This window comes from Ursus arctos, unplaced genomic scaffold (assembly GCF_023065955.2).
Source record: "Ursus arctos isolate Adak ecotype North America unplaced genomic scaffold, UrsArc2.0 scaffold_31, whole genome shotgun sequence".
NCBI classification, from domain to species: Eukaryota; Metazoa; Chordata; class Mammalia; order Carnivora; family Ursidae; genus Ursus; species Ursus arctos.
The window spans coordinates 6282774-6354862 of NW_026622997.1; the positions used below are offsets into that span (position 1 = coordinate 6282774).

The following is a 72089-nucleotide window of genomic DNA, read 5'->3' on the forward strand; positions in this document are numbered from 1 at the left end:
CTCTCTCTCAAATAAACAAATAAATCTTTAAAAAATATATTTTATGAAGTAACTATGTTTTCCAAAACAAACTAGTGAGAATGGCAGCATTGTTTTATATTTTTGTAAATCTCTTCAATGTCTTGTGCAACAGAAGACAATTGGGGTCTCATATCTGTACTGCATGTCATCTGTTGCCATATATTGCTTTGTTTCAAGTACATGAAATAGATCCAATCTCACACAGGTATGTAGTAGGGAAAGGGGGAGTATTTTATTACCTTTTTAGATAACTATGCATATTCTTCTTCTGTATTACATCAAAACTTGCCAAGTAGCAATTTCTTAAGGCTTAGTTGCAATGTGAAATCTGAAATCATATCACTGTACTTTTTAACTCTGTTACATAAAAACCTACTGCTGTATCTTGTGTGATTTTGTAACACCATGCATTATTGGTCATTCCAAAAAGTTGATTCACTGAAGTATGGAGATTTCCTAAATTTGACACATTTCCTTATACAGATATTTTAAAATAACATTTATTAATATCACCAGTGATTCTAGCTGAAAATTCTTTAAGTTTTAGGAATTATTAAGCTCACCATGGTGGATACAAGTTTCCAAAATTCTAATTTTCACAAGACAACTAAAATTTTATTATTGACAACAAATATAGACAGAGATTGTTTCCCTAGAAATGACAGAGATTGTTTCCCTAGAAGTCACTCACTGCATTCCTTCTTAAGAAAAAGCCTACCAGGGGCGCCTGGGTGGCTCAGGTCATGATCCCAGGCTCCTGGGATTGAGCGCCACATCAGGCTACCTGCTCAGCAGAGAACCTGCTTCTCCTTCTCCCTCTGCTGCTCCCCCTACTTGTGCTCATGTGCTCTACCAAATAAATAAATAAAATCTTAAAAAAAAAAAAAGCCTGCCTACCAAATACTTAAGTGAAAATACCAGTTTGTTAATCATTCTTTCAAAAATGATGTTCCATGAAAAAAAGCTGCTAGTGCAGCTAGCAACTCACTCATTTTTTTAATGTTTCAAGTTTTTATTTAAATTCTAGCTAGTTCACATATAGTATGATATTTGATCTAATACAGATAAACAGAAGCAAAATAGTAAGTCTAATGTCCATTTATAAGCAAAAAGTAGAATTTTGCAGACAGGTTTTTAACTCAATCTTCATGCTTGCAGCAAAAGCTTTAACACAAATTACAGTATTGTTGGAAAGTGGCAGTGCCACACTTCTTTCACTGACGTTTCAGCCAGCAAACATTCAGCAAAGTCAACTGTGTAAGACTTTATTCTTTCCTAAGCTATTGTGTGTACTTTTCCAGCCTATGCAATATAATAATTTATTCTCTAAGATTCTCCTGTGGCTTTTTCATTTCTAGTTTGAAAAGCTATAACAATTTTTAGTTTTTAAAAGAACTCATCATGGGGTGTCTGGCTGGCTCAATCGGTTGAGTGTCCGACTCTTGGTTTTGGCCTAGGTCATGGTCTCAGAGTTGTGGGATTGAGCCCCGTGTCAGGCTCTGCGCTCAGCAGGCAGTTTGCTTTTCTCCTTCTTCCTCTCCTTCTCCCTCTCTGCCCCTCCCCCTGCCCACACAAGTGCTCTCTCTCTCTGTCTCCCAAATAAATAAATTAAATAAATCTTTAGAAAGAAAGAACTCATCATGTCTATGTTTAAAATATTCTAATATTTAATCTCTGAACTTTGAATGATAGGTCCAAAAATGGTACCACAGTATTACTGGCACTATAATATAATTTGAAATTTTTTCTGTTGCATTAAACACAGTAGGGAAAATTCTTATTCTATGGACTGAGGAGGAAATAACTTTCATCATATTTTCACTTCTTACTTACAGTTTCAAACAATTTCTTTGGACTACAATTTTCCTTTCACAAGTGAGCTAACACCCTTATGTATCAATCTATCCTTATCCTATACCATAAATGGTGCAGCTGCTCATTGAGAAAAATCTAATCTCCTTTTTCCAATTCAATGATCCATCCTTAAATATAATGAAAATACATTATAAATAGATTTCATCTTATTTTAAATAAAGATATTAAATTCTAAAAGAGTAAAAGATTTAATAGAATTATAAAATTAAGAAAAGTTTTTCAGAAAAAATTAAAATATTACTGAAACAAAAGACAAAAATATACTTACTTTTTGTTTTATTCCCGTGTAGGAAACTTGAGATTTCTTCCATCTCTTTCTTCCTTTCTTCCTTCCTTCCTTCTTTCCATGCTTCCTTCCTCTTTCTTTCTTTCTTCCTTTCTTTCTTTTTTGCTTTCTTTCTACAAATGATGGCAGACAATGCTACCCTATTGTTCTCTGATCTTTTAGTGACATTGAACATCTTTTTTATACATACTTTTTCATATTTCTATATATACTTTTTCATGTTTTTATATATACTTGTTCATATTTTCACTAAATTGATTGTATTTGTCCATTTAAAAATTTAGATTGTCTTTTTCTTAATAACATATAAAATTTTACCCCACTGTAATTAATACTTATCTTCTGAATGTCAGTTTTCTTCTTTTCAATACTGAATCTTTTTAATATTTAGGTGCTCAAACCCATCAATTTTTTCTTTATGCATTTTCCATATTATTTTAGATGTCATCTTTATCACAATATTATAAAACTATTCACTGGGGGAAGAAAAAGATGGCGGAAGAGTAGGGGACATTTTTTCAGCTGGTCCCCTGAGTCAAGCTGGATATCTACCAGATTATCCTGAACACCCATGAAATCAGCCCGAGATGCACGAAGATACATCTGGATCTCTACAAACGAACATCTCCAGCACTGAGTATTGAGGTACGAAGCGGTGAGCCATGAATCCGCGCACAGATAGCGGAAGATAAATGGAAGGGGGAGGGAGCCGACATGCTCGGGTGCCGGGAAGCGGTACCCACCTGCACTGGAGAGTGGGCTGACCCACAGACTGCACACGCAAGAGCGGACTGAGACCATGAGCCCGGGAACGCATGTGCGACCAGACTGAAAACCGGAGCTCCGGAGCGCACACAAGAACTGGACCGATACCAGGAGCTCAGGAGCGCGCATCCAAGCTGAGAACCAGAGCTCAGGAGTGAGCCGAACCACACTGAAACAGGGTGCTCGGGAGTACGCGTGGGAACCGGGGCAGCTGGTGGTGTTAGAAACACAAAGGACAGAGACGAGTCAGGCCTGGGAGCGAGGGCTGTAAGAGTGGCTGTGGGGTGCACAAGCCGGGACTCTGAAGGGTTTTTGGCAGCATGGACAGAAACAGTTAAAGTGGCCAGAAGAGCTCAGTGGAGAGCGGACTGCAATCTCTCTGTTCTGAGACAGAGGCTGGGATATGGCCACTGCTGCTGACTCTCAGAAGAGTCACAGAAAACCACCAGGAAAAGCCACCAGAGAACAAAAGCCCGGAAATACAAGTTTGCCTTGTGCCCAACCCCACCCATCCCCACAGGGGACGGGGCAACTCTACCCAAAAAGGCTTGCCTGAGTAGGCCCCTCCCCCCAGAAGGCAGGCTGAAAAATCAAGAAGCCCACATCCCTAAGGTCCCTATAAAACAAGTGCACACTGCCTGGGTCCTGGTCAATAATCTGGGCTCTGTACATTCCCACAACCACTCCTCATCAGAATGACAAAGAAGAGGAACCCCCAACAAAGGAAAGAAACAGAGACTGTGGCCTCTGCCACAGAACCAATGGATAGGATATAACCAAATTTTCAGAAATGGAGTTCATAGTAACAATGGTCAAGATGATGTGTAGGCTTGAAAAAAAATATTAATGAAAATATTAACGAGAATATAGAATCTCTAAGGGTGGAAATGAGAGTGAATCTGGCAGAAATTAAAAATGCTATGAATCAAATGCAGTCTAAACTACAAGCTCTGAAGGCCAGGGTAAATGAGACAGAAGAACGAATTACTGAGTTGGAAGATGGGATGATAGAAAAGAAGGAAAAAAATGGGAACTTGGCTTTAAAAAGTCCAATCTCAAGAGTGTAGATTACAGGAGATTACTGACTCAATGAAACGTTCCAATGTCAGAATTATTAGCATCCCCGAGGGGGTGGAGAAAGAGCGAGGTCTAGAAGAGATATTTGAACAAATTGTAGCTGAGAACTTCCCTAATCTGGTAAGGGAAACAAGCATTTGTGTCCAAGAGGCAGAGGGGACCCCTCCCAAGATCAAATGAGAACAGACCAACACCATGTCACATCATAGTACAATTCCCAAATCTTAGATCCAAGGATAAAAACTTGAAAGAGGCGAGGGGGAAAAGAATCCTCACCTACAGAGGGAGGAACATCAGAATAATGTCAGACCTGTCTACAGACACCTGGCAAGCCAGAAAACGCTGGCAAGACATATCTAGAGCACTGAGTGAGAAGAACATGCAGCCAAGGATCCTTTATCCAGCAAGGCTGTCATTCAGAATTGATGGAGAGACAAGGACCTTCCAAGACTGGCAGAAACAGAAAGAATATGTGACCACCAAGGCAGCCCGACAAGAAATATTAAGGGGGGGTTCTATAAAAGAAAAAAGACCCCAAGAGTGATACAGAACAGAAATTTACAATCTATAGAAACAAAGACTTCACAGGCAACATGACATCATTAAAATCATATCTCTCAATAATCACTCTCAATGTGAATGGCCTAAATGCTCCCATAAATGCCACAGGGCTTCAGATTGGATAAAAAGACATGAACCATCCATATGCTGTCTACAAGAGACTCATTTTGAACCTAAAGATACATTCAGACTGAAAGTGAAGGGATGAAGAACCATTTTTCATCCCAATGGACCTCAAAAGAAAGCTGGGGTAGCAATTCTCATATCAGACAGATTAGATTTTAAACTAAAGACTGTAGTTAGAGATACAGAAGGACACTATATTATTCTTAAAGGAGGTATCCAACAAGTGGACATGACAATTATAAATATCTATGCCCCCAAGAGGGGAGCAGCTAGATACACAAGCCAACTCTTAACCAGAATAAAGAGACATATAGATAATAATACGTTAATACTAGGGGACCTCAACACTTTGCTCTCAGCAATAGACAGACCACTTAAACAGAAAATCAAAGAAACAAGAGCTTCAAATGACATACTGGACCAGATGGACCTCATAGATATATACAGAACACTACACCCCAGAACAACAGAATACTCATTCTTTTGGAATGCACATGGAACGTTCTCCAGAATAGACCATATATTAGGTCACAAAACAGGTCTCAACCGATACCAAAAGACTAAGATTACTCCCTGCATATTCTCAGACCACAATGCTTTGAAACTGGAATTCAATCACAAGGAAAAATTTGGAAGAAACTCAAACACTTGGAAACTAAGAACCATTCTGCTTAAGAATGATTGGGTAAACCAGAAAAGTAAGCAATTTTGGGAGACCAATGAAAATGAAAACACATCAGTCCAAAACCTAGGGGACACTGCAAAGGCAGTCCGAAGGGGAAATTACATAGCCATCCAAGCCTCACTCAAAAGAATAGAAAAACCTAAAATGCAGTTTTTATATTCTCACCTCAAGAAGCTGGAGCTGGAACAGAAGAACAGGCCTAACCCACACACGAGAAGGCAGTTGATCAAGATTAGAGCAGAGATCAATGAATTAGAAACCAGGAGCACAGTAGAGCAGATCAACAAAACTAGAAGCTGGTTCTTTGAAAAAATAAATAAGATCAATAAGTCACTGGCCAGACTTATTCAAAAGAATAGAGAAAGGACCCAAATTAATAAAATTATGAATGAAAGGGGAGAGATCACAACTAACACCAAGGAAATAGAAATAATCCTTAGAAACTATTATCAACAACTATATGCCAATAAATTAGACAACCTGGAAGAAATGGATACCTTTCTGGACACCTATAAACTACCAATTCTAAAACAGGAAGAAATTGATTATTTAAACAGAACAATTAATTATGAAGAGATTGAAGCAATGATCAAAAACCTCCCCAAAAACAAGAGTCCAGAGCCTGATGGATTTCCCAGGGAATTCTACCAAACATTCAAAGAAGAAATAATATCTATTTCCTGAAGCTGTTTCAAAAAATAGAAACAGAATGACGGGGCGCCTGGGTGGCACAGCGGTTAAGCGTCTGCCTTCGGCTCAGGGCATGATCCTGGCGTTATGGGATCGAGCCCCACATCAGGCTCCTCCGCTAGGAGCCTGCCTCCTCCTCTCCCACTCCCCCTGCTTGTTGTTCCCTGTCTCACTGGCTGTCTCTATCTCTGTCAAATAAATAAATAAAATCTTTAAAAAAAAAATAGAAACAGAATGAAAACTACCAAACTCATTCTATGAGGCCAGTATTACCTTGATTCCCAAACCAGGCAAAGACCCCATCAAAAAGGAGAATTACAGACCGATATCCCTGATGAATATGGACGCCAAAATTCTCAACAAGATCCTAGCTAATATCCAACAGTACATTAAAAGGATTATCCATCACAACCAAGTAGGATTCATCCCTGGGCTGCAAGGGTGGTTCAAAATTCGCAAATTGAAAAGTGTGATAGATCACAACAAGAAAAGAGACAAGAACCATATGATCCTTTCAACTGATGCAGAAAAAGCATTTGACAAAATACAGCATCCTTTCCTGATTAAAACCCTTCAGAGTGTAGGGAAATTCCTCAATTTCATAAAAACCATCTATGAAAAGCCTACAGAAAATATCATTCTCAATGGGGAAAAGCTGAAAGCCTTTGCCTTAAGATCAGGAACACAACAAGGATGTCCACTCTCGCCATTATTATTCAACATAGTACTAGAAGTCCTTGCAACAGCAATCAGACAACAAAAAGGGATAAAAGGTATCCAAATCGGCAAAGAAGAAATCAAACTGTCTCTCTTCGCAGATGACATGATACTCTATATGGAAAACCCAAAAGACTCCACCCCCAAATTACTAGAACTCATCGAACAATTCAGTAATGTGGCAGGATACAAAATCAATGCTCAGAAATCAGTTTCATTTCTATACACAAATAATGAGACTGAAGAGATAGAAATTAGGGAATCAGTTCCATTTACAATAGCACCAAAAATTATACGATATCTCGGAATTAACTTAACCAGAGAGGTAAAGGATCTATATTCTACAAACTACAGAACACTGTTGAAAGACATTGAAGAAGACACAAAAAGATGGAAATACATTCCATGTTCATGGATTGGAAGAATAAACATAGTTAAAATGTCTATTCTACCCAGAGCAATCTACACTTTCAATGCCATCCCGATCAAAATACCAATGACATTTTTCAAAGAACTGGAACAAACAGCCCTTAAATTTGTGTGGAACCAGAAAAGACCCCAAATCACTAAGGAAATGTTGGAAAGGAAAAATAAAGCTGGGGGCATCACGTTCCCTGATTTCAAGGTATACTACAAAGCTGTGATCACAAAGACAGCATGGTACTGGCACAAAAACAGACACATAGACCAATGGAACAGAATAGGGAACCCAGAAATGGACCCTCGGCTCTATGGGAAACTAATCTTTGACAGAGTAGGAAAAAACATCCAGTGGAAAAAAGACAGTCTCTTCAAATAAATGGTGCTGGAAAAATTGGACAGCTATATGCAAAAGAATGAAACTTGACCACTCTTTCACACCATACACAAAGATAAACTCCGAATGGATGAAAGACCCTGACGTGAGACAGGAATTAATCAAAATCACAGAGGAGAACATAGGCTGTAACCTCTTTGACATCGGCAACAGCGATTTCTTTCATGACACATCTCCTAAGGCAAGAGAAACAAGAGAAAAAATGAACTTGTGGGACTTCATCGAGATAAAAAGTTTCTGCACGGCAAAGGAAACAGTCATCAAAACAAAGAGGCAACCCACAGAATGGGAGAAGATATTTGCAAATGAAACTACAGATAAAAGGCTGGTATCCAAGATCTATAAAGAATTCTCAAACTCAATACTCAAGAAACAAATAATCATATCAAAAAATGGGCAGAAGATATGAACAGACACTTTTCCAATGAAGACATACAAATGGCTAACAGACACATGAAAAAATGTTCAAAATCATTAGCCATCAGGGAAATTCAAATCAAAACCACATTGAGATACCACCTTACGCCAGTTAGAATGGCAAAAATTGACAAGGCAACAAACTGAGGGCTTCAGAGGAGCAGGGGGTGGGGGAATGGGATAGGCTGGTGATGAGGGGTAAGGAGGGCACGTACTGCATGGTGCACTGGGTGTTATACGCAAGTAATGAATCATCAAACTTTACATCAAAAACCAGGTATGTACTGTATGGTGAATAACATAATATAATAAAAATATTATTATGAATTAAAAAGAATTGACAAGGAAAGGAACAGCAAATGTTGGAGAGGATGTGGAGAAAGGGAAACCCTCTTACACTGTTTGTGGGAATGCAAGTAGGTACAGCCACTTTGGAAAACAGTGTGGAGGTCCCTTAAAAAGTTAAAAATTGAGCTACCCTATGACCCAGCAATTGCACTACTGGGTATTTATCCCAAAGATACAGATGTAATGAAAAGAAGGGCCATATGCACCCCAATGTTCATAGCAGCATTGTCCACAATAGCTAAACTATGGAAGGAGCCGAGATGCCCTCCAACAGACGAGTGGATAAAGAAGATGTGGTCCATATATACAGTGGAATATTACTCAGCCATCAGAAAGAACGATTACCTAACATTTGCAGCAACATGGACAGGACTGGAGATTATGCTAAGTGAAATAAGTCAAGCAGAGAAAGACAATTATCATATGGTTTCACTCATTTGTGGAACATAAGGAATAGCAGGGAGATCGGTAGGAGAAGGAAGGGAAGAATGAAGGGGGGGTAAACAGAAGGGGGAATGAACCACGAGAGACTAAGGACTCTGGGAAACAAACTGAGGGCTTCAGAGGGGAGGGGGGTGAGGGATTGGGATAGGCCAGTGATGGGTATTAAGGAGGGCATGTATTGCATGGAGCACTGGGTGTAATATGCAAACATTGAGTCACAGAACACTATATTAAAAAGTAATGATGTACTATATGGTGACTAACAAAAAATTTTTAAAAAACTATTCTTTAATACATTATTCTAGTATTTTATTTAATATTTACATCTATATATTTAAACTGCCAGGGGTGCCGGCGTGGCTCAGAAATCAGTTAAGTGTCTGCCCTCAGCTCAGGTCATGATCCCAGGGTCCTGGGATCAAGCAGCAGGGAGCCTGCTTCTCCCTCTCCCTCTATCTACCACTCTTCCTACTTGTGCTCTCTCTGTCGCTCTGTCAAATAAATTAATTAAATATTTAAACTGTCTGGGTGGGGTGCCTGAGTAGCTCAGTCAGTTAAGTGTCTGACTTTGGCTCAGGTCATGATCCCAGGGTCCTGGGATCGAGCTACATGTTGGGCTCCCTGCCCAGCAGGGAACCTCCTTCTCCAACTCCATCTGCTTGCTGCTCCCCCTGACTGTGCGCTCTCTCTTTGTCAAATAAATAAATAAAATCTTTTAAAATAAAATAACATAAACTGTCTGAATTTGATGATTATTTATGGTGTTATAAATTATTGTTTTTCTTCCACATGGATAGCCAATTTTTCCAACAATATTTTTGAATAATTTTTTGTCTCCCAATAAGTTAACATGCCACCTTTAACATTAATGAAGTTCCTTCAGAACACAGAACTACAAAAACAACCAGAAACAATTAACAAAATTACCGTAAGTATGTACCTATCAATAATTAAATATAAATGGACTAAACATTCCAACCATAAGACAAAGTGTGGTTGAATGGATTAAAAACAAGCAAGACCACCTATATGCTGCCTACAAGAGACATTTCAGACCTAAAGAAACATTCAAACTGATAGTGCAGGAATGGGAAGGACTCCACACAAATGGAAATGACAATAGAGCTGGACAAAGCAACTAATGAATCGTTGAACACTACATCAAAAACTAAAGAGGTAGTATACGTTGGTTAATTGAACATAATCCAAAAAAAAAAAAAAAAAACAGAGCTGGAGTAGCAATATTTTTATCAAACAAAATAGACTTTGAAACAAAGACTATAACAAGATACAAAGAAAGCCATTACATAATGATAAAGGGATCAATCCTCTAAGAAAATATAATAATTATATCAATAAATAAATATCTATGCACCCAACATAGGAGCACCTAATATATAAACGAAATACTAATAGACATAAAAGGAGAAACTGAAAGTAATACAATAATAGTAGAGGACTTTAATATCCCACTTACATCAATGGATAGATCAACCAGAGAGAAAATCAGTAAGAAAATGGTGGCTTTGAACAACACATTAGACCAAATGGACTTAACAGATATAAAGAAAATGTTCCATCCAAAACAGCAGAATACACATTTTTTTCAAGTGCACATGAAACATTCTCCAGGATAGATCACAAGTTAGGTTACAAAACAAGTCTCAGTAAATTTAAGAAGACTGAAATCATATCAAGCACCATTTCCAATCAAAACAGTATGAAACTAGAAATCAAATACAAGAAAAAAGAACTGGAAAAAAACCCAAAAACATATGGAGGCTAAACAACATGCTAATAAACAATGAATGGGTCAATGAAGATATCAAAGAGAATATCAATATATATCTTGAGACAAATTGAAGTGGAAACACAATGTAACAAAATCTATGGAATGCAGCAAAAGGAATGCAGTTCTGAGAGGGAATTTATAACAATACAAATCTGCCTCAAAAAGCAAGAAAAATCTCAAATAAACAAAGTAACTTTACACCTAAAGGAGCTAGAAAAATAAAAGGACATACAAGGCCTGAAGTTAATAGATGAAAAAAATAGTAAAGATTAGAGTGGAAATAAATGAAATAGAGACCAAAAAATGGAAAAGGTCAATGAAACTAAGAGATGGTTCTTTGAAAAAATAAACAAAATTGTTAAACCATTAGTCAGACTCACCAAGAAAAACAGAGAGCCCAAATGAATAAAATCAGAGATAAAAAGAAGTTACAACCGATACCACAGAAATAAAAAGGATGATAAGAGACTACCACATATAACGCTGCATGTTAGCTATACTGGAATTAAAATAAAACAAACAAAAAGACTACTACAAACAATTATACACAAATGAACTGGAAAACCTAGAAGAAATGAGTAAATTCCTAGACCACTACAATCTTCTAAGACTAAAGCAAGAAGATATAGAAAATCTGAACAGACTGATTGCTAATAATGGATTTGATTCAGTTGTTAAAAACTGCCAACAAACAAAAGTCCAGAACCAGATAGTTTCATAGGTGAATTCTACCAAACATTTAAAGAAGCATTCATGCCTATCCTTCTCTAACTATTCCAAAAATAATTAAAAGAAATGCTTCCAAACTATTTCTACAAGGTCAACATTATGCTGATACCAAAACCAGATAGAAAGAAAGAAAGAAAGAAAGAAAGAAAGAAAGAAAGAAAGAAAGAAAGAAAGAAAGAAAGGAGGGAGGGAGGGAGGGAGGGAGGAAGGGAGGGAAGAAGGGAAGAATGGAGAAGGGAAGGTAGGTAGAAAGGGAGGGAATTACAGGCCAATATCCACAATAAACAAGGACACAAGAATCCTCAACATGATATTAGCCTACCAAATTCAACAATACATCAAAAGGGTCATACATCATGATCAAGTGAAATTTCTTCAGGGATGCAAGGATGGTTCAACATCCACAAATCAATCAACATGATATACCACATTAATGAACTGAAGAGTAAAAATGGTATGATCATCTCAATAGATGCCAAAAAAACATTTGACGGAATTCAACATCCATTTATGAGAAAAACTCTCAACAAAGTGGCTATAGAAGGAACATACTTCAACATAATAAAGGCCAGATATGACAAACCCACAGCTGACATCATACTCAATGGTAAAAAGCTAAAAGCTTTTCCTTTAAGACCAGGAACAAGACAACAATACCCACTTTTGTCACTTTCATTCAACATAGCCCTGGAAGTCCTAGGCAGAGCAATCAGGCAAGAAAAAGAAATAAAAAGCATCTGAATTGATAAGGAAGTAGTAAAACTATCACTATTTACAAATGATATAATGGTATATATGGAAAACCCCAAAGACTCCACCAAAATGCTATTAGAATTAACAAATTAATTCAGTAAAGTTGCAACATACAAAATTAATATTCAGAAATCTGTTGTGTTTCTATATACTAATAATAAACTATCCAAAAGAGAAATTAAGAAAAAAATTCCCTTTTATAATTGCATCAAAAAGAATATAATATCAGGAATAAATTTAACCAAGGAGGTGAGAGACCTGTACTATGAAAACTATAAGACATGGATGAAAGAAACTGAAGACAACACAAATAAATAAAAAGATACACTGTGCTCATGAATTGGGAGAACTAATATTGTTAAAATATCCATACTACCAAAAGGAATCTACAGATTCGTTGTGATTCCTATCAAAAATTCCAATAGTATTATTCACCAAAATAGAACAAATAATCCTAAAATGGAAACACAAAAGACCCCAAATAGCTAAAGCAACCTTGAGAAAAGAACAAAGCTGCATGTATCATGCTCCCTGATTTCAAACTATACTTCAGAACTGTAGTAATCAAAACAGTATGGTATTGGCATAAAAACAGGTACATAGATCAATGGAACTAAATAGAAAGTCCAGAAACTCATGCTTAGATAGTCAAATAATCTAGGGGCATCTGGGTGGCTCGGTTAAGCATCCAACTCCTGATTTCGACTCAGGATTGTGAGACCAAGCCCCGCGTCAATCTCTGTGCTGAGTGTGAAGCCTGCTTAAGACTCTCTCTCTCCCTCTCCCTCTTCCTCTGTCCCCCCCATCCACCCTCTGGTTAATGCGTGTGCTCTCTAAAAAATAAATAAATAAAATAAAAAATAGTCAAATAATCTATAACAAAGGAGGCATGAATATACAATGGGGAGAAGGCAGTCTCTTCAATAATAGTATTTGGAAAACTGGATGGTTACATGCAAAAGAAAGAAACTGGACCGTTTTCTTATATCATGTAAAAAAATAAACTCAAAATGGATCAAAGACTAAAATTTAAGACCTAAAACCACAAATTTCGTAGAAGAAACCGTAGGCAGTAAGCTCCCTGAAATAGGTCTTGATGATGATTTTTTTCAATTTAACACCAAAAGCAAAAGAAACAACAGCAAAAATAAACAAATGGTACTACATCAACTAAACAGCTTTGCACAGTGAAGGAAATTACCAATAAAATGAAAAGTTATCCTACTGAATGGGAGAAGACATCTGTAAATGATATATCCAATAAGGGGTTAACATCCAAAATAAAGAACTTATACAACTTAACACCCAAAACACTAACAATCCAATTAAAAAATGGGCAGAGGATGTGAATGGATATTTTCCCAAAGAAGATATACAGATGGCCAATAGTTACGTGAAAAGACACTACATCATTAACCATCGGGGAAATGCAAATCAAAACCACAATGAGATATCACCTCATACCTGTTAGAACAGCTAGTATCAAAATGACTAGAAATAACAAATGTTGGTGAGGATGTGGAGAAGAGGGAACCCTTGTTGGTAAGTGTTGCTAAGAATGTAAACTGGTATGGCCACTAGTCAGAAACAGTTATGGAGGTTTCTCAAAAAATTAAAAATAGAACTACCATATGATCCAGCAATTCCACCTTTGGGTATTTATCTGAAGAAAATGAAAACACTAACTCAAAAAGTTATAGGCACCCCCATGTTTGCTGAAGCATTGTTTGTAAGAGATAAGATATAGAACAATGATATAAGTGTCTACCTTGGATGAACGGATAAAGAAATTGTTACACTCAGACACACACACTGGGATGTTACTCAGCCATAAAAATCAGGCACCTGGGTGGCTCAGTTGGTTAAGCAGCTGCCTTTTTGACTCAGGTCATGATCCCAGCGCCCTGGGAACAAGTCCCGCATCAGCCTCCCTGCTCAGTGGGGAGCTTGCTTCTCCTTCTCCTTCTGCCACTCCCCCTGCTTGTGCTCTCTGTCAAATAAATAAATAAAATCTTTTCAAATAAAAATAAATAAGAGAAAACAAAATAATAAAATAAAATAAAATAAAATAAAATAAAATAAAATAAAATCTTGCCTTTTGTGAAAACATGGATAGACCTAGAGGGTACTCTGCTAAATGAAATAAGTGAGACAGACAAAGACAAATACCATGTTATTTCACATAAGTGCAATCTAAAAAATCAAAACAAATGAACAAACAAAACAGAAACAGACTAAAAAAATACAGAGAACAGGTGGTTGCCAGAAGGGAGGTAATTGCGGATAGGCAAAATAGGTGAAAGAGATTAAGAGGTACAAATTTACAATTATACAATAAATAAGTCATAGGGATGTAAAGTACAGCATGAAGTATATAGTCAAAAGTATTGTAATAACTTTGTATTATGACAGATGGTAACTAGACTTATTGTGGTCACTTTGCAATGTATATAAATGCTGAATTACTACTGGGTTATACCACTGAAACTAATATAGTATTATATGTTAACTATTCTCCAACAAAAATTAATTAATTAATTAGTTAAAATTAATTAATTAATTAATTAAAAGTTCCTTGGGGTACCTGGGTGGCTCAGTTGGTTGAACATCCAACTCTTGATTTCAGCTTAAGTCATGATTTCAGAGTCCTGAGATCAAGCCCTGCATCAGGCTCTGCACTCAGTGCAGCGTCTGCTTATCCCTCTCCCTCTGCTCCGCCCTCTACTCTCTCTCTCTCAAATAAATAAATAAAATCTTTAAAAAAAAAAAAAGGTCCTTGGGTCTTCAAATCTTTTTCTTGACTTTTGAATTTGTTCCATGTATTTGCCTTCCTGCGCTCATACCACACTGTACCTTCATAGTGAATTTTAATAATATATAAGGTATATCCCTGGTCACCTATCTTCATTATCAAAATTTCTTCAGACCTCATACCTTTATTTATCATACAAATATTAGACATATTTTGTCTAGTTAAAAAAAGCTGATGGGATTTTGTTTAAAATTGCATTAAATTTATGTATTAATTTGGGAAGAATTATTGTTTTATTTATTTATTCATTTATGTATTATTGCCTTATTTGTCAGGTGATATATTCTGTTCTTTGATAAAATATGGTTTTTAAAAATATAGGTTATTTTGATTTGGGGTATATTTTGATTGGGTATATTTTAATTTTGTTGCAGTGTACAAATTTTTCCACCTTATTTTTATACCAAATATCCTGTTCAGCTCTGACTTTGGTATTGAGTCTCTTGGATTTTCTATGTATGTAAGCATTTCACTTGTAAATAATAATTCTTCTTTCTTTTTCATTAGTAGGCCTTTAAAAGTGCTGAATATTAGAAATTACATAAGACACTTTTATCCAATTTCTGATTTGGGGAGAGATATTCTTAATATTCTGCAATGCAAGTAATTTGAATAACAGTTTCTGGTAAAGGACACTTCAGGTTTCAAAATAACAGTTTATGAAGATTATAATAGGTATAACAGGAGATAACTAGCAAGAACATAGAAGTACTAAGAACTGAGTTAATATCTGAAAATGCATATATGTACACCTTTATCCTATTAATTTAGTATATGCCAAAAAATGAAAGAGTGTATAAGCACACATTTTATTGGCTGTCTGAGTAATGACATCTTCACATGCCACATAGCCTCTGGAAAACACTATTGTAACTTGTGTAGGAATGTTAGTGAAAAGAGTAAATATTGTCTTACTATTATTAGAAAGTAGTTTGACCTTGCAGATCTCCTGAAAGGGTCCCAAGAATCCCAGGGGTCCACAGACCACATTTGGAAAACCACTGTTGTAGATGACTCCCTTTGGAGGCTTCAGGGATGCTGGATTGAACTTGTCCTGAAGCTGGAAGCCAGGCAAAAGAAGAAAGAAAATCCAGGCATAGAGAACCTGGGCTTTCCTACGGTTGTGGGGGCTTCTAACCAAGCTTAAGAGGGCTCAATTCTTTGAACAGGAAATGTCTCATAAACACTCATGTGCTGTTGGACCTTCTCCTGGAGTTGTAGGCTTCCAAAACAGAAAAGACATTCAAGGGCAGCCCACACATCATTCTTGCTTTTCTGCAGCTTTCCCTCAGTTTCTGGGGATATGTTCAACTGCACTGTCAACCTCACACATATGCACACCATTCTGGAGATGGGTCATAAACATTTAAACTATGTTGGCTCAATAATGGGGACATTTGGCTCCAGACTGTGCTGAACTTTGCCCATTCCAGAAATATCCCATAAGACATTCCCAAGGCACTGAATGATGCAAACCACATTTCTCCACTTACCATAGACAAAAATGTGACTGAAAAGCAGGAACTCAAATTCTTCCTGAAAAAAGAAATAGTGTGAACTGTGTTCCTGTACAAAACCTGACTTCTTCCCTTACTTGAAAACAACCTCCCATTGCTCAGAACGGAATCTTTCAGTGAAGTGATTTTCTTTAGATCTGATATCAAATACCATCTCCATTCCTATGCCCTTAAACAGAGTGGCAGGATAAGGTGTAGCATGAGGCATCACAGCCATGCTTCAGGAGTTTTGCAGATAATAGTGGAAGTGGTAGTGAAAGCAATAGTAATACATCGCCTTATTTCTTGCAGTCTCAGTAGGCGAGCATTAACATTTATTTAGTACATACTTTGTGCACAGTATTGTATGTGGCCCCATGACAAGAGGACAGTGAGCTGACATTTGGCCCATTACCCTTAAGCACTATTCACCTTTCATCTCACGAGGAAGTTTCTAACTGTATTAGTTTGCTAGGACAGCCATAACAAAGTGTCACAGACTTGGTTGCTTACACAATAGAAATTTATTTCCGCACAGTTCTGGAGACTGGAAGTCCAAGATCAAGGTGTCAGCAGGGTTGTATTGCTTTTCTTCCTTTCCTTTCCTTCTTCCCTTCTTCCCTTCCTTCCTTCCCTTTTTTCCTTCCTTAGTTTTTTCCTTCCTTCTTTTCTTTCTTTTCTTTCTTTCTCTTTCTTTCTTTCTTTCTTTCTTTCTTTCTTTCTTTCTTTCTTTCTTTCTTTCTTTCTCTTTCTTTTTTTTTCTTTCTTTTGGGTATTTTCTGAGGCTTCTTTCCCTGGCTCATAGGTAGCTGTCTTCTCCTTGTGTCCTCACATGGTCTTCCCTCTTTGTACGGTTATGTCCTCATCTCCTCTTCTTATAAGGACACCAGTCAGATCAGATGAGGGCCCACCCATATGACCTCATTTTAATTTAATTACCTCTTAAAGACCCTGTCTCCAAAACAGTCACATCCTAAGGTACTGAAAGTTCAGGCTCAAATGACATTGTGGGGTGAACACAGTCTCTCCTATTATCCCTATAGGCTCCCTTACCTTTGCAGTGTGTGGGCCAGGCAGCAAACACATCTATCTTATTCACCTCTCAATCTACAGCACTTAGCAAAGGTTCCTGGCATGTAGCAATGGTTCAATATATATTTGCTGAAAATATGAAAATTTTAGAAGTGTTCACTTGTACATCCACCAGCATTACAGAGATGAAAAATAATAAAACCAAAACATCCTATTTTAAATTAACTCAGTTCTATAATTTCATAATAACAAATAATAACAAACAAATAATAACAAATAACAAATTTGTATTCTTATACAAAGGACCCCAAAGCATTAGACCCAAAAGATGACTACATAATGGGATTATTAAGCCACAAATTATGTTCTTGGTGATAACAAAATAATTCTATGAACCTACTTTATTTATTTATTTTACCTTTATTTTAAAGATAAGAGAACTAAATAAATTTTTAAAGTACCATTTTCAGAACAGGGTTTAGGACCGACTTAGGATGTTGCTAACCCAGTAAAGCTTAAACCGTGCCATGCATGGACTACAGACTTCCACGGTGATAAGTAATTTGTGTGTGAGCTCACGCTGTCACAATCCACAGCATGTGCACATTAAAGGAAAACGGTTTTTGGTCAAAATTTCCCCACATATGCTATCACATGATTCAATTTCATATGTAAATGAACTCCTTTAAAGCATAAGTGCTCAAAGCAGGAAATTAAGCAAATCTGGTGCGGGTTTTTTCTCTTTCCCTCTCTCTAAATAGAAAAAAAAAAAAAAAAAACGGATGCTTCTCAAGGCATACAGCTAAGTCAGGACATTTATATCTTCTATTCCATGAACTCATAACATCTGCATCTGCATCTGCAGTTATATGGCCTCTGTATCTAAACTGAAAGTCATCCGCACATTGTATCTGGAAAATGATTCATCAAAAGGAAAAGTACTGCAAAATGTAGCCAGCTTCTTAAAGGTCATGGAAAAAAAGAATCTTAAAAAAAAAAAGCAAAGCAAAGAAAAAATGTTGTTCTGAACTCCACAAAATTGGCCAGAAGCTTAAGATGTCCAGGATTTTTGTCTGCTGATTTTATTCTTCTTAAATACTTACGGAGCCCTAAAATACCTCCATTGGAGCAACAGAGAGAAACAGGAATAGCAGCATTGTGCCGGCCTCAGTGGGCCGTCCTGTTTCACAGAGCAGCCCGCAATCTCTTGTGCCACATTCAGGCAAAAGCACAATTTTAGGAAATGCAAACAACCTGGAAACCCACTGACCTACAGATAACCTATTCAGCAACAATGAAACTTGAAAAAAGATTTCATCTAAAAAAAAAAAAAAGGAAAGGGGAAAAGAAATTTGTTTTTTAAAATATGCTTCCCTATTTCAGTAACTAGGTTGATGAAGTCTCAGATACTTCAGATCCCCACCTTACTGGGTCTGCTCTGGTTTTGAAGCCTCTGGCAACAGTAAATAAGTAGCTATAAAGTGAGAGCTTGCACTGTGGCTCTGACGTGCTGGAAACCAGCTCGTATAGGGAAGAGCAAGGAGTTAAACGTCTCATACGCATAGAGGCTCATTCGCAAAATCAATTGCTAAGAGCTTAGCCCTTGAGTCAATGACAACAAGAAAATTACATTGGAGCTTGCAGGACTTTCCAAGACAAGACCTATTCTTAGAGAAAGAGGAACAATACCTCATATGTGCAGATCACAGAGGCACAGACAAAAGAAATGAAGGAAATTCAGATACCTTGTGGAGTTCTTCTAGAATCTTCCCTCTGCTTTAGAGAATGGTCGATGGCCAGATGACTATTCATCTGAATTTTATTCCAAACAAAAAAGTATTTGAAAATCTTATTTTCACATTCAAATGGTGATAATCTAGAAAAGCAGGAAAGCTTTGATTTTTTTGTTTGTTTGGTTGGTTGGTTTTTTTGTTCTTTTCTCTTTGTCCTTGAAACAGAGGAAATACTTTTTAAAATAAGGAATTTAGCAAACTTTCATCAAGGTATTAAAAGCAAAATGAGGAAGGCAGCCCTGGATCTTGAATAACAACCTTGAAAAGCCAGTGTTTTCTCTAAATCAAAATGAGAAAACATAAGACTTTTTAAACAAAGTCTTTTTACATGAGAGGGATTGAAGCAAAAATGAGTATGTCAAGAGAACAGAGAAGACACTGAATGAACAATCATTGGTTGTGTCATCAGAAGCCAAGTACAGTAGGACAAAAGATGGAGGGGCTGCCTCCAGGCTTTCCACTGTGTGGTAGAAGCCTATTGCCAGTGACCCCCTCATCTCAGCAGGGAGGTCATCTCTGAAGGAACAAGTGTGGGAGACATGACCCAGCCAGACAGCCAACCCAAGAAACAACCCAACGCACTGGGACCAGTGCTGGTGATGATCCCAAGGGCTCAGGTGCCTTGGCCTCCACCCTCCACTTCTAGGCTTAGACCAGCCTGCCCTGTCCACACCTCATAAAGATGTCTTAGAGGATGGACCCTTGGGCATACATTTCCTATTTTAAAATGAAGATTAAAAACCATTTTATAATCTTAGAATTGCAAAACAGACTTTGAATAATATTTTAAATGAGAAACACTATCAAGTTAGATAGGAGAAGAAAGGGGGATTTATGCTCACTCCATAATAAACTTATTCTAAGTGGTTGATACGTAATTGTTGGACATTTTGTGACTTCTAAATCTACAGCACTTAGCATCTTGATATCTTCATAGATATCAATAAGACTCACTTTTATAAACTCCAACCCATCATCCCATCTCTCTTCATATGTGTGCCAGAGGGCCTCTGGGATTGGAAAGCCAACTTGATGGTAGGAAATCGGATGACTTCAGGGCCTTCTGTGTTTTCATTACTGTTGGTTCTAAGAGGGTTTCTCCACTCACGAGAAAATTATTAGTTTTCAGTCCCAATTCCTTTGAAACTTTTTCAACCTCACACACACACACAAGACTAAGAACAATAAAGACTAAGAATTAATATGTCATTACTAATTTCCACCCTTCCTCCACTCATCGTTCAACTTATATTTTCTTCACTCATTCAAATTAAAATTTCCAAAATGTCACAGTTCCCAGACTGGGGACAAATCGCAGGAGAGAAGGTAGAGGTCATCAAGCTTTGTCAGAGACCTAAGAAACGAGCTCTTGTTCTGTCACTCTCTTAGATTAGGGTTACACAGCCTCTCCTAAAAACTGCCTTGCCCCACAACAAAATGGAAGACCTGCGTGTGCGCCGGGTTTTGTATGAAATATCTTAACAATCCTTGGGGCATGGGGGAGGAAATTACTTGCACCGTGAAAAAGTGGCCTCGCTGAAGACAGAGGAAAGGCCAGGGAATGTTTTATAGTCAAGTTTATAACAGAACATTTGAGTGGTGAAGGGCTATTTGTGCAGCCTCAGGGCGTACTGTTAATAAAACTGCTGGCTAACCTGCTGTTTTTAAGTTCCACAGACCTATGATGTCAGAATTCATTATGCACACAAGGGCTATTTATGGCCTCATAAACTGGTAGACAAGGAAATTGTTGGTGAAAAAATGGCTTCCAAAGCTAAAATGCAATCATTCATTCGTCAGCTCTCTGAGGACCATCAAGTCTATCTCCAAGGACTTCTCCTGCCTAAAGCAAAATCCTGTGTCCTGAGTAGTAAAAGCCTTTCTGCCCTGGTTCCGTTTTGAATATTTATGTGACATTTGAGCCACAGTTGGGTCAGGGTGTGGATCTCCAAGGGAAAGATACCCATCCATATCCTAGTGCCTACGGCCAGCAGACACACAATGTGGCTAAGGTGAGAAATGGGGGAGGGAGGAAAGGTGAGGAGAAGAAAGATAGGAGACCAGAGACAGAAATGCACACATCTTAGGTCTTATTGGCATGGGAGATGCAGATAGTCCCACATCAAAGTTAACTCTTTAAAACTTGGCTTAGACTGACAATACGAGACATATCACCCAACAATGCCTGGCACACAGTGGGCATTCAAAAAATATTTGCTGAATGAATGATAAGCAAGTTAGATGCCTTCCCTCTTCTCCAGCCTAAGGTCATGAATCTCAACACCACTTTTTTGGGAGAAAATGTGGGTGCCTACCTCAGCCCAGTGCAGAAACCATGTGCAGGAGCACTGAAACATTTTCCCTAGTTCATCAAAAATATTTCTATTTGCTAAATGAGTATCCTCATTTATGAATATTTATGAATATCCTCAAAAATGAATACTTTTCCCCTTTGTATGAGAAGCTGATTTCTTCATACTCATTTCTGGTTTATTATTATTATTCAATGTATTTAAACTAAAACCAAAAACAGTTCATCTGTTTTCCCACTCCCTACTCCCCACTTCTGGCAATCACCAATCTTTTCTCTGAATCTGTGAGCTTAGATTTTTTTTGTTTGTTTTTATACTTTCACATATAGGAGAAATTGTATGATATTTGTCTTCCTCTGTCTGACTCACGTCACTTAGCATACACCCTCTAGCTCCATCTGTGTTGTCACAAATGGTAGGATTTTTCTCATTTTTTATGGTTGAATAATATTCCATTGTGTATCTATACCACAATTTCCCTATCCATTCATCTATGATGGACATTTAGGTTGTTGCCATATACTGGCTACTGCAAATAATGCTTCAATGAACAAGAGGGCACATATATCTTTTTGAATTAGTGTTTTTTGTTTTCTTCAGTTAAATACCCAGAAGTGGAATTGCTAGGTCATCTTGTAATCCTATTTTTAATTTTTTCAGGAACCTCCATACTGTTTCCCATCATGGCTGCACCAATTTACATTCTCACCAACAGTGTATAAGTGTTCCCTTATCTCTACATCCTACCAACACTTATTTCTAGTCATTTTGATAATAGCCATTCTAACAGGTGTGAGGTAATACTTATTGTGGTTTTGATTTGCATTTCCCTGAAGATTAATGATGTAATTTTCATGTACCTGTTGGCCATGTGTATGCCTTCTTCAGAAAAATATCTATTCAGGTCTTCTGCCCATTTTTAAAGTATTTTTATTGAGGTATAGTTGACACACAATGTTACATTAGTTTCAGGTGTGCAACATAGTGATTTGACAATTCTATACATTATGCTATGCTCGCCCCAAGTATAGCTACCATCTGACACCATATACTGCTATTATAATACCATTGACTATAGTCCCTATGCTGTATTATCTGCCAGTTTTTAAATCAGATTGTTTGGGTTTTGGGTTTTGGTGGGGGATCTGTGGTTTGTTTTGTTTTGTTTTGGTGTTGAGTTGTATGAGTTCTTTATATATTTTGGATACTAGCCCCATACCAGATAAATGATTTCCTAATATTTTCTTCCTTCAGTAGGTTGCCTTTTCATTTTGTTAATAGTTTCCTTTGCTATGTAGAAGCTTTTTAGTTTGATATACTTCCACTTATTTATTTTTGCTAATTTGTTGCTTTTGCTTTTGGTGTTAGATTCAAAAACTCATTGCCAAGACCTATGTAAAGGAGTTTACCACCTATGTTTTCTTATCAGAATTTCATGGTTTTGAATCTTACATTCAAGTCTTTAATCTATTTTTGAGTTAATTTTTGTGTATGGTATATCTTAGTGGTCCCATTTAATTCTTTTGCGTATGGCTGTCCAATTTTCCCAGCATCATTGATTAATGACATTGTCCTTTCCACATTGCATATTCTTGGCTCTTTGCCATAAATTAATTGACCACATGTGACTGGGTTTAAGTCTGGCTCTCTATTCTGTTCCTTTGATCTATGTGTCTGTTTTTATGCCAATACCATACTATTCCAATTACTATAGCTTTGTAATATAGTTTGAAATCAGAGAGTATGATGCCTCCAGCGTTGTTCTTCTTTCTGAAAACTGCTTTGACTATCTGGGGTCTTTAAAATTCTGTACAAATTTTATGATTTTTTTGTTCTATTTCTGTAAAAATGCCATTGCTATTTTGATAGATATTACACTGAATCAGTAGATTGCTTTGGGTCGATGGACATTTTAACAATATTAGTCCCTCCAATCCATGAGCACAGAAAATCTTTCCATTTATTACTGGCTAATTCAATCTCTTTCATAATGCCTTGTAGTTTTTAATATACATGTCTTTCACTTCCTTGGTTAAGCTTACTGTAGGTGTTTTATTCTTTTTGATGAAATTATATGTGGGATTATTTCTTTTTAATTTCTCCTTCTAAAGATTCATTATTAGTGTATAGAAATGCAAGATATTTGCATATTGATTTTGCATCCTGCAACTTTACTAAATTCATTTACTAGCTCTAATAGTTTTTGATGAAGTCTTCAGCATTTTCTACATATAATATAACGTCATCTGTAAATAGTGATAGTTTGATTTTTCCATTTGCAATTTGGATGCCTTTTATTTCTTTTCCTTGTCTGTTTGCTGTGGCTAGGACTTCCAACACTACACTGAACAAAAATGGCAAGAGTGGGTATTATTGCCTTGTTCCTGATCTTAGAGGAAAAGCTTTCAACTTTTTACCAGCAAGTATGATATTAGCTGTGGGTTTGTCATACATGGCCTTTAGTACGTTGAGATATATTCCTTCTATACCTGCCTTGTTGAGAGTTTATCATAAACAGGTGTTGAATTTGCCAAATGCTTTTTCTGCATCTATTGAGATGATCATAAATTTGTATCCTTCATTTTGTTAATGTGGTGTATCACATTGACTGATTTGCAAAAGTTGAACCATCCTTGCATCTCTGAAGTAAATCCCACTTGATCGTGATGTGTGATCCTCTTTTGTCTCATGATGTATGATCCCTTTGATGTATTGTTGAATTTGGCTTGTGAATATTTTGTTAAGAATTTTTGCATCTAAGTTTATCAGCAATATTGGCATGTACTTGTGTGTGTGTGTGTGTGTGTGTGTGTGTGTGTGTGTGTGTGTGTGTGATCCTTGTCTGGTTTTGGTATCAGACTAATGCTCTTCTCACAAATTATTTTGGAAAAGTTCCCTCCTATTTATTGGAAGAGTTTGTGAAAGATTGGTGTAAATTCTTCTTTGAATGTTGGGTAAAGTTCATCAGTGAAGCTATCTGGTCCTAGACTTTTGGGAGAGGTTTTTGACTACCAATTCAATCTCCTTACTGGTAATCAGTCTATTTGGATTTTTTATTTCATCTTGAATCAGTCTTGGTAGGTTATATGTTTCTAGGAATTTATCCATTTCTCCCAGTTTATCCAATCTGTTAGCATATAATTGTTCATCATAGTCTCTTATGATCCTTTGTATTTTTGTAGTATTAGTTGTAACATCTCCTCTTTCATTTCAGATTTTACTTATTTGAATATTCTTTCTTTTCCTCTTTGTGAGCCTAACTAAAGGTTTCTCTATTTAGTTTATCATTTCAAAGAACCAGATCTTAGTTCCTTTTTTTTTTTTTTTATGATTTTATTTATTTATTTGACAGAGAGAGAGACACACACACACACACACACAGAGCACAAGCAGGGGGAGCAGCAGAGGGAGAAGGAGAAGCAGGCTCTCTGCTGAGCAGGAAGCCCAATGCAGGGCTTGATCCCAGAACCCTGGGATCATGACTTGAGCTGAAGGCCAACACAACCAACTGAGCTACCCATGTGCCCCCAGATCTTAGTTTCATTCATCTTTTCTATTGCCTTTTTAATCTTTATTTCATTTATTGCTGCTCTAACCATTATTTCTTTCCTTCTACTGACGTTGGGTTTCGTTCATTCTTCTTTTTCTATATAAGGTATATAGAGGTATAAAGTTAGGTTGTTCATTTGAGACTTTTTATTTCTTGAGATAGGCATTTAGCACTTCCCTCTTAGAACTGCTTTTACTGCATCCCATAAATTTTGGTATGTTACATTTGTTTCAAGGTATTTTTTTAATTTCTCTTTTGATTTATTCATTGACCCATTGAATGTTCAGCGGTATGTTATTTAATCTCCACATATTTGTGAATTTTTCAGTTTTATTCATGTAACTAATTTCTAGTTTCATACCATTGTAGTTGGAAAAGATGCTTAATATGACTTTAACCCTCTTGTTTCATGGCCTAACATAGGATTTATCTTGGAAAATGGTCTACATGCACTCGAAAGGAATGTGCATTCTGCTGCTTTTGAATGGAATGTTCTTAAATATGTAAAGTCCATCTGGTCTAATGTGTCATTTAAGGCTGACGTTTCCATATTAATTTTCTGTCTGGATGATCTATTCATTGGTGTAAGGGGGTATTAAAGTCCCCACCTATTATTATATTGCTATCTAATTCTCCCTTTAGTTCTCTCAATATCTGCTTTATATATTTAGGTGCTCCTAAGTTGGGTACATAAATATATACAAACGTTATACCTTTTTGTTGGACTGACCCCTTTATCATTACGTAATCATTTCTTTGCCTATTATTATAGTATTTGTTTTAAAGTCTATTTTTGTTTAATATAAGTATAGCTACTCCAGCTTCCTTTTGGTTTCCATTTGCATGAAATATCTTTTTCACTTTCACATTTACATTTCACATGGAATATCCCTTTACTTTCATGATAATTAGTCAAGAGATACACAAGATAGGGGCAACTAGGTGGCTCAGTTGGTTAAGCATCTGCCTGTAGCTCAGGTCATGATCTCAGGGTCCTGGGATCAAGCCACACACTGGGTTCCCTGCTCAGTGGGCCGTCTGCTTCTTCCTCTCCCTCCCCCCTTCCTCCACTCATTCTCTCTCTCTCAAAAAAATAAAATCTTTTTAAAAAGAGAGATACACAAGATAAAAGTATGTAAAATGTGACAGTAAAAACAAAACACGAGGTGGGGAAGAGTAATAACATTTCTGATGCTTTAAATCAGGAAATAAGAAATAAAGGATTCTTACTTAAGATAGTAAATCCTATATCTATCTTAAACTCATGGCCAAAATCATACTTCATGATGAAATACTAGAAACATTCTCATTAAATTAGGGGAAAAATAAAATACCCACTATCACCAATATCATTTGTCATTGTCTAGATGTTCTGGCCAGTGCAATAAAACATGACACAGTAATAAGAGGTACAAACTTTAGTACCATTTCCCAAAACATGTTTCTTTGGAACACTATTTTTCTGGAATGTTAAACAGACTTCTTTGCTGTAAGACTTCTCAAAGTTGGAAATATCCTGACATTTGCTATAAGTGTCCAAGAAGGGACACATTATTCAGCATTTCCCAATGTTTTAAACATTGTTTTTCACTCAAAGAATTTGAGAAGTCTCGTGTTCCTTGGAACACTCTTTGGGAAACTCTGACTCCATTTGTTTCTTATCCTCAAATTTTTTTTTTAAGAATTTATTTATTTATCTGACAGAGAGAGACAGCCAGTGAGAGAGGGAACACAAGCAGGGGGAGTGGGAGAGGAAGAAGCAGGCTCCCAGCAGAGCAGGGAGCCTGATGCAGGGCTCGATCCCAGGCCCTGAGCCAAAGGCAGATGCCTAATGACTGAGCCACCCAGGTGCCCCTTATCCTCAAGTATGTTAATTTACATATTCAGTTGAATATATCTGTCTTCTCTGAATTAAAGCAATAAATAAGAATATAAGTTTTAGGAGCACCTGGCTGGCTCAATCAGAAGAGCATGTGACTCTTGATCTTGGGGTTGAGAGTTCAAGTCCCACGTTGGGTGTAGAGATTAAAAAAAAAAAAAAAAGAATGAAGGCTTTAGAGTCAAAAAGAAAAAAATAGGTTTGATTCCTACATCTTCTACTGACTAGCTGGGGGATTGAGGGGAGATTCTTTCATCTTTCTTAAGCTTGTTTTCTCATCTATAAAAGGGAGAATATGATGTCTACCCTGCAAAATACTGTTATTAGTTTAAGCAATATATGTAAAATTGTTTACCCTCATATATATTTTAAAATTCTAACTAAAACAACCATGATATACCACCTCTGTTATGGACTAACCAAAGCTGGCAAAGATGCAGTGAGATGGACCCTCTCTTACCAGAGCAGGTGAGGTTAGAAAGTGTTACAACCATTAAAGAAAGCAACTTGACAGCTTAATCAAGGGCCTTATAATTATTCTTTTCATCCAGTAATTTCACTTCCAAGAGAAAAATTATGACAAAGATATTTTTGAAGCTTTTTTATAGTAATGAAGTTTTGGAATAAATACAAATGTCTATCAATAGGGTTATAACAAAATAAGTCACATTGCAAGTCCTAGATATTTGTTATTTGCTGGCTGCCCTTTTGGGATATTTCCTATTGTGTATAGTCTTATTGGGAGGTTGCCTGCCAATCCAAACACCGGGGCGGGGGGTGAGGGGCAGAACCTCTCTTCTCCCCAGCAGCCCAGGGACAGCCATCGAAGCCAGACTCCTCCAATCACTGTCTGTCTCTCAGGACTTTGCATCTTGAGTTAGTGAAGAATTATAAGTTTACAAATTATAACCCTTTACTTTAGCTATCTCCTGGTGTGTGGGTGTGTGTGTGTGTGTGTGTGTGTGTGTGTGTGTGTGCATGTGTGTGCACAGTTAGGGGAGAAAGACAGGGAGAGAGTATGTGTGTATAACATCAATGTTTTTCTAAGTCTCATCAGAGGTGTATCTATCTTACTGTTGTTTTTTTTTTTAAGATTTTATTTATTTATGTGAGAGAGAGAGAGCTTGAGCATAGGAGCAGGGGAAGGGCCAGATGGAGAGGGAGGTGCAGACTCCCTAGTGAGCTCCATCCCAGGACCCTGAGATCATGACCTGAGTCAAAGGCAGCCGCTTAACCGACTGAGCCACCCAGGCGCCCCTATCTTACTGTTTTCAAAGAAGCATCTTTTGGTTCTGTAAATGATCTCAATATTGCAGAGGGAGGTTGTTCATTTCGTTGGTTTCTGCCATTATCTTTATGATTTCCTTCCTTCTTGAATGCAGAATGTATTTGCCAGGCACCTGCTCAAACCTGTGCCTTTTGAGTTTCCTACATGATGAGTTCTATGTCCCAACGTGCAAGTCAGAAACTCACCTTCCCAACTTCCCTTAGCTAAGCTTCATACCTGAGAATTAGACTCTGTCAATCAGACTCACTCACGTGAGACTTGGGCTTGAAATAGAGTAACCAAGGTGCCACACATGGAATGTAAAAACTCCTTTCTGGCCAGGGTGGCCCCAGGGGCATTCATGAGTCAAGGAGCCCCTGAAGTCCCACAGTAGGTATTAATAGCGCCCAGTAGTGGTGGTAAGTACAGAAGGGTCTATGCATGGCTATTTTGTGGTGGTGATGTGGTGGGGTGGCTTAATTTTGTTCTGGTGATGCAGCAAAACTGACTCTTCAGCCCTTCCAAATCGGAGTCCGTAAATACCCTTTAATAAGGGTATTTTCTGTTGAATCTAGCCAGTGTGGACTTCGTTGTTTCTACGTAAGAATTCAGACTAATGCATTGTTTCTTTGGACTGCCTTACTACTCTTATTCTAGCTTCTTGAGTTGAATCCTTGGCTTCCTTGCTCTCAATCTTTCTTAATTTCTGAAAATTGATTTCAAAGCTATAAATTTCCCTTTATAAAGGTAATGCTTTACCTGCACTTTGAGGTAGAGTGCTTTCTCTGTCATCAGCTCTCAGGATTTCATGATTTCCCTTGTGATAAGCTTTTTAATTCAGTCATTATTTCATACTTTAAAAAATATACTCCCAAACATGTTTTTTAAGATTATCCTTCTCACGTCCTTGTTATAAACACCTCAATTTATTGCATTGCAGTGAGTGAATATGGTTTGTAGGATGCTAATTCTTTGGAATTTATTGAGACTTCCTTTGTGGCCTAGAACATGGTCAATTCTTGTGAATGTGCCTTATGTGCTTTAAAAAAAATATTTCTATTTTGTATTCATTACCAGTGGTTTCCAAATGGAGTTCAGCTGACAGACCACACTACACTCATATGAATCACTCTTTAAAAATAGAGTGCCACAGACCTCATTCTAAAATACTACCTCCAAACCTCTGAGGTGAGACCCTCAAATATGTGTGTCAAGCAGCATCTCAGTTAACTCTAAAGTGGAAATTTTAGAAAGCACTCTCCTTTGCTCCTACCCCACCATGCCCCCACATTCAGATAGGATCGGAGATATAATTTCAGACAAATAGAATCCTATGATTTTGAGGAGATTTCATGTCTTTTCATGATACATTTTCCTAATATACAAAATCATCTATATTAGATTATTCTTCCTTATACTTAGTCTAAATGTTTCATGCATACTTTCTATTCTATATGCATTTCTCCCTCCTTCTTTCATAAAGAACCCACATTTCATTTCTTAATCCCATGACACATGTGAGACCCATGATATCATGTAATTTAGGGGAAAAAGAGCTTCAGAGACATAGCCTAAGTAGTCCAAATCAACCCCATGGTACTTGCCTATGACTGTCTTACATGATCTGTGAATGACATTCTGCTGGACACTGTTATTGATGCAGAGAGATGCATGGGCTCTAAATCGGCCCTAAAAGATGAAGAGAAAAACATTTTCATTTCACTGTTGGAAGAGAAGACTTTTTTCCCCCATATATATATATCCTTCTGAATGCAAACAGCAAAGCCCACAGTGCCAGCTGTTGCTATCTTACAACCAGAACATAAACAAGTTAGGATGAAGTGGATTCTGTAGCCAGTAGAGTAGAAAAACAGATCACTGACCTGATAGGACTTAGCTGCTAACACAACCAGCCCCCAGACCTGCCCTACACCAACATTTCCAGTTACATGAGCTAATTCCGTTAGGGTACTGGTAAGGATTTCTGTTCCTTGCAGCCTGAACCAACCCAGCAGATAACATTCTTGGTCCCCTTTCACTATAGATTAAAAACTCAACAACCACTTTTAATTTTCAATGGATCTTTCTCCTGAAGACCACAAGTAAAATCCCTCTTCAGCTTTTTAAAACCAAAAGCTCCCAACTCTGTCATCTTTTTATCACGGGTGTTATCCTTCATCCTTTGAATCAAGGCCCAACCTCCCTCAGACCTACTCAGGTCATCCTCTAGCATTCTTATTTTCAGACCTGCATGCATGACCAACATCATATGAATAGTGCCAAACACAACAAGAATTTCCTCCATCTACCATTTACTTATTCTAATCCTGAAGTCAGACTTCAGTGCCTACAGAGTTTATTAGCATTCATGTGACTCTGTGACTAAAATGAGAACAATCAACATACCTGTAAAACATATGTCACTAAAACAGGAGCACCTCATAGAAAACCGAAGAAAGTCAGTCAGGTGGTTGTTTTTGTGCTGTATTGTAAAATGTCTGTGGTGATGTCATACGGCCATTAACAGAAAGGTAGGTATTTGCAGGGGGGAATACCTAGAAAAAGAAGAGCCCAGGTGTCAAACCTGATCATTATTTATTAGCGCTGTCTCTCTCATTCTGAACATCTGGCACCTAGAGTAAAGAATGTTACCTCAGGCACCCAGGTCCTCTTGAAATCCATTAAATGTCCCAAGATCATTGCTTGATCCCTTATGCTCAGTCTACCCAGATCTTGCTACAGCTGGCTGCTCTCAGTCATCAAGTCTCAGATCCATGTCACCCCAGGGAGGGCTTTTTTTTTTTTTTTTTTTTTGCAAGTACAGACATATTTTATTTTTTAACCGACTGAGCCACCCAGGCATCCCAGATATTTTATTTTTTAAAAGTATTTATAACAGTATAAGCACCTATTTACAGTGAAAACATGGTTCTGGGTTTTTTTTAATATTTTTTTTAATTTAAATTCAGTTAGCCAAGGTGTATATATTGGTTTTGTTTTTTTGTTTGTTTGTTTGTTTGTTTTTTATTAATAATGATTTTTTATTATATTATGTTAGTCACCATACAGTACATCCCCAGTTTTCGATGTAAGGCTCGATGATTCATTAGTTGCGTATAACACCCAGTGCACCATGCAATATGTGCCCTCCTTACTACCCATCACCGGTCTATCCCATTCCCCCACCCCCCTCCCCTCTGTAGCCCTCAGTTTGTTTCTCAGAGTCCATAGTCTCTCATGTTTCATTCCCCCTTCTGATTACCCCCCCTTTCTTTATCCCTTTCTTCCCCTACTGATCATTCTAGTTCTTATGTTTGGGAGGGCTTTTCTGACTGACTATATGTTATAGTTATATTATCATCATGTATTACTGAAGAGGAAGAGAATACACCACCTCAAAATATGCCACTTTGACATAAGAATTATGTTAACCTGATTATTTTTAAGAAACAGCAGACACAGGGCACCTGAGTGGCACAGTCAGTTAAAGCATCGGACTCTTGGTTTCAGCTCAGGTCTGATCTCCAGGCTGTGAAATCGAGCCCATGGGCTCCGCATTCAGAGCAGAGTTTGCTTGAGATTCTCTCTCCCTCTCCCTCTGCCCCACCTCTCTCATGCTTTCTCTCTCTCAAATAAATAAATACATCTTTTTTAAAAAAAAGAAAAGAAACAGCAGACTCAGGAGAAGCTCTGAAAACCGAGCATAAGTTACCCTTTGTAAGGGAAATCTCCATTTATAAGTGTCTCCCTCTCTGTACCAGGGTGAGTAGGAAAACCTAACTCACAAGAAACTCTTAGCATTGGAGAAGGCACCTATTTAAATCTGTATATCAAACATCCTTGTTTACTGTGCTTTTCCTGATGACCTCCCACAATTGACTCTAATCCCTCCCAAAATCTTTTTTTCTTTTCTTTTCTTTTTTCTTTTCTTGTCTTGTCTTGTCTTTTCTTTTCTTTTTTTGCCTTTAGCTTTAGAGGATAGTTAAGAGAGTGGGTGGGGCCACTTCAGGGAGTTACTCAGTTTTCCTAGGTCTCTCCCCAGTATACAGGAGGCATATATGTTTTGTTGTTGTTTTTTCTTTTGTCAATCTGTCTTTTATTATAGGGATGGGGGTAGTCTCAGCCACAGAACCTAGAAGGGTAAAGGAAAAATTATTTCTCCCCCTTTACATTACCATCAGAAAGTTTCTCATTTATGTACTAATTTGTTTATGGTCTGCCTTCATACTATTTTCCTCTGTCTGAAAGGGTTTTTGTATACTTGTTTGTTGTCTGTCTCCGCCTCCCTCAAATTTAAGTTTTGAAAGCAGAGACTTTGACTGTCTTCCTCTGAATGTTTCCCCAGCACCTAGCACAGTGCCTAGTACAGAACAGCAACTCAGAAATGATTTGTGGAAGAGAGGAATTGGCTGATCAAAAGAGAATCCCAGGGCCTGGGCAGTTCCCAGGCTCCGACAGTGTTGTCAGCCCATACTTTTATCTCCTTTGCTTCTTTCTGGGGTTGGTTCTCTTCTCTTGTAAGTGGGCTTCAACCAAGGAACCAGGGAAATGACAAGATGGCCACAAGAAGTTCCATGGATGTTTCCTTATGGCTCCTGATCCAGGAGAGAAAAGAGTGAGCCTCTCTTATTATCTTTAAGATATTATCCCAGAGGATTCTAACTGACTGAGGTTGATCACACGCCTAGACTTGGCCAACCACAATGGCCAAAGGTTGTGTGATATAGACCGGCATAGGTTGCATAACCACCCCAAGTCAGGGGGTGTCATAACAGTGTGACTGCACCAGCACAACAGTGAGTGGGAGGAAAGAAATTCTTAAGGATACAGAGATGCTACCGCCAATAGAAGGAAGGAAAAGATGCCAGGCAAATCAAAGAAACATATAACTAGAAAATTCTCTAGATATAGCAAAGATTTTTTAAATACATTTTTATCCTATTCTCTGACACATTGCTTTCTTTTGAAACTCCCAGTTATTAATGAAAGTGTCAAACTGTATTGTCCTCAGGGTTTACTTTTAATCTTCCAATGACTCCATTGTCACAGTTTCAAAAAGTAAAGATGTGTTTACCTCTCTCTTAAGAGGATTAATGGGAAGGTTAATAGACTTTCGCTAAGTTATTCGTGTTCTCTAAAAAAAGACAAGGTAAATCATAAGTAAATACAATGTAAGTTATCCCACAAAACTAAGTGAAACTTAGAATATTTTAAAATCATTTAAATATTCAAAGCTTAATCCTTTTCTTAAAGTAGCATTAAAGCCTTAAAAAGTAGATTACATGAAGGTAACTTTAATGACCCAAATGGACTTCCCTACATTTTTTGAGCAACATGATTTCTTCTACTCTCATCCATTGAAATTCCACTTTTAAGTCAAGGTATGAAAGTAAATTGCACTAAGTCATTATATAAGAAAAGGGAATGAAAAATAAAGAAAAAGTGTAAGTAATATAGGCCAGGAAAATATTTTTAGAGGATATTACCTCTACTATCCAACTCTGATCTTCACTTTGTAGAAATATCTAAAGTCCAGACATCAATAAAATCTTGATTTTGAAACAATTTCCTAGTGAAAAGGGAAAAAGAATACATCAAAATGAATTCAAGACACTCAAAATTATGTATTATTCTCACATTACTGTGGATTTACATATAATCCATGAAGGTAAAATATGAAAAGCAAAACACACACACACACACACAAATTCTCATCATACTTAACCTGCTATATGTATCTACATTCTTTTCCCTTTTGTTAAATCTCCATGCTCATAAAATGCACACCAATTCAACTACATTTTTTGTAACTGATTTATAAATGGAAAGGACTTCAGGCTCAGATCTTTTCTGAGAGCCCTCCAACAGCAAAAGTGTTCATAGGTAGAATCCACAAAACAAGCTTATTAAATTCCATCTTTGCTGAGCTCAGCAGGGCCAATTCTCTCAGCCTGATTCCAACAGACACCCTCCATCTACACAAAGCAACCAAAGATGGGTGATAATTAAACCTACTCTTCCAGATGGAAAGTGCTCCCTACAGGAATCTGTCACTCCCTACCCCTTTACTTTGCGCCTCTCTGTCACCAGCACAGATCCCCAAATGCATGCTGCCCCCTTATTCAGAACAGCATCACTGTCCAAAAGACCTAATTGTCCCTGCCTCTCCCAGGCTCCCTCCCAAAATTCTGTCTTCCCTGTTGGCCTATTTAACTTTCCACACCCATTTTGTTCCGTGACATGGGTCCTGGAGGTTTAGTTTATATTTTCCTGTCTTGAAATAGCATTTCCTTTCAATGGCGGAAGAAAAAAACTTTGAGCCCCCTTTTCTTTGCTGAATGAAAAGTTGACAAATGAAAACCCACAGTTTTTCAAATTCTTAGCATTTTAACTCCAGAGACTTGAAGACTAAATAGGTGGATATCTGACTCACCAAGTAGGTCAGTCTCTTCTAAAGCCAAGAACTAGTCACAGCTGAGTCTCTCATTAGCCTTGGTGCCGGTGAACACTCCACTAGCAACCTCATGGCCTAGCTAACAACCAAGAGCCAAACAAAAAGGACATTTGCTTTTTCCAAAAATATATTATCCCTCCAATAGGGAAAATAAAATTCTGAATCTACCCTAGACCCATGTTGATAGGGAAAGTCATGTGGGTCGTTACAACTAAACAGACAGCAAAATTATATATAAAAACACTTTGCCCACCAACGGGGACATGAAACCTTAGCTGCAAAAACCAGTAATGAAAAGAAGGAAGAAAAAGAACCAGAATAAAGAAAAACTATTTTTTTGTGCCAGATCGTTTAAAGAGTAAGAGTTTATGTGAATGATCTGTTTCAATGGATATTAAACTGCTAAGGTGTTTATATATGTAAAATATGCATATTGGAGGAAGTCAGCTGGTAGCTTCACCCTCCAGAGAGAAAATCCAAAGTTCATTACCAATCTTCGGTCTACCGCAGAGAAGTCTGCAAACCCCAGGGGCTTGGAATTCTAAAAAGGCCATTCAAGCCTCAGGTGGACTCCGCGTTTCTCCATTTTCCTGTCCTTCCGCTTTTCTTTCCTTAAAAAATTTCTTATAGGATTTGCATTTGATGAGGTTCAAGAGGTCACTTCCCCTCTCCCCCTCCCCCTCCCGGCCCGCGGAGCAGCGGCGTCCAGAAAACGCCCTCCAAGCCGCGGTGGCGGAGAGCGGTGGCTCTGGCTGAAGTTTTGCGCCTGGTATTCTGCGGCCGCTGCGGGGGGACGCTTTCGCCCTCGGAGAAGCCAGCCTGCCTTTTTTACTCAGGCCCTCAGTCCTGGAGAGGTCCGCGCCGATGTCAAGCAAAGGCCAACAGCCCAGAAATGGCCGTTTATTGTCTGCCTTTTCCAAGCAGTATTTGGAGACAGGTCCTGGACGGAGATGAACCTGGCCAACAGTCATACAGGGCAAACGTCGAAGGCACTAAAATGAAAATGCTGTCTCCGCTTTCCACCCCCAGCTTCTGAACTTGTCGCCCTCTGTGCCCCGCGTTTCCGTTCCACTCTGCCCAGGATGGGCGCACTCCCACTTTGGGGTCGCAGTAGCGCACCGCTGCCCAAGGGAGCCAGCACCACCCCCGCCCCCAAACAATCTGACCGCCTTGAGCGAACCGAGTGACGCTGCCGAGGCATGGAGAAGTAGCCCCAAACCAAGTCGGACGCCAGCCACCAGTCCCCTTCTCGCAGAGCTGGACCCATCCCAACGCGCATTAGCCCAGACTGCTCTTAGAAGCCTCTCCGCCTTGGCGCGCCGCTGCTGCGGGCTTGAGCCTTCGGCCCCAGGGTCCTACAGGGGCCTTTCTGCACTCTCCGAGCTCCGTTTCTAACTCTTAATTCTTAATCGAAGCGCAAGAGTTTGGTTGGCGCTGGGACAGGCGGAGGGGCCCAATTCTCCTTAGGCCCGGAGGACCACAACCGGAAGTCACCGGGGAGAAAGCTCTAGGGCCGCGCTGGCGAAGGGTCCCAGGTCATTGGAATCCGCGCAGTCAGCTTCCAGGCCAATGTTTGTGGAGCGCTCCCCACGTGCTGCACGCTGTTCTACGCGCGGCTTGTATTATTTCGTTTAATCCTCCTAGCAACTCTAAAGGTCAGCTATTATTATAATCCCAATTACAGAAATGACAAAACTGAACTCCGAAGCAATAAAGTAACTTGCTCAAGGTCAGGTAACTAGCATGTGCAAGGTGTACGGGCGAGGACATACACACACACACGCAAAAATTAAATGGACTAAAAAGCATTTACGACCTCAGTATTTCAAACTGCAGGTTACATTTTCAGAGTCAGAGCCTCGTGAGCCCAGTGCGTTGGATGGAATAGGGGTGTCGGGCGGTGGCCCTTTTGTATCCCGGCATACAGGACGGTAGGGACCACCCTTCTGCCCCGGGCGCTGCGGTTATGGTGGACCTCGAGGGTTCTTCGCCTGCCACTCCACCTCCCACAAGACGGTCCAGAGCCTGAGCCTGTTGCAAACGGGAAATGGAGGGGAAACGAGGAAATTTCCGCCTAAAACAAGCAAACGCCGCGGTTTGCTTTGCTGGCGGCCCACGTCCGCGAGGAATCTGCGAGGAGCCCTAGCAGCTCAAGCGGCAGCAGGCAGGCGAATTTTTCTTCCGCGATTTCACGCTTTTCCCACGGGATCTCGAAAACGTCGAATGCAAATCAGCTGTCGGTGGCTGGACCGCCCGTGAGTCAGCCTAAATCCCACATATTTGCGCCGCCCGCGTGCCTAACATTATCAGGCAGGAGCTTCCGCGAGGCACTCGGACAAGGGATTCGCTGTCTTACTCGTGTGAGGTCCTCTGACAGAGCTCTACGACACACACGCGCCCGCACACGCACACACACTCACCGCGCCCTGGTCACGTGCCCTGCTCGGGCCACCAGGCATTGACCCACCACCCTGAGAGGGCGCGCCTCCGGGCCCGGGTGCTGCGAAAGAGTCAGATTCCTTCAAGGGCCGCGTGATCCAGTTTAAGGGAAACGTTCCCCCCCCCCGCGCCCCCACCCGAAGTATTTGCCCTTCTCTGTGGAGCCACGCAGCGCCACCCACCGCCTGAACATACCTGGAGACCAGAGACCCGAGCCCGCAGAGACGGACTTAAACTTGTAGGCAGTGGACCCACCATCATTTCCTTATTAGGGACAAAACCAAAAAAGCATTTAAGAGATTGCCCTGGGAAGGAAAGATCCCAAGTATGCATAAAATTTACAGAAGTACCTTAAAACTAAACAGCAATTTTGTTGGATTGGGCCAAAAATAACAGTATAAATGTGTAAATGTCAAAATGTTAATACTTTTACAATTTTCATTTCATCTTTATAATCATCGCAGGAGGAGGCATTATTTTAAAATTTTTATTCTTATTTCCACTTTACAAAAAAAAAAAAAAGTAGGAATTGAAGCTGGGAGACTTACTCAAGGTCATCCGGAGCAGGTGCAACTGTCAAACAAAATCTGAGGTTACTATGATCACCACATCACTATTCATCTGCTCCAGGTTGCCCCGAGGGTGAAGGACATGGTAAGAACAAAGGTAACACGTATTACTTGGGGGAACAGGAGAAAAGGAAGACAAATCAATAACAAATATTTCTGAAATATTTATACCGGTCCCGGTGTGAACTGGGGGTTGGGGATACAAGCAAACCAGTGCCTCCTGGTCCAGCCCCCCAGGACCAGTTCTCTTCCAGCCTAGTCCAAAATCTTCTCACAAGCACTTCCAAACAGTGTGAAAGATTCTTTCCTGGCTAGCCACTGTCTGGGTAAATGATTCAGAAACTACTTACTATATAGTCCACATGGATAAACATACACACACATACATCGGGATAGATGTATTCAAAGGTCACGTATGATCTTGCAATAAAATAAATTTTGTATGTGTGATCTGATATGCATGAATGGAAATAGTGTGGGGTTCACTCTGGCACTGAACAAATGGCTGAAACCCTTTTCACAGCTTACTGCTAAAACACGCACCCAGCCCCAGTGAGAGTGCGGGAGGGAAAATCTATAAACTTCTTGGCAGTTCCAGTAGCCAGGACAAAGCCAAGATTTTTCGGGCTGGAAGTCACTCGGGAGGACAGGGTAGCAGGATGGAGAGTCCTGTTTGTGAGATACACCTCCAGAACAATGTCCCAGCCCTGTTTCCAACTTCCCCAAGGAAGTGTGCTTGTCTGCACCAAAACATTGTTTTAGGTATGAGAGAGCTAGAACTGGTGGGTGTGTTGAGAAGTAATAAGTTGCACTTTTAAAACATGATCTCTGGAATTGCCCTAAAATATTTCAGCAAGAAATGAAAATAGAGAAAAGAAAAACGGAGCAAGTGTAGCAAAATCTTGATAACTGTTAAATCTAGGTGAGGGGTATTGACGGGAAGCCTTATTATATACCTTCTCTGCTTCTCTGTACTATGAAACTTTTCATAATAAAAATATAAAAAGAAAAATAAAAGCTGAACCTTTTCATATAAAAATGGGTGTGCTTTATTGTATAGAAATTATACCTCAGTAAAGCTAATATTTAGTTTTTAAAATAAAAGTCAGTTGCAGTGAAGAATGCCCTATTTCCTAAAAGACAAAAACCCAGTTTCTTCTGATACCACGACACAGAGGAAGGCCAATGGTTGACATCTTGGTCTCAGGTTCCAAATCTAGTGCCTTTGGCCTTCTGGAATCCCGAGTCCACTCCTAGCCTGCTTATAATCTGCCCTTGGTATTCAGCCTCCCCTAAAAGGACCTCCAACTTTCCCTTTATCTTACAGACTTTCACCAGCACAAATTTAGGAAGCCGCCTGGCTTCCTTCAGTCAAAAGGAATGAGAAAAAAATAAAAGCAAAAAGTTGTATTCCTCTCACTGTAGACCCAGAAGACAAGAAAGAGGTCTGTGAGCCTCTTCACGGATGAGAACGCCAAGGCAGAAGAAAGCGCCTTCTCCAAGACACCCCGCCGCAGAACTAGCTGGAGCTGACTTCACCAGACGCTCAGTGGTCTGTTTTCCACCAGACCCCAGGAGAGCGCCAGGAGCTCGGGGTGTGTAACTGACAAATGAAGACACAGCCCTCTACCCCTGGCTTAGGGAAACCAAAATCACTGAACTGAACCCTGAATTTCTTCGGCACGGAGAAAGCATGTTTGCAACGGAGAGCGCACTTCAATAAAGGAGTACCAAGTTTGTGACTTATTTTCTTTAAATGTTAACGAGGCGTGGGGATGGGAAAAGCAGAATGTGCCCTAAGGTGGCCAACCGAGTACCGAGTACGAGGTAAGCGATACTGGGGTCTGGGCTGCGGGGCTGCGGGGACCCGGGACCGCGGCGTCAGGAGCCTTGGACAGGTGAAGTAGAGGGAGCGGCATCGTTGGAGGCGCGCTGGGCAACCCCGTAGACGGCGATTCCCGAGAGCCTGGCGCCACCCAGCGGAAGCGAAAAGAACTGCTTCCCCGCCGCGGGCACCCAAAGGAAAGGGGAGGCGCAGCCCACAACACCGCAAAATCTGAGGGTTTTTGGAGGGAGGGAAGGAGACATTCATTTGACGACTCCACAGCTGCATGTCCAGCCTTCCCAGTTCACCCCTTTCCACCGACAAGGGCACTGTGACCAGACCCCAAAAGCATGTCCTCCTTGAACCCCAAGACGAAAAACGCTTTCTCCTAAAATGCAAACTACGCCCACGGAGCAGCTTTTAACGTTGACCTTCAATGCAAAGCAGGGATGTGCGTTTGCCGTGCCGCGCGACTGCAGGCACAGGGGAGAGTCAAAGCGGAGGGTGGAGGAGAGGGCGACGAGGGCCGCGTAAATCATTTGGAGAGATTTTTGGCCCGAGTCCCTGTTTCCGAAAGGTTGCGGGATGGTTTGACGTTGATTATATAGCTGCTTTCTTTTCAAGTGCGCGCCCCTCCCCACCGCAGCCCGCCTGGTGTGCGAGGATTGTGTTTGAAAGGGAGGAAGCATTCTTGAAGTGGTGGGTGATGGATTGTCTAAACCCTTCTGGGACATATTGGGCGGGGGTTTTTGAGGCAGCTCATCAATAAAGACCCCCCTGGAGATGGGAGGGGGTGGCTGGAGAACAGCCCCCACCACGCAGCCTGAAAGAACCAGGCCTGGAAAGGAACACTTGCAGCTAAGGGGGAAGGGCATGAGGGAATGAGAGGAGGGTAAGTGGGCCCCGGGCAGGTGAAGACTTCTCCTTGCCTGGATCCCTCAGCCATGGGAGCCTTTTATGCTTCACCACGTGGATGCCCCACGGTGATTCACTGGGGGTAGGGAGTGATGACAGAAGAAAGGCTGGTGGGCTCCCAACACCAGGGTATCAGGGGAGCAGGAAGGAAAGTGGAGGTGCCAGAGGCACCGTCAGGCCACCTTGATGTACTAAGGGTATTCTGTTCTAGACTTCTTTTCAAAGCCCCAACCGAAAATCAATCCACCTCTCCCAAGTTGGAGGAGGAAGTGGGAGCGTGGGGGAGAGGACCACCGGGCTCAGGCCATCCGTGGGTTTCATGGGCTCAACAGCTAGGACCAGCACAAGGAGGCCACAGCCTCTAACACTGAAAAGCCCCCTTCCTTCTCATGGGCAGCCGCCTTCAGAGATGCCCCACGCGGAGTCGTGTAGTCTCACATACACGGACTCCTCTGGGCTCTTCTCTAAGAGGAGGCTGCCCTGGGGTTGGCAATGCCGATGGGGAACCCGGCAGCTGCTAACTCCTTGGGAAGACTAGAAATCTCGAAAGCAAGGCCAGCTTGGAGAAGCAGCTTTTGCGCCTCCTTTAGGATGGGCGGCCTCAGTTTCCCGGAGAGCCACTGTCTCCCGTGCCTTCCCCCGTCTCCTCTTCTGTGCTAGCTCTGGTGAGCGCTGGCTCCCCCCTGGTCCTGGCCTCACGGGCCTTTTGCCCTCTGTGACCCAGAGCTGTCCTCCTCCCGCAACCAACGGTCAGGCCGCACCCCAAAACAGGGATCGACTGCCAGACTGGAGGAGGGGCAGGGAGGAGAGTAATGGGAGATGGATGAGAGGGAGGGCTCCCAAAAAGCAGCTTCTCCAAGGCGGCGTCTGGGCGCCCGAGGTCCCGAGTCGGGCTCTGGGCGCCGAGCACGTTTTATTTATCCCCACAGAGGATGCTGGAGGACAAAAGAAATATTTGGACGTCAGCACTGATTTATATTTTTGGAAGAGCTACGTTTCCTTTTCTGAAGAGAAGCAAGCGCGCCCCATATCCTGAGCTCAGCAGGGAGGACAGGAGGGGAGTTTTGATGCTCCAGGAAGTTCATCCATTGCGGCACCGAGCGCAGGGCCCGGCGCCCCGCGGAGTTCGCTGCCCTCGGAGATATTTATTTATTTGGAGGGAGGAGGAGGGCGTGGGGAGAGGAGACGAATCAGACACGTGAAGAAAACCCGACCACAGCTGGGTCGGGACCTCCAGGGCGCCTCCCGGCCCGCCGGGCCGGTCTAGTTCCTCCGTCGGGGGGCGTTCGAGGCATGGCCTTGCGACCTCGGTGCGCGTTTGGCTAGCGCGTTCTGCTGCCCTGGGCGCGCACACTCCTTCGTTCAGTGCCCGAGGCTAACCCTTCCCAGCACAAGGGTGCCTCCCAGGTGGGCCCGGCCCTCCAGCCCGCCCGGCCTGGCGCTCCCGACGCCCAGCCACCTTCCTCCAGAGCCTGGGTAGATAAGCAGAAGCGGTGGGCGCGAGGCCTCCCAAGGCGTGGGGCCGCAAAGGAGGGGGTGCGCGGGCCCCGGCCAGAGGCGCAGCAGGGTGGGCTCAGGGGAAGTGGTGCCGAGCTCAAAATAGCCTTAAGGGCCCCGCTCCTGAGACACGCCCTGGTTCCTCCGGTTTTTGTCTCATCAAGGGGGACTTCCCTCCCAGCAGCAAGAGTGGACGCAAAATTAACGTGCTGAGGGGCACCAGCATCCACACTTACTTCCGCCTTTTTTTCCCCAAGACTGGGAATGTGTTTCCTTCGCTCCTGGAAACCCCGACATTCCTTTCCCCTTCGCAAACGCACAGACTGTGTCTTTTCCAGCACTGCCCCTTTTCTCTCCTCCTTGCAGGCATCAGAGCTGCCTTTTAGGAAGAATGGCGACCCCTGTCACGGAACCCCTCCTCTCAGGCCGACCTATAAACGCAGCAGGCTGTGGACGATACAAAAGGACTGTCCACCGGAGCCCTCAGGGTGCCTGGCCCGGTACCACTATGACAGCACCCAGGTCAGGGCCTGTGGGCAGATGGGCCCTGCTCCTGGGAGCATCCCAATGTTGTGTCTCCCAACCAAAGGGCACCAGGGCCTTGAAATCTGAGAAGTGCTGAAATAGGAAGAGGCGCAGTTTCTACATGGGGCTCTGGTAGATCGGATCCGTCTTTCCTTCCTCTCCAAGAACCTCAGACCAGGTCAAGCGAGGTATCAATTCATGCCTACTGCCAGGCCCAGGAGATGGGGGCTATCCGCGGATCTTTCAGGAAGGTGGCTATAAAAAGAGGCCTGCCGGGGACAGGAGTTTGGAGAGTGGAAAAAATCTATCCAAATAAACACTTGGAATTGGGTGGCTGGTGTTCAAATCCGGAGGTCTGGGGGGTTTCTGGACCAAGGAAGAAGAGCAGACGCCTAGAAGGGTGTAAAATCCCCACCGTTACCCCTCCTCTCCAAGTTCCCCTCTCCTCGGCGCCTTCTCCTGGCCTCCTGGCTGGATTTTCTATTATAAATTAAAGTTTCTAGAGGGGCCTCTTGTGGCGCATAGGCTAGTGGTCTTCCTCGGTTTCCTCTAACAAGCCGACATTCCCTGAGCCTCAGCACTGAGCCCATCGTCCCCATCTAGAAAGGCCTCTCGGGAGCTGGAGAGTCCTCTACACACGTTAATTTTGTACCAAAACACAGGGGGAATACAGTGGTCAGTTCCAGACTGATTTGGGAAGAGGTTTTGCTCCAGCCAGGCTGGCGGAAGAAGAGAAGTGCCCCGAGGAGGAGAGGTCTTAGATGGCAGTAAACAGTGTCGGTGCGGATGCGTCTGTCCGGTCGGTAACTGGTTTAGTCTAAGCCATTTCATGTAAAACCCACGAAGCAGAGGAAGTATGCTAAGAACATAAAATTTAAACCGCAATAATGAAGAGATTTCCTAGAATAAAACGCCGATTACAAAACAAAATCGGAGAAACCGAAGCTTCCCGAAGTTTACATTCCCCTGCGCTGGAGCAGGGGCGGGGCCTTGGGATTTGGAGCGGGAAAGGAACCCGCAGCCCAGACGGAGACAGTCAACCGAAGGGGGACAGAGCACCGGGGATGGACAAAGGGCGGTTGCACCCGACGCTGTGTATTTCTGGTTAAGCGAGGAACAGCCTGGGCTCATCTGTATTTATTTTAACGAACCATACCTTTCCTTCCAGTAAGAAAAAATAAATCAAGATTTTTGTTGTTTACAAGGCAATGAAAGTCAATCAGGAAGAGCTCACCACCATAAGAAAGGACTTTCGAGAGAGGGAACCGTCCTAAGCAAGGCTACGTATCAGAGACAACTTTCCTTTTAAACTGTCTTCTAAACAGAAATTCAAATATTCTTGCCAGGGATAAAGAAATTGACATGATTTGTTACCGCATGCATTCTTACCCAGGAGACGGGTATAAATCAGTAATTAAAACAAAGTTGAGAGGTTTTGTTGCAAGGCAGTGGAAGCAGCACTGAACTGGGATCCCAGGCCCCCCACTACAGGCCAGCTTTGTCACTTCCCCAGGTGTGACTTGCAGGGGGTCATCTGATCTCTCTGAGCCCCTGTTTCCTTATGGCTAAAGGGGAGATAACTGTGTTTAGACCACGTGGTGGTGACATGATGTGAGTGGAAAGCCTTGTACCTGTGAAGTCTATAAGGAACAAACAGAGGTTTTATATTTCTAGACCTAAGGGTCTGTGTTGGGAAATTTCCATAGGCAAAAATGGGGTCTGCAAGAAAGAATTTTCAAGAAGAGCCTCTTCCTGCTCAGATAACTAAGGTCATTTACCTCCATATTTTTGTGGAGTGCAGGGGTAGTATTTAGTTCCCCGGAGAGAGAAAAAGGCTTCAAGTCAGCAGAACTGCTCCTGGTTGGAGCTGTAACTCCAATACCTACTGCCTTTCCAGGACCTCTCTGGCCTCCTGTAACATTCAGCAAACTATAGGTGGTATTTCTTGCAAGTTTGGAGCGTTTAGGTAAAATGGATTCCATTGTCCCTTGGATTGGATAGGGAAGGGAGCCTCTAAAACTCTCTGATATTTTAACCTGCATGGCTTTTAGGGTTGGTGCTTTTTATTCTTCCATCTCTGGGTCCTAAAACCTTGTAGGGCCTCAACTCCAATGTACATAGAATTCTTAGGTGTGGACAATCAGAGAGGGTTCAGTGACAGTGATATTTACTTGCTCGCTGAATTTTCCCAAAATCCATTGTCCATCACCCTCTCCTACAAATGAGATGATTGCTTTCCTTTTCCTTCTGCTCCCACCTGGGCCAATTCTATTCCCACTACACACACACACACACACAGTGAAGGCTATGTCATGGGGCTCCTTTTAGTTACTCTCTTTCCTCCTCACTCCAGTTTCTATTGTATTTAATTATTTTTCAGACACTCAAAGCATTGATTTAGTGAGCCCACTACATATACGTCTATATTTAGTTACTTACATTTAAATTATCCCACGTAAAATGACAAAAGGGAGTAAGAGAAAAAAAAACTAAAATAAATGGGGACCCATCCCCAAAATATGCTCCCAAGTCACTCAGAAAGAAATTCTTAGAAGTAGTAACAACTGCAAACCTCCCTACCCTAACTCAATCAAAACATCCCATCCGGAAAAGACTGACTTGTTTCTTTTTTCTATTGGAAATGAGCGGTAAACTGAGTTCATTTTAGCCGTGTTTTCTTAGCTGACTCTCGGCTACAATCAAGCCATTTTCGGACACATTCCCATGTAGGTACCAGGGGTGCTCTGGAGGAAGCTGTCGACGCCTGTTCAGCTAATTTAGGTTTTCTTTGTCTAATTACTGTGGAGCTTAGGGAAAAGGAGCCCGGCTCAGGGCAGTAAACTGACACTCGGTCTCTGTGTGTGGTATCCAGGCAGGGTTTGATGGAAAAAGCCTGCTTCCACTCAACTTCAGGTCACTGTCTGGGGCCAGCCCCAGCCCAGCCCCCAGCTTCCCCCTTCCCACCCCTCCTTCTCCTCTGCTTCTACAGCCCCACTAGCACACTCAGCCAGGAGCAGATACTCTATTTAGTATCTCCAGGGGCACAGATAGCTAGTGCCATCCCCTCAAAACCTGCCTCAGTTCTGTTTCAAGGCTCTTTGCAGCTGGCCTTTCTCTGGATCCCAGACCCATGTCTCAGATGCTCTCATCCTAACCCTCTCCCCAGGCTCCCCAGCACAAATCCTTGCACCTTCGTGCCTTCAGAGTAGACACAGAGGTGTGCCCAGCCCAGCCTCCCATTTGGTCCTCTGGTCTGCAGCACGTCCCCTTCTGGGCCTCCTGCATCAGCCCTTGTGTGGCCCAGCCAGCTCCCAGGCCTCGGGCTCTCCTCCTCCCACTTCCAGCCCTTGTCCCTGGTCAGACTACATTTCCTTGCACGTGTAATCCAATAACTAACTGTCGGGTCTCATTGGAAGTGATTCCTCCCGAGGGCACATCCTCTCTCCCAGCCTCTCTCATACTTAGAGAGGAATTAGCCACACTGGGTGGAGTGTTCTACATAAGGCAGCTTGGAGATGGCACAGCATTTTTGGTGGACAACAGGAGACCGAGGAGGCAAACCTAGTGACAGTACACACCCCTTCAGGACCCACTGTAAATACAGCTACCTCACTTATCTCACTCAGTGTCAGCCTTCTTTCTCATTTCTCTTCCTTTCTTTTCTCCTTCCTTCCTTCCTTTCCTTTTTTTTTTTTCTTCAAAACATCAAGTGGAAAACGGAAAGGAAGTGGAAACCAACGCAAACATGCATCCTATTCGACTGTTCTTCCAGAGTCTCTAAACCTTGGCTGAATTTTCTCTATCTACACCGGTCTTCTCAAAGTTCCAAAACTGTTCATGATCGTTTCAGCAGCGGAGGGGGGGTGGTGCTCTGCAGCGCCTCGGCTTCTCGCCCTCCACTAGCAACTGTTGCGGAGCCTACAGGCCCTGTCAGAAAGAGAGAGGATTGGCACTTTACCTTTGGGCGTGTGGCACCCTGGCGTGTGGCTGAGGGCTGTAATGTCTAAATGAAGTTGACAGATGGTGTCAATGCGGGCACGGGGGGAAGGCAGCTAAGGAGGCTCCCGGCGGCGGCGGCAGCCCCAGCACCAGCGGCAGCACCGCTCGGCCCGGGATGAGCCAGCAGTAGGTGGAGGACGGAGACGCGGTGGGGGTGAGTTGAGGGGGAGGGGGAGGAGGAGGAGAGCGAGAAGGGGGAGGAGGGGGGAGACGGGAAGAATAGGTGGGTCCGCTCCGAAGGGGGTGGCTGGTCTCTGGGATGGGAGGCAGGGGTACTGTAAGAGGCGACGAGAAAGAAGATCTCATAGAGTTATATATAGGTGGTCGAGTTTTGCTGGGGATGGGCGTCGTCCTAGCAAAACGTGACTTAGTCTTCGGTCCCTCGGTTTGAAAGAGGGTGGGTAGGTGAGAGGGAAAGTGGCCGGGAGAGGAATTAAAAGGCCGAGGAGAACCCTGGAGAGAGAAGAGCGAGATAAGAGACGGAGCCTGCCGCCAGGTTGGGAGGGGGGAGGAGTGAGCGCTGAGGCCGAACGCGCCCTCCCCAAGGCGGCGCGGAGCGTGGAGGGGGCAGGGCGGGGTGGGGTGGAGGGAGCGAGGGAGGGAGCGAGGGAGGGAGGGAGGGCGGCCGGGGGGAGGGCGCGGGAGGGAGGAAGTCTGAGAGACAGAGCGAGAAGCGCTCCTGAAGGGAGACGTCGGACTCGTCCCCGGGGTTCCTGCCGTGGTCCCAGCTCGTGGGCGCAGCCGCCCGGCGCCCGGCCACTTTGGTTCCACGGCCCGTAGGCCGTTGCGCAAGACAGGGGCCCGAGGCTCAGGGGAGGGATGCGCCGGGCGTTGCCTCCGGCCCGCCGCCGCCGCCGCCGCCAGAAGCCCCAGCGGAGCTGAGGGAGGCGACGCCGAAGCGCTGGCTCGGAGTGGCCACCGCTGCAGCCCGGGCGGCGGACTAGGGCGCTTGCCGGGCTTCTGGGCCGACCCCGTTCCGGCGCCTCCGCTCCCGGCCCCGGGCCCGCCCCCGCGGCCCGGCCTCGCTCCCGGGTCCCAGATGACCACCGAGGGCGGGCCGCCGCCGCCCCCGCCGCGCCCGCCTCCGGCCCCGCTCCGCCGCGCGTGCAGCCCGGCCCCCGGCGCACTCCAGGCCGCCTTAATGAGCCCGCCGCCCGCCGCCGCCGCCCTGGAGACCACCTCGTCGTCGTCGTCGTCGTCCTCCGCCTCCTGTGCCTCCTCCTCCTCCTCCTCGAACTCGGCCAGTGCCTCCTCGGCCGCCTGCAAGAGCGCGGGCGGCGGCGGCAGCGCGGGCGCCGGGAGCGGGGGCGCCAAGAAGGCGAGCTCGGGGCTGCGGCGGCCAGAGAAGCCTCCCTACTCGTACATCGCGCTCATCGTCATGGCCATACAGAGTTCGCCCAGCAAGCGCCTGACGCTCAGCGAGATCTACCAGTTCCTGCAGGCGCGCTTCCCCTTCTTCCGCGGCGCCTACCAGGGCTGGAAGAACTCGGTGCGCCACAACCTCTCGCTCAACGAGTGTTTCATCAAGCTGCCCAAGGGCCTCGGGCGACCCGGCAAGGGTCACTACTGGACCATCGACCCGGCCAGTGAGTTCATGTTCGAGGAGGGCTCGTTCCGCCGCCGGCCCCGCGGCTTCAGGCGGAAATGCCAAGCGCTCAAGCCCATGTACCACCGCGTAGTGAGCGGCTTGGGCTTCGGGGCCTCGCTGCTGCCACAGGGCTTCGACTTCCAGGCCCCCCCCTCGGCGCCGCTCGGTTGCCACGGGCAGGGCGGCTACGGCGGCCTCGACATGATGCCCGCGGGCTACGACGCCAGCACAGGCGCCCCGGGCCACGCGCACCCGCACCACCACCATCACCATCACGTCCCGCACATGTCGCCCAACCCGGGCTCCACCTACATGGCCAGTTGCCCCGTCCCCGCCGGGCCTGGGGGTGTCGGCGCGGCTGGGGGCGGCGGCGGAGGGGACTACGGCCCGGACAGCAGCAGCAGCCCAGTGCCCTCGTCCCCAGCCATGGCGAGCGCCATCGAGTGCCACTCTCCCTACACGAGCCCCGCGGCGCACTGGAGCTCGCCCGGCGCCTCGCCTTACCTCAAGCAGCCGCCCTCCCTGACGCCAAGCAGCAACCCCGCGGCCTCGGCAGGCCTGCATTCGAGCATGTCCTCCTACTCGCTGGAGCAGAGCTACCTGCACCAGAACGCCCGCGAGGACCTCTCAGGTAACGAACGCAGTGGGCGCCTCTAAGGCTTCCAGGCTCCACGGCTACTGCAACTTCCACAGGGTCGCCGCAGCCTGGGAGTCTGAGGGCGCTGGGAGGAATGGGTGGTTGGGGAAGTGGGAACCTTATTCATGGAGGGGAGAGGATTGAGGTCATACTGCCCTCTCTCATACCCTTGGCCAAGAGCTGGGCCTCCAGGATTTGCACTGCCAGGAGGATGGTGCAAAGTCGCCTGCCTTGCTAGGGTGCCAGGGTGTCCCTATGGACTGCAGGTCCCAAGTCTCAGGCCCCACTTAGCTTAGAGAGAAGGCATGTGGTCTTTGGGGAGCCTGGCCAAGGAGCTGTGTCTACTTCCCTTTGTGTGTGTATGTGTGTGTGCGCGCACATGTGTTTGGTTTGTTTGCTGTTGCTTTCCTCCCAAAGTAAACGTCAGAAAGGGAGATGTTCTGTATGCTGAGGGTGTGGGTGGGGAGGGGTTGCAACTGGGCAAGAGCTGAGAGGAGGGGAAATGAGGGAGGGGCAGAGAAGAAAGCAGAGGGGGGACCCAGGATCTTTCACAGGAGGGAGGTGTTACTAGTGGAGAGGGGCACCAGCCTTTTCAGGAGTCCCTTGCTTCCCAACACAGTGGACCTACATTGATGACATGAATGTGTCCTAGGCCAGGAGGATCTGAGGCCCACGTTATGACTCTCCTGAGAAATACTCGCCTCTTGGACTTCACTTGTGTTGCTGGTGTAAATTTTGTTGGTTGAAGATTATGAAAATTTATTGACTTGCCAAAGGCGATGAAAGGTGGGAGGGGACAGATGGGGTGGAGGAGGGAATTTGAATATTTAACCAGGTTTATCGGACAGTGGAGATAAATTCTTTCATATTAACCTTTCTGAAGCACCCACAGGCTGCAGACTAAAATCAGGCTAATCCGTCTATCAAATGCCGTTCTAGCTCACTCTTACCTCTCACCCCAATTAGAAAAAGGCTCAGAAGATGATGCACACGTTATATGTTCGTGAATCAGTGTGAGACAAGAGCTGCAGGGGAGACGGGAAGCCCAGAAATGGGCAAAAGATGTTGCTTCCCTGGATGGTGAAATTTCCCAAATAGGCCTTTTAAATGCGGGTCTCAGAGGTTAACTAAACAAAGACAGTCTCGGCAGGACCACACCGGAGAGGATTTTAGCCTGACTTAACCCACTGAGAGCAGAGTCTTGTTCAATTTTTATGGGAATTTCAACAAGTAACCAATACAGACGACCTTTCCCTCTCATTTTTTTTAATCCCCTGGGACTGGCTGTCAATCACCGCTCACCCCGGGCGGCGCCCACTCCCCCGTTCTCCTGCCCACTGCTCCTCTCCCCGCCCTGCCCGCTGCCTTCCCAGTGTTCTCCATTCCCCCTCTCCAAGCAGGCCCTACTCAGTTTGAACCCAGACTTCGAGGTTTTGCAGCTGCTCTGAAACAGTACCCGAAAAGTTAAAAACAAAAGAACTTGCAAGAAGGAGACTTACGATTGTTCTTTGAGGCCGCCCTCGCCCCATCCAACACACCCCAGCTCGCGCACAAGTCCCAGAAATTCGCGGATCCAGAAGCACAACACTTGGAGAACAAAAACGGTGGAGCGGGAGCAGGCCGGCCTCCCGCAGCGGCCTTCCCCGGGGAGTTACTTTTGCGCAGAGCCTGGGTATGCTGGGGAGGCCATGACTGGGGCCGAGGCCCGACCAGGACGCCCTGCCCCTTCTTCCCTCGTCCTCTGCCTCCCGTTCCTCTCTTCCGCACGTCCTAGTTGGCAGCCCCCAGGCGGATGAGAGGTGGGGGCTCAGCAGGAGCAGGCTGGGTGCGCGGGCGCGCGGCGGGGCCTGTTTAGGAGTGCGCGGCTCGTGGACGGCGGCCCGCCGAGAGACTATGGCCCAGCTAGGAGCTAGAAGGCCGAGCAGGCCGAGGCTGTGGTCCAAGAAGGTTCCCCGCAGCATACACGCGTGCACACATACAGCACACCCACGCGGGCTGCGCGGTCTCACTTGGGATGGGGCGACCAAGGCCCGCGTGCTCAGGGAGGCCCCGCACCCCTCGTTTAGTACAGCGAGTCTTTCAAGAAGGAGCTGGGGCTTTTCTCTCTCTCTGGTCACATCAAAGAGCTGATGGCGGCCTTCGGTCGGTCGTAACGTATGAGCTCTAGCTCTGGGTCCTGCCGGGGCCCGCTATTTTGAGCTCTTAGAACTGGCACACAGGCGCGCTGTAACGTGATGGGTGAAGGCACCTGTGTGCAGAGCGACATGCTCACACCTGGGGCGTGTGGACCTGTTGCTGCCCTCGGAGAGCAATGCAGCGCGCCTTTGGCGACAATAGGTGCTACCGGGCAACAAACGTGGCCCAAGTCAGCGACCGCTCAAGTCAGCCTGGTCTCGCCGTAAGCCCTGGGATGCTGCCAGGCCAAGGCGGTGAGAGCAGTGCGCGAGCGCCGCGGGCGGGCGAGTACGGTTTTCACGCACTCAAAAATCGAATCCGGCCCGTCTCCCAACGTGCAATTTATGGTCCCACAAGCAGCGGGTACCTAGAAAAGACGCAGGCGAAGAGGCCTCACCAAGCCCGGCGCGGAAAGAGACTCCATCCGGGAGAAGTCCGGACCCCGCGCGCTCGGGACACCGCCGGCCAGTTGCGCCCCGGGGCCGGGAGGCGCCGAGAAAGCAAAAGCAAAAGTCGGCAGCGGGTTGGCGCCCAGCGGCCCGGCTCTGAGCCTCGGCAGAGGAGCGGCCCCGGAGGAGTGGAGTGAGAGCCTTCTCTGTCCTCTGCCATCCCGGAGCTCTCTAAGGGGCTCCCCGCGCTGCCTGACACCTCGATGTGCGAAGGGTCCGCAGCTGAGCGCCTATCGAAGAGCATTAATTGCTCCCTGGAGTCCCGGCTTCTCCAAAGGAAGCCTGAGACTTTCGGAACTTAAGACGACCGGCACATTCTTTCCAGTCCCTTTGTCTTGCAAAGAGATTGTTTCCTGTCACCTCTTTTGGGCACAGTGAATATCCCTGCTGTGGTCTGCTACTCGGACAGGGCCTAGAGAAATAGGCAGGAGGCTCGAAACTAGAAGTGAGGGCGACAGTGGTGTTTCTGGGGCAGGGGGCTTGGCCTCTGCAGCAGGGGCTCTGGCAGCAAGGGCCTGGAGCCCTGGGATTGGGGCGCCCGGCAGAGAGCGTGGGTTAAATGGTGCCCGCGCGGATGCTTGCTCCGCGGTTAGAGCGTTCCTGACGCTCCAGGAATAATAGGGGAATTCAGGCACACTGGAACCCGGTTTAGAGGAGGACCGTGCTCTGTGTGTAGGGGCACATCAAAACAAAACACAGGGATGGCAGAGACCTCCTACGACCCAGTTTGAAACTTTGAGAAATTTCTGGAGGTGGGTTTGCTCTACCAGTTTTATAACAATAGGCAAAAAGACACATCAACCCCTTTCTTACCCTGAGTCAAAATAAGGCATGAGTTAAATTAAAATTTAAAAAATGATATGTCGCATCGTCAGCTGGATGGCTGTTTCTGAAGAGTTTTCCTTTTCTTTCTTCTTTCAGTGGGACTGCCTCGATACCAGCATCACTCTACCCCAGTGTGTGACAGGAAAGATTTTGTCCTCAACTTTAATGGCATTTCTTCTTTCCATCCCTCTGCAAGCGGACCATATTATCACCATCACCACCACCAGAGTGTGTGCCAGGATATTAAGCCCTGCGTCATGTGAATGGAGGGAGGGAGGCCACGCCAAGGCCACTCTCTGCTCTCTCTTCTGCAGGGCAGAATGAACGGAGGTGGACTCCCCAGTATGCACGGGGCTAGCAGTAAGTAGCACTCCAGTCACTTAGCCAGAATCCCCAGGCCAGCGCTGTTCACTGATACTCGGCTACCATTGGTAGAAGGACACCCCCTGGCAAAGTAATGGCCCTAATACGAATATGTGCGGGCTCCCCATGAGGGAGAGAGCCAACTGAGAACTCAGCTTTTTAGCGGAGATGGTAAAAAGTTACCACATGAAACACATAAACATGTAACTCTGGGATCTTCATTACCTTCAGTCATCAGGGTCTGAAAAACGCAAGTTGTGTGTGTGTGTTTTTCTTCGTCTATGAAAATTTTTGTGCTTTTCAAAAAGGCAGTGCTAAGCACAAGACTTCAAGAAAGCCTCATCTTGTTGCCTAGCCAAGTAAGAGAGTTCTGTTTTGCCAAACACTAAGTTTGGATACAGGTGCCAAAGAACATTATTAAGAAAGTATTTAGAAACAATGTGTCTAGTTTAAGAAAGTGGTTTTCAGTATTGTGACAATACAACGTTTTTTTACAAGGTTGTTTTCTACCACCATATTTTAAAGATATTTTTATGATTTTCGTGTATACTCACACTTTGCTTGTATTTTAAAAGGAGGATATATTTGCACTTATGTATACTTTTACAGTTTGCCAAACTATTTTGATGTAAAATTTTTTCAATAAAATATATATAACAAATAGCTGTTTTAGGGATCTATTTCCTCCACGGGCATCCTGGGATCACCAGGCTCTCTTCTCCACCAGCCAGCAATGCAACTCTACACTGTTGAGTTGTTTTTTTTTTTTTTTTCCCCAAGTTGTATAATTGACATGGTGTGGGGTCTGTGCCTTGAGTAACACAGGCCAGGTTCTGATTGTGGGTCTTCTCAGGAGAGAAAGAGAAGAAGGAACTTTTTCTGTTCTTTCTTTCCTTCACCCTAGCTCCTTCTGGCTAAACAAAAACCAGAAGGTGAAAGGAACTTAAAAGAAAACCAGGCAAGATAATGAAGGCAAGAGTCTGATTTGAGGAAACCAAGTTTTGTGCCCCTTTTGTTCTCTTTCCTGTGGCCAGGGAGAGTTTTGCTTTTTGCTCCTTCCCCTTCCCCACTGGCAGGGAGTGACGGGCAGAGTGGAAAGTCACCACCTAGGGCTGGGCTGAGTGGTGGTCAAGGGGTAGGTGTTCAGAGAACAGGACCAGCTTCCCCTTTGCAAGTCACAGTTTTGTATGAGTGGTGATCACATTTTGTTAGTGGGTGGTGGTCCGATCCTAAAGAGTCCAGAGAGGGGTGGCTATGGAGCGGTAGCGGGCAGTCTGTGACCATGCAGATCTTTTAATTTCCTTGGAGAGTAACAGAAGCAGGTACTCGTCCTCAACTGGTGTTCTGTGGCTGCTGTCTGTCCCCACCCCCAATTCAGAGCCTGGTCAACCCTGCTTAGCAGGAGCATTCTGAACCGCCACCCACCTCTGCCCATCCTCCCTTGTCCCCCTTGCTCCCTCTTTCCTTTTAACAAGGAATCGCCTTCAGGGATTCCCTCAGAGCCCCTTTTCCTTGCTTGATATCCCAAGCTTCCCCGATCTCAGTGCTACAGGCCCGGCTGGTAAAGCTCTGGGCTCAAAAGAGAGAAAATAAGCCAACCAAGCAGCAGGACACCTTTTTTTTTCTGTTTTTCTTTTCTTTCCTTTTTTTCTTTCCTCCTCCTCTTCCTCCTCCTCCTCCTCCTCCTCCTCCTCCTTCTTCTTCTTCTTCTTTTTTTTTTTTTTACCAGCCCTCCTCCAAACAGTCCTTCAAAATCATGGGCAGCCTTGGCAACAGTCAATCTAAGGAGGAACAAGAAGGTTCTCAACCCATGATCAAGCTGCGGGTTTTCTTTCCCAACTGAGGGGTGGTATTTTGTTTTCTGGTTTTGCTTTTGCTTTTGCAAACTCACCTTTGTTTCTCATTCCCTAAAAGGTCTTTCACCCCCCCCCCCGTATCAGTTGCCAGGCCCTTAATACCACTCAGTAGATATCTCACACAGAAGGTTTTTGTATTCCAAGAGAAAATTTAAGTCCAAAGACGGTCTCATTAGTAAAACATCTTGTTTTCAAAAGTCTTAACCATCTTCCTAATCCTTAGGTTTCCTTTCTATATTTTCCAAAATTAAGCAGTGATTTAAACATGTTTTTTATGTCTCCATTATCATATTTGCAGTTAAATAGGGCTTTTTCCCCCTTTTATACTGAGCTACACAAGGGCCTGCTATAAATTATGAAGTCAGTTTCGGAGTTTGCTCCGACCACAGTGCTGTGTTTACATTCCTTCCGAGGCAGCCGGCATGGTCGTAATTTATATCCTAAACACTTGAACGTAACTTGTTTATACAGAGAATGACAGGACCTCAAAGACAAAAAACGCTGAGTCTCTCCGGGTGAACGCTTTGGAAAGGCTAGCACGCCCCCTAGTGGCGCAAGGAGACGCAGGCACGCAGTAATTCACGGTGGTTTCAAGCTGTGTAGGAGCTTGACCCATTTTATGGAGCTTTTTCATATCCCTATAATGTGGGGATGTTGATCCTATTTACAGTAGGTCATGACTATCACGGGTTCAACCCGCACTTTCTGATTTTGGCTCATTTCACATCTTTCTTTCTTTCTTTTATTTTTTTTTAAGATTTTATTTATTTCACAGAGATAGAGACAGCCAGCAAGAGAGGGAACACAAGCAGGGGGAGTGGGAGAGGTAGAAGCAGGCTCACAGCGGAGGAGCCTGATGTGGGGCTCAATCCCATAACGCCGGGATCACGCCCTGAGCCGAAGGCAGACGCTTAATGACTGCGCCACCCAGGCGCCCCTCATCTTTCTTTTTTTTTTTTAAAGTAAGCTCTGTGGCCAATGTGGGGCTTGAACTCACGACCCTGAGATCAGGAGTCCCATGCTCTATGGACTCAACCAGCCAGGCTACCCCCCGTTTCACTCTTTTTAAAGCCGACATCGCATGTAAGAATTTCCAGCAACATCGCAGACACAGTACAATGGCATTCTTCACTCTGAATCAGAATCACTTGGAGGGCTTCATAAACATAGGCTGCTGGGCCCACCCCCAGGTTTTGACTCTGTTTGGAGAAGGGCTCAAACGGTTCTATTGCTAATAAATTCACAGGTGATGCTGATGATGTTGGTCCAGGGACCACACTTTGAAAACCACAGGTTGAGAAACGCAGTCTGAATTACAGATATAGGTTCAGATGGGTGGGTGTTGAGGCTAGTCCATTAATTAGTTAGGGAAAGAGCTAAAAGGGTTTTTTTTTTTTTCTTTTTCTTTTTTAATAGTTTGTTCACCCAAATACCTCCGTGATTGATTACTGGGAAAATACAACACCTAATTTTGAGCCCTGCATCTGAAAATAGAACCTGCCCATTTTTATCCAAAGTGATGAGGCCTCTTGTTTTATTTCAATAAACTTTGCAAAGACAAGTCAGGTGGAATCAGTAGGGTCTACCTGCCTCCGTAGAGCAATAAGTCTAGGTACTTACACACAGCACGATATTGGAATTCTCCCCTTGGAAGGAGGTGGTGTTTGGAGCAAGCAGGAAAAGAAATCCTTTATTAGTTATAAACTCTTTTAAGGGTGGAACACAGAGAAGGTGAACAAAGGAAGCTGTGATCTCCACGTATAGAAATAGTGATTCCTAAATATAAACGAGTCAGGCAGAATCATGAGGGGTGGGCAGAAAGAAGAGAGAGACAGAGGGAGAAAGACAGAGAGATGGAGGAAGAGGGAGGAAATAGGAATGTGAGAAGGAGGGGGGAAGAGAGAGGGAGGGAAAAAGGGGGGAAGGCACGAAGGAGGGAAGGAGACAGAGACAGGAGAGAGAGAGAGATCTGGAGAGCAGGAGTCTGTGAAAAATATTTCATGAATCCCTGTCCCCAAGCTAGCAAAGCAGGCTTTGAAGCTGGCCTCCCATCCTTGGAGGCCACTGTTATCTGTCCAAGCCTGCGATGCCAAGACACTGACTGAAAAGCCCACGTACTTGTTTTACTTGGCTCCTGCCTGGATTCTGGGGAAGTAAGTGAATTCTCTAGTTGTGCACACTCAAGTTTTCTGAACTGCTACCAGAATTTCTAGAGAATTTAAGGAGAATAATCTTGAGTTACATTTTAGAAAGTGGATGTCTGATTTCTGGGAAAATTTTCAGGTGCTCAGTATAGATATGCCACTCTATGGTATGAAATGGAATTAGCACCTCCGTCCCAAAGGGAGAACTGTCTGGTGGACTCACATATACCTAATTACTGTGCATCGTGGCGATTAATTCAAAACAGGCACCAACTTATTTAGAATGGAAATATATTTTAATATATTTTATCGGAACGGAAATACATTTTACCAAACCTGCCTCTATGAAACACTATCTGAGCAAGGAAAAACACCACAGATGTAGACGTTGGGCCAGAGAAGGCCACAGCACATGGGTGTGAAGATCATTTGAGAAAAAATGAAAGTCCTGGAAGTTCTTTTGGAGTTCAGAATGCCCTGAGTCCACCGAAATCCAGCTGATACATATTCAGCTCTCCAGTTCCTGGGGGACGTGTCTGTCCCAGTGCCGATTCGTCAGTCCTCTTGACATGAATGTGTGCAGGAAAGAGAGAGGGAAGGTCTGGGGGCAGCATGGAGGCTGTGTCCCCAACAACGTTCTCTCCAGAAGGATCACATCCTATTTTTCCAGCTTGGGAGCTGCTGTCTTACAGATGGAAAGAGAGCCAGGGAGCCTCTGCCAGAGCCGGGCAGTGGCTTGGTCCCCCAGACCACACCACGCCACCTCCAAGAACGGACGGAGCACCTCTAACATCACAGACTCCTTTGAACTAGATTGAGTTGGGCTCCAGTGTGTGGGGAGAGGAAGACCTCCTCCCTCTCCCTCTCCTTCGTCATTGGGGTTGCCATTTCCTCTCCCACTCCCTGAAAGCAATCCCTCATCTACAGAGAAAATAATTAATCCCTCATCACTGGGGGCTCTGGCTACTATCATTTGGACTTTATCTGGGACCTCCCACTCCCATTTCCTAAGCACTTCCCCTTGGTGCCCCTCCCATGGCCTGGGAGGCTGTCTCTGTCACCCTCAGTCTGTTTTATTGTGGAGGAGATGGACGCTCGGCCCAGGAGCAGCGTCTGGCAGTGGGCTCATGAGCGGCTGGTGTGCGGTCCCTCCGCGGGGCGGCCCTGTCCATGTGCACAGCCTCACGCTCGGCTCTGTCTCCACGACCTCATGTCATCCAGGCTCCCTGTAATCTGTTCCCCTCAGCACTAAGCAGACTGAGGCAACAGTAAACCATGGGGGGCGGGGTGAGTGGGTAAGCCACAGCATGATCTATGCCAATGGCTAGTCTTCAAGGAGAGGGAAAGAAACTCCTATTAGGAAAGAATTGCTTTACTAGATTGAAATACAAGGTAACTAGCCAGTACTTGGCATCTGAATAGGGATTCCAAAGATATTAAATCACCTAACATGCTCCCAGTTTGAGGGTCCATACTTAACTTGAGGAGGCATCTGCACCATGGGTCACTGTCCAAGTGCCTGGGAGAAGGACACAGGGGGCTTTGAAAACCACCATGACCATCCCATTGCCCGCCCTGCCAGCTGAGATGGCGCCTTGGGAGTGGTGGCCTGGGCCTCAGGATTCTTAAAAGTTCCCCACAGTGCTTCTACCACTCAGGCCAGGACTGACAAGCACAAATGAACATTACTTTGTTTATTTCTACAGAAATCTTTTGAGGAAGGTGTTATGGACACAAGCTTGCTGGTTTGCAGATGAGAAAAGGCTACCCCAGCTGTTTAGCTGGTGTCCACACTAGTTTCTCTGTTGGTAAAGCACATGTCCTACCCTTCGGCATATATCATCCCACCTGGACAGCTTTAGCAAATCACCTCCCTGCACCCCTTCAGTTGGAGATACCCAGCCTTGCCCCACAGTCACACAGAGTCTCTGGGTGGGACTGAAACATCAGGAGCCTTGAAAGCTGCCCAGGTGAAGCCCCAGCCCTATTTTCCTGCTTGGCTGAATGGCAGGTCTGTCCTCAGAGCCTCCCTTTGTGTTCAGGGCAGAACTAGAGGGAACGAAGGTACAGCCCAACAAGGCCACCAGGCATAACTTACCAAGGTTCTTTCCCAGAAGAAAAGTTGAGTTAAGGGAAGGTACAGAGCGTAAGGACATGGGCATTGGTTGGGGGTGGGGGGGAAACACCAGAAAGGACAGCAAGGAATGCTGAGGCCCTCACCCCTCTTGCAGGGCTCCTGGGACTGGCCAGTTGGGGCCATGCAGAATCACAGCATCACTGCTACGTGTCACAGTGCTTAGGACATCTGGGTGATAAATCCAGGGACCTGGGCCTCACCTGCCGGGGACTTTCCACAGGGCAGTTGTCAATATTCTAATTGGATGGTGGTACTGTCAGTAACGATGTGGGGTCCTCGGCCCCAGCCCCAGCAATAATGTCAGGTAGGACACACCCCTCCTCGTGACTGGGGAAGAGGCCAAGTGCAGCAGAGCCATTGCTTAAAGAAGAAACACACGGGCAGACGTGCACACAAACACAGAGGCACTCACAGGCACACACATACACCAACATACTCAGACACACAATCTTCTATCCAGTTGTGCTTTAGCGCCAAGTAAGGAAAGGCTGACATTTTATCACACCTGCCATCTTTCCAAATCCCCAAATTCACTGCAACTGTGTAATATTCACCTTCTGAGGTTTTTTTCTAATGGTGGGACTTTCCCCTCCTCTAATTCCAGAAGTGTAAAGAGCAGTTGGTTTTACGTTAAATGGTCGCTTTTGTTTTCAGACCAAACTGAGCCCCGCTCCAGCCATAGACAAGACTACTGGCTGCAGCGAGGGCATAGTGCGAACTTGTCCAAGTCATGCACAGTGCTTCCGGGCGCCACCGCAACCACGCATGGCTACTGATGGCATGGCGCTCGGAGAGTGCTTTGGCTGCTCCTCCAGGTGGCGAGGTCCCAGTGGGCTCTGCTTCTGTCAGCCTCTGAACACTGGATGTCCCCTTGCAATGATAAGAACAGGTGTGGTGGACCACAGACATACCCTCTTCCTTCTGGATAGTCCCTTCTTTACAGGCAAGTCCCAAGTCCCTACAGGAATCAGATAGGTGACCAGCAGGAAATCCTCAGTCTGGACGTGAGTCAACCAATGAGTCAAGCAAGGAGTGTCTGAGCCAGGAACACACTAAGGACGATGCATCAGCTCTGGGTCTTCACTAGCAGGGAAATAGCAAAGAATGCCCGTGAACAGTCCACTGCAAGCTGTTGGGGTGAAACCCGGTCCTTTATTGTGCCCTAAAAAATATCTCCTGCAGAGAGGACGTACGCTAAAGAAAATGTCTCCACACCTTCTCTTCCATGAGTCTCTCCCAAGCAGCACACCCTGTCCGCTGAGCACAGGGTGGGCATGAAGAGCAGAGATGTCTGAGGCAGGCAGAGCTGGCTTTTTTGAAATCTTAGCTCTGCCACTCACTGCATTCCTCAGTTGGCGGTGCCTCAGTTTCCTACACTAGGCAACAGGGTTGAATATGGGTGGGATGATTAAGGGCTACAAAGTAGTTAGTTCCTGGCACAATGCAGGTGGTCAAGATATAGTTCCTCGGTTTTCCACAAACACTGAAGCACGGTGCGGTAGAGCTGCAGAAAGCCTGCTGTCATTTTACATATAAACCAAGTCCTAACTAAGTCCTAAGCAGAGGGGGGAGAAAGGTTGCTGTTGTCAGGGTATGCAGATGGAGGAATTGAAGCACAGGAAAGTTAGAAGTATAATTTTGCCCAGGCTGCCATAAATTGGGTAATTTAAACAACAGGAGGTTTTTTGTTTTGTTTTGTTTTGTTTTCCTCTCAGTCTCAGAAACCAAAAGTCCAAAATCAAGGTGTCATCTGAAGCCTCTCTCCTTGGCTTGTAGATGGCCATCTCCTCCCTGTGTCTTCATGTCATCTTCTCTGTGTGTGTGTCTGTCTCTGTGTCCAAATTTCCCCTTTATATAAGGACATCAGTCATATTGGATTTGCACCCACCCTAATGACCTCACTTTGACTTGATGACCTCTGTAAAGACCCCATCTTCATATAAGGCCACTGGGAGTTAGGGCTCTAATATGTCTTTTTGGCGGAACACAATTCAACCCATAACAATTATAAACCAAGCTCACAGCTGGACAGAATACACTTGATTTATTAAGGTCTCCAACCCAGGGCCTTCTGCACTGTCCAAGACAATTTAGAATAAGCAAGCTCTCTGAAGAGTACTCATGAGAGCTGGGCCACTGGAGCACAGCCTCTTCCCTCCATCTAGCCCCTTGAGCTTTGAGTGGCCTGGAAGCTAGATTTTGCTTCCTTCAGCTAGAAAACACGCTTAAGTGGGCATGTAGGGCAGCTTTAGCCCCTGGCTAGTCTACATTCTTTTGGGCAAAGCCTCCGAAGCACTACTCCACAATTCCCTGGAAGGGGACAAGGTTGTCCCTGAAACTGTATCAGCCATGGGCCCTGCAAGGATCACACCTCCCAAAAGAGAAAGACCAGCAAAAAAGATTTTTCCCCCTTTTTTGAACTGGGGAAAGCTAGTATTGTTAACACAGTATTATGAACACTGAGTGTTAGGAGAAGCAGCTCTCTGGGGGGTTACTGGATATTCAGGTCCTCTGCTAACCAGCATGCATAATCTAGCAATCCTTAAAATAGTCTTACAGGGTTTGCATTATTATTAAACCCATTTCCTAGATGAGCAAACTCATTCACCAGTACACAGCTAGCAACTGGGAGGGCTGAAACCCAACCCGAAATCCACCTGACTGCACATGTCTGAATTGGGCGATTGGGAAAGGATGGGATGGCAGCTACGGAGGGGGAGTCTTTGCTGAAGAATAGGCATGCCCAGCATTCCAGGGTGTCCACAACGTCTACCCTAGAGATTCATGAGATGTCAGGGCATTTGTCCAGGAAGCTCATAAATGGTCCAAGGCACAGCCCACACCATAGCAGACATCCCCAACCTTCATGCCACATGAAGACACAGAGCTCTGAGGAGGCCAGGCAAAGGCAGCGGGACTTCCAGGATTCCTACCCTTTCCCCTAACGGCCCAGGTGAGAACCCGCCATGCCCAGGCTGAGACAGCCCCCAGAGAGAGCTCACACCATCAGCGGAAGCATGGTGCCCTGGGATACCACACCGAGCAGTCTGATCTGCCCTCGGGCCATCTTCCCACCCTGGGTATAAGCTGGTTCTGCCCAAAAGAAAGAAAGTAGGATTCCCAGTCCTGGTGAGAGGTGAGTTGGGAGATGTGTCCCAGTCTGAAAAGGGACTTCAGGGAAGTGTGGAGAAGAGGAGAGCCAGCCTTCAATGTCTAGGATGAGTCTGAGCCATAAGGATTCAAAGTCTACTCCCCCAGGCTCATTGCCACCAACATCTCCTCCAGTGAACTGAAAGGTCCCCTAAAGCCTTGGGGGACACAAGGCCTGCCCTCAGAGGGAGCCCTGGGAGAGGGAGCAGAGCCCAGCCCTTGCTGGGACTGCAGTTTCCTGTCCTTCCATCTGCCTTCTGAAGCCCAGATATTCTCTCAAGCTAGCTCTCCTGATGGCTCTTTGTTTCTCAGACCATAGCAGAGGCTGAGTCATTGAGGGATTTTAATTTGGAAAACAAGATGACAAAAGAAAGAAAGAAACCACGATTCTATTAACAATTACGTGCAGAACAAGACCAAAGTTACAACTTTCATTTTTTTTTGCCCTCCAAATTCAGTGCTGACATTAGATGAGGCTTTTCAGAATTTCAAAGCAGGCTCAGTTCTCATGGAACAAGAGGCCACTGCAGGAGCAGGTTTGGTTCTAGGACTTTTATTTCCTTTAACGTCAAAGCCCAGATGAAAATGTGAAATCTGATTTAACTGTGGGGGGCAGGAGAGAGCAGGAGGAGGCTTTTTAGAAGGAGCCGGGGCACGGGATACTCTGCGAAAAAGGCGTAGAAACCTGAAGACAAGTGGGGGCGGGGGGAGAACCTGAGAGGCTTGTTCAAACCCTCAAGGCCACCCTGGCTTGGTATTTGGGACCCTGGAGGAAGTGTGGGAGATCGGGACCCTCATCCGGCTGTGACTTGAAGACCACCCCGCATTCTTGCCTCGGCAGTGTTTAAAAGCAGCCCCTGCATCTGGGGGCAGAAGCTCAGCACGGGGTGAGCTTTGTTGTCCTGTCTTCCTGCCAGTCCTCTTCCGAGCCAGCCGAGCCACGGAGCTGCCTCTGTCCCTGCCTTGTTTGATATTTTCAAATCCGGCCTGAGGCAGATGATGGGGCCACAGGAGGAGAATCCTTCAGGGTGTCTTGTTTGGTTTGGAAATATTTAAATGTCTGCTGCATTTCCTCGGAGAGGGGAAAAGTCAGGGCCTGTGGGAGAGCCCTGCACTCTGGCCGCAGCCCTGCAGGGTCCCCAGCTCCTCCGGGCCTGACCTGGGACTGAAACCCTGCGGGCCCCCTCCCTGCGCTCCCACCCTGAGCACTATGAGAAACTCAAGACCGTCCAGACATTCCCCACAACCTGTTTACGGTCAAGTGACTCAGCCCGTCACTCTTTTCAAGCCAATGTAGCAATTGTCCCTGATTACAGAAACCTTCTCGGCTCCTGGAAAAATCGCCAACACATTATTAACCTCCGCAATGAGACACATGTTTTCCATAGATTTAACTGCTAGTGGCCACCACAGATGAACAGAGCCTTTTAGAAGGAAGAGCGTGTAATTAAGACATAATCTATTCTGCTTTGTAATATATGAAGCAGTAAATGGCTACGAAGACTGATTAAATTCTTCAGCTTCCCTTCGGCACGTAAGCACCCTCAAAGCTGGTGGAAGCCCGTGTGCTGTAAAAGCAGCCTCTGGGGGTGAACTTACAGCAACGTGCCGGCCCCTGCCTGGGATTCTGGGAGCGCAGAAGCGTCCCTCCGAGATTCACACTAACGGCCATCTCTGGGACACAGCTAGATGGACAGAGGAACGTGGGAAAGCAGGATATGACACTGATTCACTGATACGGAGCAGGCTTTGCTCAGTCAAAATATTGATGGAGGCAAGGACTTGCGGTAAAAGGAGATTTGATTGTGTAAACACACAGCTCACCATCGAGGCTCCCTGCCTTGGGCTCACGGCCTGCCTTTCAGGGATAAAAAGCACAGCATGTTTTTTTTCATGTTGTCAGGAGCCTTCCGAGGCCTGCCTTTGACAGGTTAAAAAAACTGAACACTTTCTACTTTGTACCACTCTCCACGAGGGAAAATCCAGTCATTTTACGTGGCTCTGTGCAGAGTGGACGTGGCCTGTGGTTGTCCAGGTCGATGGATCTGCCCCTCACGGCCAATGTAGAGTCTGCACCAAGGTTCTTGCCAGAAAATCTAACCCTAATCTCTGCTGGTCGAGTCTTATCGAAAGCTTATTTTTAAGAAATAACATTCACGCGAGATGACCCAAAGATATGTATGAAGTCCATCTGATCCACATTCCATCCTAAGTGCACGAGCCCAGCAGAGAGCTAAGAATTTAGGAAAGAACGTGGTACCCCCATCGGGTTGCCCCGTGAGTGGCACTTGGGTGTTAGCCTGAAGCCCACAATGGGGGACGTCAGCGCGAACAGTGATTTGATTCTCACTGGTGTATTTACTGGGAGTGTCGTTAAAGACACATTCTGTTCCTTCTGGGCATCCTGTAAACACCCATTTGTTTCTAACCTGTGAACTTCAAATCATGTAAATGATCATATCTCACTCTTGGCTCTGGTCACAGAAAACTTTCTGAACTCAGCCCGCACCCCCTCACCCCTCCATGACTCTAGAGCTCTCCTTGGTACGCCTCTTGCATGCTGGCCCTGCATGCCTTCCCTCGCCCCCGACTTCCTCTCTTCTGTTAAATATATCTCTGCAAGCTGCCTCAACCTTTCTTTTTTTCCCTCCTTATCTTGGAATGCTTTTGATTCAATTTTTAGTTTTTTGATTTGTTATTTTGTATTTTAAATTTTACTCTATTTTTTCAACGACCACATGCACATCACAGACGTGCCATAGGGCCACTAGTCTAGAGACAGAAAACTAAACCTCCCTCCTTCCGCCGCCACTCCGTCTTCAGTCTCTGTGTGTCCCAGAGACAGTCTACACATATACAAGCCTGCACGTGTGAGTGAATTTAACATCTTCCTTATAATTTTGATATGTACTGAAACTAAGCAACATTTTCTCCAACTTCCCAGTCGGTTATTTCCTTTTCATTCTTATGCTCTTCCTGATAACACCTTAAGTCTTGCCGAAAAAAGCTGTGCGTTTCCTTAAAAGCACACACATACATGTGCACACAAACTGCTTTCTTAGTGTGTAGAAATGGGTAAAAAAAATTCTGCCTGAACTGTTACCAAGCAAGATTCAAAATCCAGAAAGAGAGGAGAGGACCGTGAAGCCAAGGAATTCTAACGGCTGGGGTAGCTTACTGCAGGTGAAGGCGGATCACAAAATCCATTCCATGTCCGAAGGCTTAGTGAGGTTTCCAGCACTGGCAGAGGAAGGACAAGGACCTCTGCAGCCTGGTGTGTCCCCTTGGGCTGCCGGCTCCCATCCTCGGGGACCCGCTGAGAATAGTGCAGTGATCTGTGTGCTGCCTGTGTCCATGTGGTCCAAGGGGAATGCACTATGGGAGGGAAACCTCAAGTCATCGGTTTTGGAACTTCAAACACAATCTTGTGGCTTTGGGTTTTCTTACAAGAATCAGAAAAATAAATACACTTTATTTATATGTAGATGCAGAAACCATCGAATTGCATTATAAAATGGCAATCTCGGGAGGGCGTGTGTGGGGGGGAAACAAGCATCATCTCTGAGCCCAGCGGCTGCTGGGGCTGAGCTCTGAGTCAGCACGGCGGCGACCACTCAGGTGAGCCCGGGCAGCAGTCCTCACTCTACCCTTTTAGAAAAGAACAAACAAATCCTCCCAGCCTTGAGGAGAGAAGAGCTCCAGGGCAAACCAAGTAGCCGAGGTCCCAGGCAAGTTGACTGCCTCCAAGTGGAGACAGGACGCTGTTGTCCTAACTGTTGTGCTTTAGAGAAAACAGAGGATCCCATGCAGGAGCTGACTGTCGGCTGTGTAAGGGGCAGTCAGTTCACACACATTATCTCATTTAGTCCTCAGTGAGCCTTCGGAGACCGGCCTCCTGTTATTTCATAAAAGGGCATGAGGCTTACACGGATGAAGTGACCCATCTGAGGCCATAGGGCAGGAACAGAAGAGGAAACCAGGCTCTGTGCTTGGATTTTGAAAGTTGTCCATTGCCCTTTAGGCATCCAGAAAGGGAACACACTTTTCCCGACTTACACGTCCCTTCTGAGATCTTTGAAGACAAAATCTGAACCCTCTGGCAAAATTCAGAGATCTTGGGAGGTCTACGGCAGCGGTTCTCAACCAGGGACAATTTGGGGCCCCAGGGCACAGTTGGCCATCTTTGAAGACAGTTTTGGTTGTCAGGATGCCTGGGTGGCTTAGTCGGTTAAGTGTCTGCCTTCAGCTCAGGGCGTGATCCTGGGGTCCTGGGATGGAGTCCCAAGTTGTCTCCTTGCTCAGCAGGGAGCCTACTTCTTCCTCTGCCTCTGCCTGCTGCCCTCCGTGCTTGTGCTCTCTCTCTCTGACAAATATATGAAATCTTAAAAAAAAAAAAAAAAAAAAAAAGTTTTGGTCGTCACTGTTCTGGGGAGGGTAGTTGCTACTGTCGTCTGGTAGGTAGAGGCCAGGGGTGCTGCAGAGTACCCTGGGTACACAGGCCGGCCCCACAACAAGGAGTTCTTTGCCCCAAGATATCATACAGATTGACAGAAGCTGAGAAACGCTGGTCTATTGGCACAAAAAAGTCAAACCTTGTAACTGACTCAACACTTTTTAAGAAGTAATATAGATCGTTATTTTTTTTTTTTAAGATTTTATTTATTTGACAGAGAGAGAGAGACAGCAGGGGGAGTGGGAGAGGAAGAAGCAGGCTTCCAGCAGAGCAGGGAGCCTAAGGCAGGGCTTGATCCCAGGACCCTGGGATCACACCCTGGGCCGAAGGTAGACGCTTAATGACTGAGCCACCCAGGCACCCCTGTTATAGATCTTTAAGGAGAGCGTGCTTCTCTGTAGCCACATTGTATCCCCCTAATTAAATTTTGTGTGTCTTTAGCTCCTCTCATTGAAGATCTTATTGCCCAAATAAGTGTATTCCCAATAAAATCTACCTAAAGAAACTTTCCGTTTTGCTACAGATTTATACATACAGTGAAGGTGAGGCTTCACATGAACATGGACGCCAACAGGACAGGATCCACACTACACAGCAAGAGAAAGGATGGGATACTTATGCAAGACAACAGGGCACTTTCTCAAAGTATAACTGACGTGCAATATTATATTAGTTTCAAGTGTATAGCATAATGATTTGATATTTACATACTTTATGAAATGATCACCACTATAAATCTCGTTACCATCTGCCACCGTAGCAAAGTTTTGCAATATTATTGACTCTATTCCCTATGCTGTACTTTACGTCCCCTTGTCTTATTTATTTTATAACTGGAAGATTGTACCTCTTAATCCCCTTCGCTAGTTTTGCCCATCCCCCCTCCCCCGAACCATCACCTTGTTTTCAGAATTTGTGAGTCTTTCTGCTTGGGGTTTTTTGTTCCTTTTACTTTTTAGATACTACGTATGAGTGATATCATATGGTATTTCTCTTTCTCTGTCAGACTTATTTCAGTCAGCATATTACCCTCTAGGTCTACCACGTTGTCGCAAATGGCAAGCTTTCATTCTTTTTTATGGCTGAGTATTATTCCTGTGTGTGTGTGTGTGTGTGTGTGTGTGTGTGTGTGTGTGTGTGTCACATCTTCTTTATCCACTCATCTGTAGATGAGCACTCAGGTTGTTTCCATGTCTTGGTTATTGTTACTGATGCTGCAATGAACATAGGGGTGCGTGTGTCTTTTCAAATTACTGTTTTCGTTTTCTTTGGATAAATACCCAGAAATGGAATTGCTAGATCATACGGTAGTTACATTTTCATTTTTAAAGGAAACTCCATTCCATTTTCCAGAGTGGCTGCACCAGTTTCCATTCCCACCAGCAGTGCCCCAAGGTTCCCTTTTCTCCACATCCTTACCAACATTTGTTATTTTTTGTCTTTTTTGGTAATAGCCATTCTGACAGGTGTGAGGTGACATCTCATTGTGGTTTTCATTTGGTCCTCTGCTCACTTGGGTTTTTTAAGAGTGAGTCATGTGATTTTTTATATGTTTTGAATGTTAATCCTTTATCAGATATATTATTTGCAAATAGCTTCTACCATTCAGTGGGTTGCCTTTTTGTTCTGTTGATGGTTTCATTCACTGTTAGAAGCTTTTTAGTCAGCACACTTCTTGCGCATGAAGCATCTCGACTTTAAATGCATCAAAGCCTCAAATGATAGCCGTTGTTTGAGACTCTTGACTAAATGATTCTCCCAGAGTTCCCTGAGTCCATCGTGGATTTTAACATCCCTTCCATGGCAGCTAGTTTATCGTCATTCCACATCTATCTCAGACACAGATGCAGCGCCAGTAAAACAAGCCCACAGAGGACGCAAGAGGAGTCCCAGCACACTGACGGCTCACCCTCCCCCAGATGAAAAAGGAGATGTTTGTAACGTGGCTGCTTCCCCGCCTCTTCACTCCAGGGCATTCTTACATCTGGCAAGACTAGAAACCACAAGTCAAACACAGAATAACTCAACTAGCTAACAAAGAGATGATCAAGAAAGCCTTTGGCAATCTCAATTGCTATCATTTCACTTCTATTCTTCCTTTTCTGTTCTAAAATTTTTAGTAATTCTGGAAGCAGCATTTGACTAGGAAGAATATACATCTTCTGATCAATTCTTAGACTGATAACATAAGTGCCTCAAAAGCTATTGCTTTTATTCATTCTTGTAACAAAAAATTGAAATGACTTTATTTAAAATTTGCAAAAAAGAAAGCAAATCATGTGTAGTCTCACACTTCCAGATATTTAAGCAGTAGACACAGAGGGTTCACAGAGGTGGACCCACAAACTGCAGTAGGGACGCCCTATGAAAAGCCATACTTAGTTGTAGCCAGTTGTAGACAGACAGGGTATGTTGACTTTTCACAAACCCAGATTATTATGTAAAATCTCTTAATTTTTAAATATCGACTCTGATTTTTTTAAGCACCGGGCCAGCTAAACAAAACACATCTGCAGGTTAAAATTCAAATGCCAGGCCACCAGTTTGAAATCTTGAGTATATAATTTTGCACCCAAACAAGGGTGAATAGAGGAAACTGGTGTGAGTTTATTATATTTTTACAATTTTAATAATCATATTATTAAATGTCCATGAAAGCACATTCTCAATAATATGAATGGGCCTTAGGCCTCTGAACTTGAGAAAATATTGAAATACTAATGTGGCAAAAGAAAGATGTTCGCAAAACTTATTTTTACCAGGAAAACATGTCTTGATCCACATAGTTGCGTGCATGTAACTTAGAACTCATCTTTACTGAAAGAAATCTACTGGTAATATGAGTGTAGCAATTGAGGATGGAACGGAGAAGATTCTGGGACGAGGGATGAAGTTGCTCTGAGACCAGAGGGCCAGGGCTCCTGGTGCCCAGCACAACTGGAAGGAACACCTTTGAAGGATTATTAAATTATTAAGAACATGAGAAAGTTCCTTTTCAATGCCCAAGCCAAATGAATTAATTGTAGCCCATATCATAAGTGAATGTAACTGTGGAGCAATGCACACCCACTTCTTCAAAGAGATTCCATCTTTACAGGAGGGAAGGTTGGCCGTCTAAAGCAAAGCCCACAGAGCACATCCACCGTAATCTGGAATTAGAGTTTATTTGTTCATAAGTCAAGTTCGCTCAGGTGCTAATGTTTATCTACTCACTCTTGGAGCATTCTAGACCCTGGGAATATAGAGATAAACAAAATTGACATGGTCCCTGCCCTCACAGAGCACATGGCTTGGTGGAAGGGACAAAAAATAAACACAAGTATCCGAATGCTCAGATAATTGTAAAAAAGTGACAAGTGCAATGCAGGCATTGAACAGCCTCTGCAGAAACGCCCGTGTGCCCTGTCTTGAGTAAGCAATCTGAAAATCAATGGCGGGGGGAATAAGACAACCATGTATTGGGGCTGTGATGGGCACCCAATCCACAGCCCAGAATTCTCGCCAGAAACTGTTAAGGGCATAACGGTTCTTCAGGGAGCAAACCTTGAAAGAATGAAGGTGAAAAGTATTATGCGAATTGCTTAGATGTTGTCATTAAACTTGTACCATTATACCTTTGCAAGAAGTAAGTCATTACCACAGGGACACAGAACTAGGGTACCCTAATCAGATCATATCAGGGACAATTATTTTTCACAGCAGTAAGCTTGCACATTGAGGCAGAGTCACTCTTGCTGTTGGCCCTGGTAAACCCAAATGTAGACTGGTATTTTACCTCTAGTCCCCGAAGGAGACCACGGAGACCATCCCCCACCCCTGGACTCACTTAAGGATGAGGAAACCTTGATCCAACCCCCAGACGATTTATTAAGTATCTGCTCTTCTGAAGCAATTTCCTCTTGAGCCTATGACCCAGCATCACCAAAAATGATTTGCTATTGAGGACATACAGACAACCAACCGTTGACTGTAAAACAGGAGCACAGCCAAATAAAGATTTATTTTTGTTTCCCGCTGTGCAAGCTTTGAGCTAGTGATTGTCATTGAGGTGCTGCAGCGTGTGGGACCAGGAAAGAGTCCCAAGGCTAACTCCAGTCATGAGAAGGACTAAAATTCAAACATCTTTCTATAATTCTCTTCCATCTACTTTATGAATGGAGGTGAGAATCGGGCTGTGTGGTTTTCACAGGCAACACGGATCTGAAATAAGAATCTGGCTATGCTTCCTCCCTCAGCTGTTTGATTGCCAATCACAGTCTGGTTCTAGCAAGGCTGCCAGGAAACATGCAAATGACTACTTCTTGGTGCTCCTTCTCAAGACCCACGGTCCAGCTGATGGAGCAAGAGGGCTGAGCGTAAAACACTGACAGCTGCCTTCCTTGATTTGCATGCATGTCTTGGACATCGACAGTGTGTAGGTCCTTTCCACGAGGTTGCGTGGAGGTGGGTGTCGGAAACCAAAGACTCGACTGTCCTTATTTCCTCATCAATACAATGGGGGTAAGACATGCTTTGTGAAGATTAAATAAGATCATTCAGGTCAAATGTTGCAAACAGATCCTGGCACATAGTAAATGCTAAATAAATTTAACCGTGAGTATGATTTCCTGCTCACCTTCCACTAGCTAGTAATTTACCTTTTCTGGCCCTTTCTCCTCAAAAGCAGAAATTGGGCCAGGTGACCTAAGTTTCTTCCTGACTTTAAAACTCAGTAATATCAGAAAATAAGAGCCTACTTCAAAGGCTTTTAGAACAGAAATCTCTTTAAATCCCAAGAAAGGATCTCAAGTTCCAGAATAAAATGGGGGAGTGTGGTTGAAACAACCTCATATGAATGCCAAGATTTGTTGCAACCCCAGACTCCTGTGGGATCATAAAGTGTCTTGGCTGTTGGAGGTGACAAAAAGTGTCTACTTGGTCCTACATTCACCAGGGAAGAAAAAAGGAACGATTCACAAGTTGTCACATTTATATATCATATAGATAATAATTTTTGTCTTTAAAATAGCTACTATGATCGAACATTTATATGTGCTGGGTTCTATATACAGTTTCTTTCATCTTCCCATTGACCCCATCAGGTAGATTTTTATAGGTAAGAAAACAAGCCTCAGAATGGGCAAGTAACTTGCCCAAGGACACAGAGCTATTATCTCCATTCTCAGTGGGTTAGCCTGGAATTGCACCCAAGTGTATGACTTCGAAGCCCATTCTCTTTTCACCAGGTTATGAGCCCCAGGTATTTGTTGAATGTTTTTACAGGAGGAATTTTTATTAGTGTGCATGAAACAAGAGTTCTCCGGCCACATTCACTGGCTGACCTCGGGGAGTGCCTGTGGGTGAGGGGATGTTGTAGGAATGGCATGAGCTGCACAATCTCCCTGGACCAGGTCAGAGAGGCAGCTGGGGTCAGCAGGGACACGGTAGTTTTGGGGGGAGTTATTGTCCATTGCGGTAAACAGAAAGGCTGTTGATGCTGACTGTACAGTGAAGAAAAGCCACTCTCAAATTTCTACCCCATGTGGCTTCTCATGGTTGGAAAAAACCAAGCCTGCCAATATCATCCACCACCAAAGAGAAAGGAGCCCCGAGGCCTTGGAAGATGGACCACCCGTGAGAAGTCTAATCAGGATCAGGCTTCCCAGCACTGAGGAGGACGGGGTGCATCGCGATGAGAAAGTCACCACCGTGAAATGCCTTCCAAACCTCCCCTCTATGCAAAGCCCAAGTCAACCACTCTAGCAGGGAGAGGGCTGTCTGGGGGCATTCCACCCGGGTCTTACCCCGGTTGCACTCGGGGTGTGCTTCCACCCAAGGCACGAAGCATGGTGTCTTCTCTTCACTC

General features: G+C 44.2%; 1 protein-coding gene and 1 long non-coding RNA gene across 2 annotated transcripts; one reads left to right on the forward strand and one right to left on the reverse strand.

The window, feature by feature from the left end:
- Window positions 1-29712: 29712 nt before the first annotated feature.
- On the reverse strand, window positions 29713-33815 carry LOC130542220 (uncharacterized). Its single transcript, XR_008956597.1, has 3 exons — window positions 33731-33815; window positions 30651-30799; window positions 29713-29933 (listed from the first exon to the last, which is right to left on the reverse strand). It is a non-coding gene; the product is annotated as an uncharacterized LOC130542220 (long non-coding RNA).
- A 13314-nt stretch (window positions 33816-47129) lies between these two features.
- FOXF2 (forkhead box F2) lies at window positions 47130-53130 on the forward strand. The gene is made up of 2 exons (XM_026511366.4): window positions 47130-48686; window positions 52238-53130. The coding sequence occupies exons 1-2, from the start codon at window positions 47507-47509 to the stop codon at window positions 52402-52404; spliced, it is 1347 nt and encodes a 448-aa protein (XP_026367151.1). The 5' UTR covers window positions 47130-47506; the 3' UTR covers window positions 52405-53130.
- The last annotated feature ends 18959 nt before the right edge of the window (window positions 53131-72089 follow it).

What these genes read in the sequence shown, in the direction of transcription:
- FOXF2 (XM_026511366.4), top strand. Translation starts at nt 47,507, where the DNA reads ATGACCACCGAGGGCGGGCCGCCGCCGCCCCCGCCGCGCCCGCCTCCG. An exon ending in CGCCCGCGAGGACCTCTCAG is followed by an intron (nt 48,687 to 52,237) that starts GTAACGAACGCA and finishes TTCTTCTTTCAG; the next exon opens with TGGGACTGCCTCGATACCAG.